At 40.2% G+C, this 63337-nt stretch overlaps 5 protein-coding genes and 1 long non-coding RNA gene across 8 annotated transcripts; 1 reads left to right on the forward strand and 5 right to left on the reverse strand.

The window, feature by feature from the left end:
• Nucleotides 1-30704: 30704 nt before the first annotated feature.
• Nucleotides 30705-35184, reverse strand: LOC137102746 (alpha-1-antitrypsin homolog). Of its 2 annotated transcripts, none has more exons than XM_067482562.1 (6): nt 35083-35184; nt 32907-32926; nt 32015-32633; nt 31624-31894; nt 31290-31437; nt 30705-31092 (listed from the first exon to the last, which is right to left on the reverse strand). In XM_067482562.1, the coding sequence occupies exons 3-6, from the start codon at nt 32622-32624 to the stop codon at nt 30901-30903; spliced, it is 1221 nt and encodes a 406-aa protein (XP_067338663.1). In that variant the 5' UTR covers nt 32625-32633; nt 32907-32926; nt 35083-35184; the 3' UTR covers nt 30705-30900. The 2 variants fall into 2 exon arrangements, with proteins under 2 accessions (XP_067338663.1, XP_067338662.1); XM_067482561.1 differs by lacking the exon at nt 35083-35184 and adding an exon at nt 33732-34122.
• A 32-nt stretch (nt 35185-35216) lies between these two features.
• LOC137102747 (uncharacterized) lies at nt 35217-37020 on the forward strand. The gene is made up of 2 exons (XR_010911266.1): nt 35217-35530; nt 36461-37020. It is a non-coding gene; the product is annotated as an uncharacterized lncRNA (long non-coding RNA).
• Nucleotides 37021-40085: 3065 nt separating this feature from the next.
• Nucleotides 40086-42628, reverse strand: LOC137102677 (alpha-1-antitrypsin homolog). Of its 2 annotated transcripts, none has more exons than XM_067482428.1 (5): nt 42473-42628; nt 41503-42106; nt 41107-41377; nt 40784-40931; nt 40086-40578 (listed from the first exon to the last, which is right to left on the reverse strand). In XM_067482428.1, exons 2-5 carry the CDS (start codon nt 42095-42097, stop codon nt 40381-40383), a joined length of 1212 nt encoding a protein of 403 aa, XP_067338529.1. In that variant the 5' UTR covers nt 42098-42106; nt 42473-42628; the 3' UTR covers nt 40086-40380. The 2 variants fall into 2 exon arrangements, with proteins under 2 accessions (XP_067338529.1, XP_067338530.1); XM_067482429.1 differs by having other exon boundaries at nt 42446-42497.
• Nucleotides 42629-44705: 2077 nt separating this feature from the next.
• On the reverse strand, nt 44706-47308 carry LOC137102676 (alpha-1-antitrypsin homolog). Its single transcript, XM_067482427.1, has 5 exons — nt 47155-47308; nt 46173-46791; nt 45777-46047; nt 45454-45601; nt 44706-45198 (listed from the first exon to the last, which is right to left on the reverse strand). Exons 1-5 carry the CDS (start codon nt 47182-47184, stop codon nt 45001-45003), a joined length of 1266 nt encoding a protein of 421 aa, XP_067338528.1. The 5' UTR covers nt 47185-47308; the 3' UTR covers nt 44706-45000.
• Nucleotides 47309-49738: 2430 nt separating this feature from the next.
• On the reverse strand, nt 49739-52605 carry LOC137102682 (alpha-1-antitrypsin homolog). The gene is made up of 5 exons (XM_067482437.1): nt 52426-52605; nt 51530-52139; nt 51134-51404; nt 50440-50587; nt 49739-50231 (listed from the first exon to the last, which is right to left on the reverse strand). The coding sequence occupies exons 2-5, from the start codon at nt 52128-52130 to the stop codon at nt 50034-50036; spliced, it is 1218 nt and encodes a 405-aa protein (XP_067338538.1). The 5' UTR covers nt 52131-52139; nt 52426-52605; the 3' UTR covers nt 49739-50033.
• Nucleotides 52606-54937: 2332 nt separating this feature from the next.
• Nucleotides 54938-57842, reverse strand: LOC137102683 (alpha-1-antitrypsin homolog). Its single transcript, XM_067482438.1, has 5 exons — nt 57717-57842; nt 56474-57087; nt 55994-56264; nt 55621-55768; nt 54938-55478 (listed from the first exon to the last, which is right to left on the reverse strand). The coding sequence occupies exons 2-5, from the start codon at nt 57075-57077 to the stop codon at nt 55287-55289; spliced, it is 1215 nt and encodes a 404-aa protein (XP_067338539.1). The 5' UTR covers nt 57078-57087; nt 57717-57842; the 3' UTR covers nt 54938-55286.
• Nucleotides 57843-63337: the final 5495 nt, after the last annotated feature.

Raw genomic sequence — 63337 nt, forward strand, 5'->3', positions numbered from 1 at the left:
AATGGATGTGATTGAAGAAGACAGTTTGTTTCCATTCAGTAAAATCATTTGCCCAAAGTCAAATGACTTATGGTGCCTCATTTGTTTAAGCACATTTACAGCCATGTTTGCAGCTCCATGAGGCAATAATTAGGCGCAGTGGTGCTTTGAGCTAAGTCCTATTGTCAGTGTAACATGCTCACTATTAGGGCTGAGTGCTGAAGTTCAGTGCTGTGTCACCACACAAATTATGTAGATCATGTTTGCCTTGTCATTTGATGGTAATATTCAGGATACAACAGAGCAAATCTCAGCATCTGTGCCGCATTCACCACTGACTATTTCAATTTTTGATCCTTTGTACTCAGTAACAGTTCAGGAGATACAGCAATCCTCTGATAATCTGGAGGTTTAATAACCTCATGTTTCATAAATTTGGTAATTACCGGTTCACTTTTTTCGTCTTATCATGGTAATACTTCCTAACAAACTGGTTAAAATACCACTGTTGTACTTATCTCATTTATACATTTACAAGTACTTGGTAGTAGTGTAATTAAAACTTAGACTTGATGGCACCAAATTAAAAACAAGGAAAGTTAAAGCATTTTCTTTTTTTAAACCATTTCGTAACAGTTGTTGAGACATTTCCCCTAAAGTCTGATGGTGAAACTGGAAACAGACATATCAGCTGATCACCAGTAGAGACAGGACCTTCAGCTCGTCTTTGTAAGCCAGATCATTTGGTTCAGCTCAGCAATAGGAGCTGGCAAAAAATTATTATAAAACCATCTGAAACTACATGTGTTGAACATTTTATTTTACAAATCAGCCTCTCACTGCAAACACTAAACACAGAGCACCTGCTCCTTGTCTATATATATTAGCTATAATTATAAAGCTACTGTGATGTCCACATAAAATAAAATAAATTAAATGTTCATAACACAACCCAGATTACACCCCCCTTCCATTTTTAAGCAGATGGTATGGTCCTTGTCTATCATCACACCTTATTGGTCGCACAGCACGCACATCACAAGATTCCCTCAGTGTATATCTGACAGAGCTATATAACAGTTCAAAGAGACGCCTCTTTCACAACCAACATGCCGCTGAGTCGTCAGGATTCATCCTCTGACAATTAACGAAATCTTGTGGCAGTTTATCCAACACTGGCGAACAGACCAGGCATCTAAAACACCAAAAAGAGCAGTGAAAATCCTCGTGGTTGTGTTATGTAGCCGGGATTACAACACAAAATGTATGAAAACATTATGCTGCCAGGATGGAAATAATAAATTCAGTGTGAGCAGAGATTTGTCTGACCTTTCCTCTTCCTCTTCTCTGCTCTCCCCTCAAACACTGGCATCAGTGCCAGCACAGTCCTCCAGCATGAAGAATGTCCACTCTGCAGTTATGTGGGCTGATATGGCTGCACAACGATTTTTATTGGTCCAATAACGCTGTGGTTTAATAAGTGTAATCTGTCCACTAGCCCAAAGGTTAAAGCACAGCAATATATCAGTGTCCCACTGCTATATTGCCGATCTGTAATTGCCTTGCTGGTGGTTTAATTGTTGAGGTGTACTTGGAGATCATTTGGAAATGATCCATCACTTAGTACTGTAATAATGAGTTTCCAATGATTGGCTGGGCTGAAGCAGACTCCCTCGTTCCCCACAGAGGGAGTTGTAGAATCAGAGCATGGCACTATGTGGTGAGATGCAGCCGAGTGGAATTGTGAGAGTCAGGCTGTGCATGTGAAGGGGATTGTAGGCTGGGTTTGTTTATGTATGTGTGTGTGAGTATTACTCACTGCACTAATCTTAATCAAACCAGCTCTATCCCCCTGCGTCCTCCAATTTGTAAGTACAAACCTGCGTTGCATAGAAATCAGGACACAGTCCTTTTCTTAATCCATGAAGCTGCATTCCGTTATATTAGCATCAGAAGAGGTTGAACTCGCGTGTATTCTCCCTCCGTTCCCTGCCACTCTGCTGCTGTGAACTGTCAAATAAACCCCGAAGTGCCCCTGTCTAAAAAAAGGGACAGTCACTTAAGGCTTCCTGCCTTAGGGGTGCAGCTTAAAATCATTTCTTAGCAGATGTTGGCCCTACTTCCATCACTTTCCCAGTGGACACACACACACTCACAGTCACACACACACACATACGCAGCGCTCCAATTTACAATTTTCATGTTTTAAATGTCAACCTGCAGTTGATTATGCAGTCTGCTTTGCCATTAAAGCACCATCTCCAAAGAATTTAATGCACTTGCAGTGCAAAGGTTACAAGGTGCTGTTTTTGAAAGGCGCCCATTTCCATAATAAAGAGCACGCAATTTTTGTAATCAAACAAGCCTGCTGTCACCACATGACCTCACATACAACTGGTAATTTGGCCAGTTCAAGCTGAACCTGAAGTCTCTGTGATGTCAATAGATGAATGAGAATGAGGAACCCTATTTTCTCCGGTTGGAGCTTCATAACGTGACAGCTAATGATGGATGGGTTGTCAGGGAAAAAAATGCCACGAAAAGCTTTGGGGGCGGTGGGTAGTAGTTGCTGCTGTCACTGTGAAATATCGCTATGAGAGCCTGTCTCCCAAAACCTCTGTATCTATGGTTTTACAATAAGTGAGAAAGTTGTCTATTCTGTACGGTGACTAAAGATATTTACATTGGTTTGATACCCTCTTCAGCGGGGGACCCAACAGTGGTGACAGCTGCACTGTAATAAGCAATGTGGTTTGGTTTACAGTGATACAGCATGTGATCATCAGCCCTTTTAGCAGTGATTTCAGTAATATTTTTGTTCACTTGTAGAAAATATATAAAGATTCACTTTTTTAATGTTTCAGCTAAGCAATGCACAGCATTTGTTTTTTTAATTGGACATACAGTGCCATGCATAGTATTCATACATACAAAATTGATAGATAGTTTTCAAAATGTTTTACAAATAAAAGTCTGAAGTGATTACTTTGCAGAACCCCCTTTGGGGGGTAGGTCTCTACCAGCTTGGAACATATAGAGAGTGAACTTTTTGCCCATTCTTCTTTGCAAAATAGCTCAAGTTCAGTCAGATTGGATGGAGAGCATCGGTGAACAGCAATTTGCAAGTCTTGACACAGATTCTCAAGTGGATTTAGGTCAGGACTTTGACTGGGCCATTCCAGCACATGAATATGCTTTGATCTAAACCGTTCCATTGCAGCTCTGGCTGTTTAGGGTTGTTGTCCTGCCAGAAGGTGAAGCCCTGAAGTCTTTTGCATACTGTCTTTGGCTCCATCTACTCTGAGCAGCTTCCCTGTCCCTGCTGAAGAAAAGCATCAACACATCATGATGCTGCCACAACCATGTTTCACAGTGGGGATGGTGTGTTCAGGGTGATGTGCACTGTCAGGTTTCAGCCACACGTAATATTTTGTATTTAATTGTATTTAGTGTTTAATTTTGATCTTATGTGACCAGAGAACCTTCTTCCATATGTTTGCTCTTTTAACATAAAGGCCATATTTGTGGAGTCCATTTGTGGACAGACACTCCCACCTGAGCTGTGGATCTCTGCAGCTCCTCCAGAGTTACCATGGGCCTCTTGGCTCCTTCTCTGATTAATGCTCTCCTTGCCCACCTGTTAGGTGGACGGCCATGTATTGGTAGGTTTGCAGTTGTGCTTCACTCTGTTTTTGTAAGATTTATTGTACAGTGCTCTGTGAGATGTTCAAAGCCTGGGATATTTTTTATAACCTACCACTGCTTTAAACTTCTCCACAACTTTGTCCCTGACCTGTCTGGTTCGTTCTTCGGACTTTATGATGCTGTTTGTTCACTAACAAACCTCTGAGGGCTTCACAGAACAGCTGTATTTATACCGAGATTAAATTACAAACAGGTGGACTCTATTTAGTAATAAGGTGACTTCTGAAAGGATACAGGATTTTAGTTAGTGGTATCAGAGTAAAGGGGGCTGAATACAAATGCACGCCACACTTTTCGAATATTTGTTAAGAATTTTGAAAACAATTTATCATTTTCCTTTCACTTGATAAATATATATCACTTTGTGTCGGTCTATCACATAAAATACATTTATGTTTGTGCTTGTAATGTGACAAATTGGGAAAAGTTCAAGTGGTATGAATATTTTTTCGAGGCACTTTATAGTTTATATCCCCGGAAATGTCTTGGAAGTGAGCAATAAACCCTGTTCATATTTTTCACTCTATAAATTGTTTCTCTTCACTTACTTAACATTTGAGTATTTTTGGAATAAATATATGACCAAAATTGTACATTTAAAAAATTCTCTATGAAATATACAACCCCATTTTAAAAAAGTTGGGATTATGTGTAAAACCTAAATAAAAACAGAATGCAATGAACTGCAAATCTAATCAACCCATATTTTATTCACAATAGAAAACAAACAACATCAGATGTTGAAACTGAGACATTTTACCATTTCATGGAAAATATTAAAATTTAAATTTGATGGCAGCAACAAGTCTCAAAAAAGTTAGAATAGGGGCAACAAAAGGATGGAAAAGTAATTGCTGCAAAATAGAATTGCTGCAAATAGAAATCGAATGAAGGAGCGTTTGACAACTAATTATGTTAATTGGCAACAGGTTGGTAACATGACTGAATATAAAAGGAGCATTTCAGAGAGACTTTGAGCCGCTTGAATGTAAAGATGGGCAGAAGTTCACCAATCTGTGACAAACTGTGTCTAAAAACAAACAAAACAATTTCAGAAAAAATTTCCTCAACATAAAATTGCAAAGACTTTGAAGTCCATCTACAGCATATAATATTGTCAAAAGATTCAGAAAATTAGCACGCAAGGGACAAAAAACTGGATGCATGTTGTCTTTGGGCACTCAGGTGGCACTGCATTAAAAACAGGCCTGATTCACTACTGGACATCACTGCATGGGCTCAGGAACACTTCCAGAAAAACCCTGTGTGTGAACACAGTTCACTGAAAGATGTAGGATTTTAAGTTAAAGCTGTATGAGGCAAAGAAGAAGCCATATGTGAACACGATCAAGAAACGCCGTCGCTGTTCTGAGCCAGAGCTAATTTAAAATGGTCTGAGGCAAAATGGAAAACTGTTCCGTGGTCAGATGAATTAAAATTTGAAATTCTTTTTGGAAACCATGGACGTCATGTTCTATGGACTAAAGAGGAGAGGGACCATCCAGTTCGTTATCGGGCCTCTCTCTTTCTCCGCCCCTCCTGAATGCGGTTGTACAGATAAATGGCTAGATTGATCATTTCATCCAGGGAACTGTGAGGATCCCTGGGGGCGAGCTCGTCCTTTACCTGGTCATTCAGAGCATGGCAAAAAACTGCCTGCAAGGCAGCGCTGTCCCACTGGGCCTCGGTGGCGAACAATTTTATGGAGACGAGAGTGTGAGGAGTGTTCGCCCGTTGCAGCTCTTTCACACCTTCTGGGTCCATTAGAGTGCCCAGATCGTTCTGTCACACTTCCAGTGGTATAGTATGAGGTGGACCCAAAGTGAAACACAGGCCAGAGCGTTTGAGGTGGTTAACAGCAGTTTATCGATAAGAACGGGGCAGGTAATAGCAGGGGGAAGAGCGGGAGCAGAGCGGCCAGAGGTTCTGCACCAGGGAGACGAAAGGTAAGAAACAAGTCTTGTTGTAATTGTTTGAGTAAAGTTCTCTTCTACCATGCGCTTATTGAGACGACCTGGCAGGCTGCGAAGAGCAGGAGACCAGTATATAAACAGCTGTCATCAAGGGAGGTGGTCGGATTCAGGTGTGACAGCCACTGCCGCTCCAGGTAGATTTAAATACGCAGGCGTACACACACACAAGGGGGAAAGAGAGGGAGGTGGAGGAGAGGGTGCTGTGACCAGCACTCTACACACTACAACCTCAATAATCAACATAAGGTAACTGGACTGCATTAGTGGCTGTAGTACAGGGGGTGTACCTAATAAAGTGGTGGTTGATTTTTGTATTTTTTTATTTTTTGTATGTGTTTGTATGTATTTTCTCTGTAAGTAGGCATAAATGAACATGTCTGGTAAAACCACCGAATCTACATTTTATTTGTTTGACATTAAATAACTTAGTTAATCATGGAATAAAATATTAAAGAAATTGTGCTTTACAGAACAACTGAAAGATGGCATAAAAATTTGTTCTACTCTATTATATTTGTTTATGTACCACCTATAAATTTGTAGTCATGGTGTGTCAGAAAGTGGGCATAAAAATAATACCAGTACAGGTTGTTAAGCACCTCCCTGACCCACTCCTCACATAAAACCTGAATATCTGCAGCCTCATTCTTTACGATATGTCTTTATTTGGCCACTGTGTAAATTCTACAGCACAGCTATGGTCTGGTCAAGCCACTCATCTCACTGTACATTTTAACTGTCTCATTTCTCCACCAAAAAGCAGTAGCCATCACAGGAGTGATTTATATCTTCCCCATGTGCATTTTTCCTTCTCCTTCCTCCGACTTTTCTGGCAGACTGAAATTGCTTTATTATTCCCCCAGAGTCTGTCAAATCCCCCAGCAGCTACAAACTCATCACCCATCACTGGCTCTTTGTCTGAGAGGAAATAAAGTGTCGGGATTTCCTGGGTGACAGATTTGTGTAATCGTCCTTCAGCCTTCCAGGCTGGGGGAACAACTCAGTGGACACAGAAGGAGAGCGGAGAAGAAAAGGAATGTGGGGGAGAAGGGTGATGCGAGAGGGTGGCAGATCAGTCTGCCTTTTAAAGTGAAAATTGAGTTTCTTTGAAAGGGAGCTTCTCAGGTAGTGAGGGTCCGAGACCTTTCCTTTTGAATCCTGAAAAGGGGAAAGTCACCCTTCCAGCCCTTGGCTCAATCTAATACTTTATTATAGACTGACAAAAAAGAGCAGAATTCACATTGAACCTTGGCTCAGTTATCCTGGGAGATTCCCAGCAGTGCACATCAATTGTACGTTGCTTAGAATTCATGTTAAGTTCATGTGATTTGTACCATCTAGCTTTTTGTGCGAGGAGACAGACAGATATAACTGACTTGTATTAAGTGGGAAATGCCTGGACTCTACAAGTGTAGACATTTTTTGAGGACCTATACGATGAAAAGTGTTTTTTGGCAAATAGCTGCTCGCGGCAGGCTTGTCTGAGCAGGTTACTGTGAGTGGTGAAAGACAATGAATGGATGCAAACGATAAGACACGTGTGTCTAACATGTGTCCAATCAATATGGAGCCAGGAGGAGCTTAGCTTAGCTTAACATAGTAAATAAATAAAAGGTCACCAGCAACCTCTGTCGCTCAGGGTGTTGCATGATAACTTTTATCTGTTTAGTTCCACTTTGAGGCCAACAGGCACCCGGCAAAATAAAACAAAGATCTCATTGCTTGCTTTCATTAAAATATGAGATAGAAATAGTCTGACACATAATCTCCCATAAAAGCACAACCATGCTGTTTCCAATCTACAGTAGCTGCCCCATCCTGCTTTCAGCCCCTGTGCTCAGCTACAATAGATACATCTAAAGTACAGCTGTCGCCATTTTAGCCTGTTTCTAAGAAGGACTGAGATGCACTACCTGTATAAAACTAAAAATATATAATAATATATTATCATATTGTTCAAATTAGTTACCACAGAGATTTCTTACCCACTTTATTTATCAATGGCTTATCTTTAAAGGAACAGTCCAACATGGAAAATGTATTGATCAACTTTCTTCTCTAAAGTAAGAGTTTATACCGTAGAAGATTGAGAAGATTCATACCATTCAGTATGGTTAATATCAACCAGGAGCCAGCAGGTGACTGACCAACTAACATGGAAGCAACTTGCGGTTTTTGTGGAGGAACTCCTTTCTCACGTATTACACTGTGGCACATGTCACACTGTTCTCCACATGGATACAGGAGGATTATTTAGTGAAAATGCTTACACAAAGTGTACTGAGCCTTTAATGTATGCCGATTATGAACTGTAAAGCCAGGCACGTCTACAAATTAAAAAAAACTAAAGGGTTCATTCTCATGTTCATTGTGCAACACGTGTGGTTGTTTTAACCACGGCAAGTATGAAGCCGCTGGTAGTAATCAGTCTAATAGCTGGAGCATCATTAAACTGTTGGTAATGTTCTAGAAAGGTTAAACCCTGCCTCGTTCATTTAAACATGGAATACTAAGGTGCTTTTAATAAGTCTATTTAACCTGTCATTCATTTTTGCGCCCTCTATGCAAAACAACCGTCCACGAACGTCACACCGCCAGGAAACCTTCGAGACTGACTGACTGTTGATAGACAAAAAGCAGAAGGACTTCAGCCAGCGCCAACTTTGTCTCTACTGTTGACCATATCAGATGATTCTCGGTGGACACCCAAGCTGCAGAACATAGAATGTAGTTCAAAAAGAAATCACGCACGATTACAAATCCCGAGGCATTTGAATGGAGAACTCCAGTCAAAATAAATCCTTGTAGGCAAACCGAGGAATAGGCACTGATTGCCTCCCACAGCTCACATGTACTGGAGATATTAAAAACAAGCATTTCTCTTCTTATCACTCATCACTTTGACCTGGATTCCACTGACGGCCTGCTCGCCTGACATTCTGAACTCCTTTCAGGACTCACAAGCTGCACATGCTGCTGCTTTAGAGAGATATGTTTTGTCTGCAGACCTTTCAGAGTATCTACAGTCAGAGTATCTGTTAACATCAGCGGTGATCAGCTCCGCGACTCGGCTAACTCAATAATGTCTGTGCTGCTATAACAAAACGATACATCTTCTCTCCCAGAAGACTAGATAAAGCAAACAAACACGTTTTGTTTGAATTTCACTGTTCGTTCTTTGTAGTTATTGTTCTTCTCGTGTATTCAAAGATGGGTTTTTGACTTTGTATAAATCAGTCCGCTGACATGTGTTTTTGTCTTCATTTTCTAGTTCTTGTCATTTATTCTGCTTTGTCAGCCATCTGTCCCACATTTCAAATGCTCAACAATAGTATATTGTCTGTAATTGTTCACTTTGTCACACATCACTTTGTGTAGGCTGATACTGTACATCTGAAAAAGCCCATATAATGGCATAATCACCCTGTAAAGATAATAGAGATAATAAGCCAGAAATATTTTTTGAGTGGTGCCACAACAAATGCATTAGAGTCGGGTGAGCGTAGATTCAAGACTCAAGATTCAAAAAACTTTATTGATTCCATAGGGAAATTGTGTCGCCTTGTTGGTCTCCAGGTGAAAAGTAGAAAAACAATAACAAGACAATAAGAAGTACAAGTGCAAACTACTGATCAATAAGTGAGAAAAAAAAACTGCTAGAGGAGCAAACATAAATGAAATAATAACAATGTTATTTGTCCATTTTGACCATTTAGTCCCCCTCCTTCTTACAGAAGGGGGATGTGTTTAACAGTTTAATGGCCACTGGGATAGAGGGTCCCCTGTGATGTTCTGTGGAGCAATTGACTGTGATCAGTCTCTGAAGTGTTTCCCTGTGCAGCCAGCACACAGTGGAGTGGGTGGGAGACAATATTCTCCTCTCAGCCACAAAATACAGAGGGTCCAGCTCCTCCCCCAGAACAGAACCAGCCCTCCTAATTATTTTGTCCATTCTGTTACTGACTGCCACCTTCATATTGCTGCCTCAGCAAGCCACAGCATAGAAGATGGAGCTGGCTACCACAGACTCATAAAGCATCCGCATCCTGGTGCCACAAATGTGGCACCAGTCTTGTTTATTGTCCAGTTGGATACACAGGTGTATTTGTACTCTGAAACTACTCCCACCCCCTCTCTCCGTATAGAGAGAGGATTGACTTCCTGGACTTCCTGAAGTCCAGCGCCAGTTCCTTTGTTTTACTGATGTTGAGCTGGAGATGATTGTGCTCACACCAGTTAGCAAAACTGTCCACCAATGATCGATACTCTGTGATATATATCCACCCCGGATACATCCAACAACCGCAGAGTCATCAGAAAACTTCTGAAGGTGCCGGGACTCTTAGTCGTACCTGAAGTCTGAGGCATACAGGAGGAAAAAGGGGGATAGAACTGTCCCCTGGGGAGCAAATGTACTGCAAGTCACAGGGTCAGATGCACAGGTTCCGCAGATGAACGTACTGGGGTAGGTCCGGGATGTAGTCCAAAATCCAGGTATCCATGGGGGTGTCAATGAACATGTTCTGTACTTTCTGCTCCAGCAGGACAGATTCGATGGTGTTAAAAGCACTGGAGAAGTCAAAGAACATAATCCTTACAGACCCCCCCCAGGCTTGTCCAGGTGGGTGTAGCAGGTGTATGAGAGTGTCCTCCACCCCCAGCTCAGGCTGATAAGCGAACTGGAGGGGGGTCCAGAGATCGTTTCACCAGGGGCCCGAAGGATGTCCAGGACCAGTCTCTCCAAAACTTCCATGTTGTGGGAGGTTAGAGCCACAGGTCTGTAGTCGCTGGGAACACTGGGGCGGAGCACTTTCAGTGCTGGCATGATGTTTTCCATCCCACAGGCTTCCTCTCCAGCTGCAGGCTCAGGTTGAAGGTGAGCTGAAGAATGCCACAAAGCTGTGGGCCACAGGCTTTCAGTACCCTGGGGCTGACTCCATCAGGACCTGCAGTCTTTGTGATATCTGTGTGATATATATCCACCCCGGATACATCCAACAACCGCAGAGTCATCAGAAAACTTCTGAAGGTGCCGGGACTCTTAGTCGTACCTGAAGTCTGAGGCATACAGGAGGAAAAAGGGGGATAGAACTGTCCCCTGGGGAGCAAATGTACTGCAAGTCACAGGGTCAGATGCACAGGTTCCGCAGATGAACGTACTGGGGTAGGTCCGGGATGTAGTCCAAAATCCAGGTATCCATGGGGGTGTCAATGAACATGTTCTGTACTTTCTGCTCCAGCAGGACAGATTCGATGGTGTTAAAAGCACTGGAGAAGTCAAAGAACATAATCCTTACAGACCCCCCCCAGGCTTGTCCAGGTGGGTGTAGCAGGTGTATGAGAGTGTCCTCCACCCCCAGCTCAGGCTGATAAGCGAACTGGAGGGGGGTCCAGAGATCGTTTCACCAGGGGCCCGAAGGATGTCCAGGACCAGTCTCTCCAAAACTTCCATGTTGTGGGAGGTTAGAGCCACAGGTCTGTAGTCGCTGGGAACACTGGGGCGGAGCACTTTCAGTGCTGGCATGATGTTTTCCATCCCACAGGCTTCCTCTCCAGCTGCAGGCTCAGGTTGAAGGTGAGCTGAAGAATGCCACAAAGCTGTGGGCCACAGGCTTTCAGTACCCTGGGGCTGACTCCATCAGGACCTGCAGTCTTTGTGGGGCAAAGCCTGCACAGCTCTCTCCTCACCTGCTCTGCTCACGCACGCACACACACACACACACACACACACACACACACACACACACACACACACACACACACACACACACACACACACACACACACACACACACACACACACACACACACACACACACACACACACACACACACACACACACACACACACACACAAATAAGCGACAGGTGAGAGCATTTGCTGGTGCATCAAGAGCCATTCACAAACACTGACTGCTGTTGCATTTTAAATAAGCTGCCCAAAACATTAAAACCACCTCTTCTTATAATGCACTCAAGTGCGACTCGACCACTCACTATGAGTGCAACACACTGTGTCCCCTCTCTCTCAAACCACCTTCTCTGTCTGGCATGGTTTACATGGGAAATCCTTCCTCCAACACAATCTGTCTGCTGTTTTTTACTGTATGTTTTCTTTTCATCAAATCCCAGGTCACTTAACACCACTTCACATCCACTAGGAATCCCAGACCTAACAACCCATTTTGAGTACACAAGGACTTGTACAATTGTGAGCCTTAAATCGTAAAACACTCCCCCCCCTACTCAAGCGCTTTCCGTTGTCCAACCAACAAGACCAGAGGTCAGGTGAGAAATGAAAACACCCTGGAGGGGAAAAAGTTTTGGGTCCCTAAACAACTCCTGTTGGATGAGTGGGGAAATGTTTCTAACTAAAAACAATAAAGTCCAGCTGCTAGGTCTCGATTTACAGATTATCTCATCTGAATGAATATCGACCAACATGAGTACAGCCAAGCAACACATATACACAAAGTGCAGGGTGTGGATGGTCACAACATCTTAGGTTATTTCAATAAAAGACTTTAACCACACTCTTGGTTGGACACACTGTTCTACACCATGTCCTGCATGCTGGCTATAGGTTTCTGTCTGTCTCACTCCGGCGTCATGCAAACATAGCAAATAAAATCTTGCAGTATTAAGCCAGCTGCAGTTTTTGGAGCCAGGTGCTGCAGCTGTTCCTCATCAAAGACCTAAGGACATGATGGGGAAAGGCCTGGCAACATTTTTTAAACTTTTTTGTTTAATTTGAGATATTTTATTTTAGTCAGATTAATCATAATGAATGTTTGTCCTGGTAACAGACTAAATGTGCGATCAGTGCCTGTGATCAGGCAGAATACGTGAAGCTTACATGTAAAGTATACAGTCTCGTTGTTGAATACACAATCAGTTACTACTTATATTGTACAAATACTACTGAGGCGACACAAATCTTTTTCTAACAAATGAGGTGCAGAGTCTTAAAACAACTTGTGACATGAAACCCAGAAAGATCAGTGAAACCTACCATAGATTGTCTTGTTATTCCTTCCCTCTGCCTGGGTATTTTAGGTATTTAGTCAAGCTTTGAATTTAATTTGTAAAGGACAGGTGCAGTTAATTAAATTCTGGACAAAACTGGACACCTTAGTACAAAGCCCATTTCCACAAAAGTTGAAACGATCACCAGCTTTGGGCTTGTCCCAGGGGTCTTCACAGCGGAATGCACGTTCTGCAAGTTGATTTGGCCTGTGTTTTTACACCGGATGCCCTTCCTGCCACAACCCTCCCATATTTATCAGGACTTGGGACTGGCTCCAAGGTTGCCCTTGGTGGCTGGGTGGGGCCACAACTAGTGGTGTGGGATTTGAGTCCATAGCCTTCTTTATCTCATCCCAATGCTCTACCACTTGGCCCCAAACCCCCCCTCTAGAAAAAAACACTCGGTAAAAATTAACAAATACAATGCAATAATTTGCAATTCATTTGAAACCTATATTTTATTGTAAAAAGAACAAAGCTGAAGAAACTGAGAAATGTGATTGTTTATTGAAATATATTTCTTTTTGTTGTTGTAATACTTGCAGAATAGAATTCTGAACAAGCCAATCCCTGACAAAGATAATTGGCATTATATGTTGCTCCAAAAATAGTATTTGAAGTTCATCATTAGTGGGAACTTATAACAGCTATGCAGAGATAACGGATAACAGCTCAGAGTAACTCACACTGTGGGCATTATTGCACCCCACACCATCACAGATGCTGGCTTTTAACCTGTGCAATAACATATAAGTTGGTCTCTCTCCTCTCCTCCTCTTTAGGACACAGGCGTCCATGATTTTCAAACAGAATTTTACATTTTGACTCAACGGATCACAGAAGTTTTTATTTCCCCTCAAGAGGGTGGCAGAATTACTGAAACTTGTTTATATATGGTTGTTTCTTTGCATAGTAGGAGGAGGAGGAAGGAGAGAGGATAGTAGGTATCTGTTGAAATTGCACACCATTGGTTCCATGGCAGCCAGTTTCACACAATTTCTCACAACTAAACACTCAAAAACTACGCAAACGTAGCAGTTTAACTAGGATTAGGCACTAAGATATCAGGGTTCCGCTGGATTTGATATTAAATAGTAAATGGGCTCTTTATATAGTGGGTTAATCCAAAGCGCTTTACAGTGTTGCTTTAAATTCATCCTTTCATCCATTCAAGGTGCTCACTTGACCCACCAGGTTCAGTGTCTTGCCCAAGGAAGCATTTCGGAAGTAGAGATAGACAGTGATCAACTGCATATGAAAATTTTAGAACACTTTCAGAAAAATGTTCCTCAATGTAAAATGGTGAAGACTTTGAAGATCCCACAATCTACAGTATATAGTATCATCATAAAATTCAAAGAATAAGGAGGAATCTCTGTCAATTGTCAAAACTGGATGCAAGTGATCTTCGGGCTCTCGGGCTTCACTGCATTAAAAACATGCCTGATTCTCTACTGGACATCAATGCATGGGCTCAGAAAAACTTCCAGAAATCCCGGTCTGTGAAAACAGTTGTCTGTGGTATCCACAAATTTAAGTTGAAGCTGCATTATGCGAAGAAGAAGCCTTACACATCTGGAAAGGCTCCATCAATGCTGAAAAGTACATAGAGGTTTTAGAGCAGCATATGCTCCCATCCAGACAACGTCTCTTTCAGGAAATGCCTTGCATATTTTAGCAAGACAATGCTAAACCACACACTGCATCCATCACAACAGCATGGCTTCGCAGGAGAAGAGTCCGTATGCTGATCTGGCCTGCATGCAAACCAACAGAAAACATCTGGTGCATCATAAAACTAAACAACTGGCAACAAAGGCCAAGGACTCCTGAGCAGCTACATTCCTGCATCAGACAAGAATGGGACAACATTCCTCTCCTAAACTCCATCCACTGGTCTCCTCACTTCCCAGACATTTACAGACAGTTTTCAAAAGTATCTCATCATGGTTTGATGAGATTTGCAAATCATAATTTTTTTTTTGAATTGGCGTCATAATATAATGTTTGCTGCAGCCACTTCACATTGATCTACAGAAATCCATACATGTTGTGGTTTTTCCTGCTTGTAAAAATTACCTATTTTGTCGTATTTTACAGGACAGTCTCATTTAAGCTCCACACACACTTTTCACATTGTTGTTTGACAGTTGTTGTAACAAGTCTGATGAATCGTACCAGGCTTGTCACTGAAAATGCCCTAGAATTCAGAAATGAAATTGCTGCCTTGTGCAAAGATGCGTACGGCTCTTGTCTTTTGCAGGATGCTTCAGAAGGACTGTCTGTTCCACCAACTTGCTTTAATTGCACTGATGTGAGGAGCCTGTGAGAGCTTGTTAAGCCTCTATGATTGTCCTCCTCCTGAGCCCTTGCCTTTCTCTCCTCCAGCGAGGACACTGCCCAGCATCACACTGGCTCAATTATCCATGAAATATTCTTTCACATACATCCTCTGATGACGCATTATGTTGAGATGAGTCTCAGGTTGTGCTTTTCAGCTCTGCACAAAGATGGTGCGGGGAGAATGGGGTGATGTATGAGAAGCCCCTTTTCATTTTCACCTTGTTTGTTGTTCCCGTCTTTAATTAGCCAGCTGATAGTAAATTGTTTATTAGCTGGTTTTTGGTGTTTTTCCCTTCTCATTCTCAGCGCAGACTGGCGTGCCATTGGTTGCCATGACAACAGAGGGAAAGAGGCGACTGGTTGGAAGTTTGCTTTTCACGGTATAGATTGGTCCTATTGTTCTATTTATACTAGATGAGGGATTTGGGTGCTCAACAATATAAACAATACTAAAAATAAGTTTGGCTTTGTAAAATGCAGTGGGATGTGATGTGAATGGCATCTATAGAAATTTGAAGTGATCCACCTTTTTGTTATTCTGCGCCAGCACTGCACTGCAATTGCAAAACTCAAGCCTCATCTTTAATTCATGATTATACCCCTTCACACACACAAAAAAAACATAATCTTTTCCAAAACAATCCAGTTCTACAAAAGTTACACATGTGTTCCAACTAAATCTGCTTTCCCAGTTTGAATCAAGATATTCCTAAAAAGAAAAAAAAAAAAAAAAACACAGGCGAAGAAATAGCACAAGTAGCAAACTGCTGTCAGGCAACAAAGCTTTTTGCATCAAAGGGAAACACAGTAACGCCGGTGGCAATCACATGCAGAGCCCCTCTGGAGACTGTAGGTGGTTGTCTGCGCTGACATGAGGACTTCACAGCCCATTCATCTCCTGGCTGTTCAGCCACTTGGCCAATACTGCACAACAGGACCACCAGGAAGGGCAGCTTTGTCACTGGAGCACATGCAGACTCAGCCGTCGACTCCAAGCAGGCCGGACACATGGTACATGCAGGCCTGCTTTGTCTGGGGGATAAACAAAGGGCAACAACATCTTGGGAATCTGTCAAGGTAAAGTCACAAATACAGTCAGTGCAAACACACTCACGCTGTGCACCACTGTAACCCCATTATCGAACAGTCAGCGTATCACTTGGAGACATAGATTTTACTGTGGTAGCATATAAACACTGACTTTGCCTTAAGTGATTCTTAATGAAATTCAGATGAAAACAACGTGCGAAAGCAAAATGGGCAAAAGAACATTGTGTTTCTTTCTTTCTCCCTAAAAACAGGCTCACACACATAGTCAAACAGATACCACTTGAGCAAACATACTTTATGACAGACATTTTTCAGAGGCAACTGGTTAAACACTCAGTGTTATTATATGCACTTTTGTGCGTCTCCATCAAAAGTTGCTAAGCAGCTGGAGAGCTCAGCATGTATAGGAATGCATACAGTATGTAGGGATGTAATCACTGTGAGAGATTTTCAGAACCAGTGCCAGACTGAAAAATACCTTTGAGTGAAAGACTTGGCAGGTTCATCCAAGTGGCAACAACCACAGCTTAGTGTTAAATAGCTTAAATAGCTGTACGTGCAAATATTTAACAAAAATACATTTTTAATTTTAACAATGGATCTTATGGGTGTTGCAAATAGACACAAATTGTTTTCACTCTGCAGTGCTTTCGGAATCTTAGAGGAGCTTTTTAGCCTGTTGAACTCTTTGTTTGGATTCTTTATTACCACCAGCCCTCATTTTAGGAAAAAAAATAAATATTTCCAATAAAACAATAGTATGACCTTAATAGTGGATATTAATTTTGTCTTTATGTTACTACGGGAGAAAATTAACAACATTTATGAACTTCAGTCACAATAATGCTAGTAAAAACTGTGACAGGGGAAAATCCCTTCTGTCTTTTCAGCACACATTTTCCAGACGAGGTTTGGCTTTAAATGGCTGACTTTCATTGGTTTAATGTGTGTCAACAGTGACGTAAACCTGAATTAGTTGATGGCTAACATGATAGCACTTTACACGTTTCCTCAGACATATCACAACAATCACTTTTATTCAGAGCTGCGGTTCTGTCTGAGTAACAAATATGAGTCCAATATTCTTTTCCCCGGGTCTGGTCTCTGTCTTCTGTTCAGTACTGGGCAGGTAGTTAACTGTGCGATTTTTGTGAAAACACTGTTGCAAACAAGTAATGAGACCAAACCATTTTGGTCCCAAAAGCCAAGCATACAAGCCAACATATACTCAAAGGCTACAAAAAGCTGAGAGCAAGAGCCGAGTCAGATTAAAGTATTTGTCAGTGGGTTTGTCACTACGCATGTTCACGTTCCCAGTGCATAGTCATTTGATGCATATTAAAATAATTGCAGCTTTAAAGAGAACATTGTTTTAGGTCATATGAGTCTGCTGGAATTATTGGTGTTTGCTCATTTCACCTCAGTTCACCCCAGCTTCTTCTCCGCTGTCCAAATTTTAAATTTGGATGGATGACACGAACAGAAAGCTGCGGCAGAGAGGGGCTGATGGACATCAGTCAGAGCTGTGTGTTGTTGTCAATGCCAAAATCTGGAATGCGATTCCTGTTGGTCAAGCTGAATTTGGAGGAAGTAAAAAGCAGGCACCCTAGAAGGTCATATCTTTGGTGGAACCGTTGAAATGATCTATTACCAAAGATCTGGAACATATTACCTGTTCTGTTCCAGGAAATCAAGTTGTTTTAGGCTTAGATAGGTTTCCACAGTGTTTCCTGGCTATCAGGTCCATCAGAGCCAAACTTTTAACAATCTTCAGTTTGTCAAGGACGCTATGAAAGGGCTCATCATTAAAGCCAGGTTCCTGTTGATGTGGAGTGATGTGAAAATATCCGATTTATCCAGTGTAACTGGATAAGAATTGCATTTATGTTTGCAGTGGTGAAATTCAATTGTTTGGATTAAATCAGGAGGTCTAACTCCAGTCTGCAGGAAGTTGGAGAGGGAGAGGAGGCAGAACGATGAGCGTGCAGTGCTTTGTTTGCTTTGATGATCACATTTGCCCAGATATAAATATGAATCTATCTCCAAAAGTGTAATTGAAAGCGAGCAGGAGCATTTGAACCGTACTATCGGTCTCAGTTTGCCACACTAATAAGCTACAATTCAGCTTTGATGTGGAAGTGTGTCACCTCCTGGGGCGAGGAGCAGAGGGAGGGACTCTCCCTCTCACAGAAAGATAATATCAGTGTATCTCGGAGATCTGAAGTGGGATACATACATGCCACACACACACACACACACACACACACACACACACACACACACACACACACACACACACACACACACACACACACACACACACACACACACACACACACACACAAGCTGTTCTGTATATCAAATTATTAATCACCCTAACAAGGAGTCATCAGCTGTGACTGGCACAAAGAAAAGTGGCAGTGGCTAAAGAAGAACTATCCATTATTGATTCAATGCAGATACAGTATGTCACATGGGACATGCTGCTTTCATGGCAAATTGCCAAGCACAACATGAAGAACAATGAGCTGGAGGAATGAAAGTCATCCCAGGGAATTCGCTTTTTTCGTTCCCTGACGAAATTCCTCTCATCTGACATCGCCGTCCGCCTGTCAGTCTTTCCACCACCACCCCACTCATTAACCCGTCTTTCAACTACGACATACAGATGACATTTAAATATAAATCACTGCCATTAACATTTATAAACATGAGGGTTTTATGATGGCTCAGTAATGAGGTGTTATAAATCCCTGGGCCATGGTTCACGGTGCCAACGGACACGTAAAGCGCAGGGAGCACTTTAACAAGGACACTACGTAACGTTGCTGCACTCTGCTGTCCCACCGAGACAACGACTTGGATCCAGTGAAACCACATGGCTGATTCATGTCCCTCCAGTAACAGGCACACAATATGTGTTAATACGCTGTATGTATCAACTTATAGTCTAAATCAAATTTACAGGAATAAATGGTGTTGCCAAAAGCACATGGACACTCCAACATTACACGCAGGTGTGACAGGTTCCATTAAAACCATGTGCGGCACATGCTCTTATAATGGCTCCGCTATTCTGGGGAGACTTTGTCCAAGACTTTGGGACCTGGCTGCTAGGATTTACCATTACTGGCCTCGGGAACCAGTGTTGGGCAACACGGCGCAGCTTGCAGTCAATGTTCTGATTCATCCCGGTGGTGTTAAATGGGGTTTGAGGTCAGGGCCTCTCTGCAGGCTAGTGGAGTTTCTTCCATACCAAACTCAGAAAACACTTCCTTTACCACTGTCTTCAAATAGAACAGCTAAACTAAATGAAACTATCGCAGCAACATGGAAGCGTTTATTCTATCATAGAAGCAGTGAAGGGGCCCTGATCCACCTCGACATTTTTTATGGCGACGTAATTGGGACTAATGTGATTTGTGTTAAAAGTATTCTGTGGAGTTTGTGACCTCTTGCACTCCTCATGCCGCAGTTCTGTTTGTCTCATGCAGAACACGTTCCTGTCCTCGGTGTCATAATATCCACTCCCCACACTAGCATTGTTTATACGAATGTTTATAGCAATGCAGCTTTCAATTTTCGAAGAAACGTAGACCTTACGTATATTTCATGAGAAACGAAATACATTTATTATGTTGGTTAGACCTCAAGGATTGACACAGTTTGTTGTGTTGAGTAAAACTGAATGGAAACACAACTTTTATTTGACTACAGCAAACCTCTACAGGGCACTTTTTAATATTAAAAAGGCTAAAAGTATAAAGTTTACTTTTTACTTTATCACGTATTTCATCAAATGTTCTGTGATTTTAATGTACTAAAACACGTGATTGCTCAGATTCTATGACTTTGTTCTTTTCATTGCATTCTATGTCTCTTTGTGTCGTATTTTTAAAGGTTGAGATGTGTGCTGCCAGATGTTTTAGTGCCATTACTCACATTACACAGAGTTGCCCGTGTAAAATGATCAGCATTTGGTGTATAATCAGCAGAGAAGAATATTCTTTCTATCTATGCAAGATTAAAGATATTTATTACATTATCCGCTAACAGTTTTGACAAGCTGGCTTCGATTTAGATACGACAGGAGAAGGTGTCATGGAAAGTTCAACCACATGATGACATGTTGGCGACGGTGCTCTCAAAAGATAATGTTAGTGTGCATGGAGCTCTCACCATGCTATTCTGTTACTAAGAAAGCTAACAGTATGTAGTATACTCACTAGATGGACAGACAGACATGCAGACAGACAGACAGACGGACGCATAGCAATTTAGTATCTTAAAGGATAAGTGGTGTAGAAAAACAACAGGAACAACAGAAATAAAGTGCGGTTTGAATGATGTTTGTGCAGGAAAAACCATTAAGCAGTGGGTCAATAGTAGAGGACAAGCAGCCTGAGTATTAAACTGATCATGACATCAAGCTAAAGGCAGAGAAGGCCTCCGAAGACTTCCTTTTGGCAGCGCTTTATTCATCCGCAGCAGAGACTTTTCATTAAGCTCTGCACATAATAGATGATCCATTGATTGTCTCGCTGTCTCCTTCTCTATGTCACTTTGTCTCCACCCGCGTTTCCTTGCTGTCAAACGCGGTGACATCTCAGAGTTTTCCACAGTATTGAGCAATCAAAAACAAACATTCATCTTGATTATAGTCCACTCCAAGCCACAAGAATAATACTGGTTAAGTCTATTCATCATGTCACTGCCTCACTTAGTAGGAGTTGGGCTCAACTACAGCTCTGCACAAAGCTCCATGCGGCTTCTACACGGTTTTGAAAACGCAGAGTGAAATTCTTTTTTTTTTCACAAGGTAAATCAGTAACACAGTTCTATTGTGTTATGGTAGAAGAAAAAGCTCTGAGAGGTGATGAAGTTTTAGCCTAAAGCAGGTTATGACGACATCGCTGTATGACAATGACTTGTCTGCATTTCATCTGAATCTCTGAGTCAAAGCTGATCTTGCTGACATTCACACTGCTCAGGGTCACATCAGCTCTGCGTCTCAGTGTAATGTGCCTCAGGACACGATACAGTTGTGTGGCGGTTTACAGCAGGTGCAGAGTGATGCAAGTCTTGATCGTGATTGTTGTGGCTGTAAGTATTTTGTTTTAAAGCCACTAGAGGGCAGATCGTTGACAGCAGCAAAATATGGATATGACCTGGGCTCACCTTTCAGGTATCAGAGGGGATGAATGAACGCCTGGATTTGGTTCTAGTACAAGTTGAGACAAAGGGGGATGGGGTCCACCAGGCCTTAAGGTGGTGGGCCATCAGTCAAACAAGCACTGAGGTCAATTACTGACACATTTTATGTTGTGACAAAAGTTTTTCGACTGGCTCTGGAGCCAAAATCTCTGGCTTCTATTACTGTGCATATAGTTTGTAAAGCAGACTGTGTTTGACATGTGGGGAAATTTGCTTTCATGCTGATAATTAGATGAGAAGATTGAACCCATTAATATGTCTCTACAGTAAATAAGAGGCTACAGTCAGCAGCCAGGTAGCTCAGCAGAAAGGCTGAAAACATGGGAAAACGGCAAACTTAGCTCTGTGCAAAGGCACCAAAAAGGCTTCAACATGGTATTTTGTCATTGTAAAATTAGACAAAACCAGAAGAAATAATTAGAGTTTGTGAAACCAAAAGGCTGTAAAATTAAACTCACAATTACGTTTGGATTTTCCGAAGATTAGTAAAAGCTATAATGCCTTCAATTATGTGTTTTAAAGGTGCTGATAACAACGTTTTAGCAGGGTATGTGGCTGTGCTGATTAAATCTTCAGCTCTTCTTATTCATCATAAAGATATGAGTCATCTTAGTCTAAGGACTCTTTATTTCTGTACTTTTCCACCAGTGATGTTGCAATTTTGTTTGTCTTGCACAAACACACACACACACACACACAATCTACTGAATCTACTTTCAATAACCACAAAATAAGCTGTTTCTTCCATAAAGGGTTATTTTCAAAAGAATTATTAATTTCATAGCAAGTCCCATTGGTAACACTTAAGGTGCTATTTGATCAGTAACACTGGAGGATTCGTGTTATGAAATAAGAACTAGATTGTGGGAGACAGTATTATATCAGACCGTGACAAGGAGTAAGTACATATCAGGTGTGAAACATCACATGACCAGCAATTAGAGTTGTTGCTAGGATTGGGTTATTACTCTCTTATTATTGATGCTCTTTAAAGTAAATAAAGCATTTTTTCCTTTCCACACGTTTAGTTTGATGAACTTACATCAATATTCATATCCATATGTTGTATTGGGGGCTGGTGTTAGAAACATACATGACTGAGGGATAGTGTCAACATTTGTAGGTGATGAAGCCACAGCTTACTGTAATTTAGAGGAAATGTGATAAATGAGAAATGTGATAATACTTAATTTGTTGATTGGTTCCCACTTCTGTATCAATATCTCCTCACAACTTTCATGTTTCTCCACAGTTCTCACCCAGCTGCTTTGTGTGTCTGGAACAGGATTTTAATCCGGTGAGAGTATTTTTTTCTGCTCAAATTTCCCAGTGTGCTGATGTTGCCATTACTATTAATGATATTCTCAAAGCCTCAGCTCATTGGTAACGTCAGAGCACATGACAACACATCAGGGAGGTAAAGTTGATTTGGGCTCCTTGTGTCAACACCTGCAGTTTCTTTAAAGATTCTGTAGCTTTTTGTTGTAGTGTATATATGAGTGTGTGTGTGCACATATCTTCGTGTCTACAGTAATTTTACCACCAATTAGATGTGATGGATCAGCCGCACACTGCTCAACACCTCAGAGCTGCAGGTGTAGAAGGAAAAAACAGTCAACACATGCATCGAGAACCCGGGGAGAGCAGTGTGACTCTGTGGGGCTGATGGGAAACGACAGGGGAATAATAATGAAACACAGCTGCTGTCTTACCACTGACCTGGATTGATACAGTACAACTGAGATACACATGCAGTCGATCCACCAACACAGCAGGTTCTCGGTTGAAACAAACCCCGTCTAATCCTATTTGTCAACGGCAAACACGCACTTAGATTTTGGGGTCATGGCATCGAGCGACGTGTTCATACGCATTGAGATGGCAGCCGTCGCTGCTCCGCACGTCTCTACACGCAGTAACAGCATATGTGTGTGGGCACAGACGCATAGGTCAGTGCAGTCAGTGAGTGATATGCTTTAGACTGTCAGCATGAGTTACTGTAATAAGACATCACGACCAAACCGATTCAGTTTCTTCATCCCCTTCCTGCCGCAGAGGTCTCAACATTAAAGGTGTTCTCACTGTACATCTCATCTCTGTACCACAGCCTTCAGAAATAATAAACACCATCAGTTTCCTTTATTGTTTAGCTTTGATGCAGGTGTAGCCTCCTTCTGTCAACTTAGCTCTTGCCTCTTCCTCTTTGTTGGCTTTGATGCACATTTAACGAGGTTACATCCACACACTTGTGTGTGTGTTAGCACTGTGCCACTTGTGTTCTCGTGCTCTGTGCGAAACGTGTGCGATAATAGTGGGGAACCACTGGGTTCATCCTCCTGTGATCTTGGATCTTAGGTCTTTCTATGTAAATGATCAACCCTTTTGCTTTCACTGCAAAAATAAATTAGAGAATGATCTGCGATAGGAATCTACAGTTTTTCCCCACTGAGATCGATAAAAGCGTTTGCGCCATCCAAGCTGAGTGGAAAAACAAAAAATCTAAATGGCAATCTCTTCTTGGGTAGCTTCCCCCTTTAATGTGTTTTCCCTGGCTGAGACTGTGGCCCAGCGAGCGCACAGATGATACCAGATGATAGGAGGCAGACAGAGGGCCTTTGTATGACCTTCCAAGCATTCAGCTCATCTGACTTTGATGTGTAAAGTAGACCAATGAATGGAGGAGCAACTGTGCTTTAATTCTGGTCTAATTTACAAACTCTACCAACTAGAGCTTTAAATGAACAATGGCAAGGTGCAGGGAGCGCCACTTCACTGTTCCCATGACGCAACAGTGCCATCTACTGGTGTGGGTGTGTGTCTGTGTATGACATTATGTGTACTGTACAGTCCATCAAAAGTAATGGGACAAGCAGCAAGAGCATATCATTTATTTTTTTTTGCTATAGAGTGAGGACATTTGGGCTAAAAATTAAAAGATAAATACAAGACAGTGGTCCAAAATTCCAGATTTCAGCGGCCTCTGGGGGCGAAATATGTGTTAAACTGAGTTAAGGTCTGGTCCAAAATCGTCCACTTCTTCCCTCTGATGAGGTGTCTGCACTCTTAAGCTCCTCCCATTTAGTTCTCAAGCATGATTAGACTTTTTTTCTCTGACAAAAATTTTCTGTATAACTCTGAGTTCATTCGGATGTGACCATCATAATGTAAGTCATGTCATCAATCAAGATCAATGAGAATGTTCCAGAAGAGGACATGACACATGTACGGTTTGGATCGTGGTCTTTCAATCACTTTCCATTTTATTCCAGTCTGGCCATTTGACTCTTTTGCAGATGAGGTGTTTGCCTCCGAGTTTCTGCTCAGGCTTTCCTTCGTGGCTGGATCCTTCTTTATAATACTCTGACCCCTGCTCTGTGGAGGATGTTGGTGATGTCACTGACTGTCACTTTGTTTTCTCTCGACGCTTCTGTTCTTGCTTTCCCTCGCTGATCAGTTCTGTGTATCGTCGGTACATGATTGGCTTCTTTCTTTTTAGGACATTCCAAATTGCAGTGTTGTCTACACTCAGTGTTTGTGATTCATTTTACCAACAAATACAGTTTTTGCAGGTAAAACCCATAAATAAATCCAAGAGCAATCATTCTCACAGACCACAACAATTTAATAAAAAAAAAAAAAATCTAGAAATGTTTGAAAGCATCTAAAAATACTTTGCTGTGAACACTGCGTTTTTAATCCAAAAATTAAATAAACTACAGAAAAATAATTTCATGGGGAAAATAGATTAAGTGAGTGGCGGGAAGTGAAGTTAAAACCCTTCAGACTTTCCATTAAATCAAATCTTTTATATTCTTTATGGTTTGTGTGTTTCTATAGTCTTCAATTTTTTTCGAAGAAGTCATTTTTGGCATTCACAACATTCACAAGACAATGTGCACCTAATTGTTCTTACTGATAACAAACAAATGTATACAAATGGAACAAGATGCATCACGCCATCAAAACAACAGGTGGTTTTAATTTTAAATAAGGCTCGGTTTACAGTGTTCTTGTCCCCATTGATAATTTTGACCTTTTGTAAAGTCTTTTTTAGTAAGAGCTTCCTAATTTTGTCATTTATTTACTACACAGTACTTATTGAAAAAGTAATTTACTTGTCTAGAAAGTAAAATAATTGAGAAAAAAGTATGTACAAAATTGAAAAACACATTTCTGAGAGCCCTTCTTGCGCTTGACTCTAACCTAAGGAACAACACAAAAGGGAAAGAGAACTAGAAGTGCAAAACAATGATGAGTGAATAAATGAGTAGCCAAGTTTTGAATATGCTTTGGAGATGGAACAGGACAAATTAACAGCAAATAGTTTGTGATCACTTACTTTATGGACACACCAGGATTTAAGCAAGCTCGACTGTAAGTTTATGGAACACTCGCATGCACCTTGTAGAGTCTTGTGAAGCGTTTTTTTTAAGAGTTGTTCCACATAAACAAAGTCCTGATGGATTTGTGTTGTGTTTGGAAGTCTGCACATATGCAGCCCAAAGGTGATAAATGAGTTTGCCAGCGTCTGGATCAGGATCGGAGGAGGAGAGCTTGGCTCCCCACTCGCCCCATTTTTTAGTGCTAGTTGTTTTTAGTCTCTCGTAGGAAACTTTATCTTTAGAGTTTTTTTTTCTCTGATTGCCTAAAAGATGCATGCTGAGAAAACACAAGCATGCAAAAGTCCTGGGGGAGCTTTTATTATTAGAGCGGGGACATGATTGCTCATATTGTAGTTTTAACTGTGAATTTGGCACCTAGACATTTCAACAGATGATTCTGAAACAAGTAACATCATCACGCCCCGGCCTACAAATAGTAGAATTAAAATGTTACTAACACACACATGATAATATACACACTCGTGTTAGATGTCTTTAGACAAAATCTACAAAAACCCAAAATCTCAAGTCTGTAGTTTTTCAGGTCTTTGTCATCCTCATGTGGACGTGTTTAGGTCTTTGTCACTGACGTGTTGAGAAAGTCTTGTTCCCTTTATTCCTGTTGATGAAGCCTTTCAAGCTGTTGCCTGCTCTTAGGATGATTTTCCTAGCGAGCTACCTTTAAGTATTTGGTCTGGTGTTTATTGCAAAATGTTTAAGTTAAGGTTTCTGTGGATGACTGGTTTCTCCAGGTGGGTTATGATGGTGGGCTGATCTTTATCCAGTTGATCCTTGCAGCCCGTGATTGGACATTTCAGGCTGTTGGCTCTTGACTAGCAGACGTTTAAAGAGTCAAAGGTGGCAGGATCAAGGTCCTGGTTAAGTGGCCGTGCAGGAGATAAGAGCTCCCTTATCTGAACCACAATGTTTGCAGGCCACTGAGAGAAAATATGTTGTTGGCCAGCAGTCCTGGTGGAGGCTGGAGGACACCGCTGGTCCTGTGCACAAAATCCTGTCTGCTAAATTTGAACTGAAATCTACAGACTTCTCTCGACTGAGCCCAGAGAGGCCAAACTGATATCACCCTGCTGAGCATTGCTGAAAAATGTCAGCAATGTAATGTAATTAGTCTGCAGAATTTCCAAACAAACGTTTTCATATTACTATACTATAACACACGGGTCATTTGTTATACTTTGTCTCGATACACTTGCTTTTTATTGTGCATGATTTTCTATCTTTCAGTTCTGCTACATAATGCCTGAAGAACTGTAGTTTCTTAAGGTACTGATCTTTAGTATGGATCTGTTGCTGTAGTGTCCTTTTGCTGAATCAGCAAGGTTTTTGTCTTAGCTCATTCAAAGCGACTAATGCCTGGTTGTGTATACTGTACACGTGTCAAGTGTTTCTGGGAAATCTGTGTGATTATCCTTTCTCCTTCATGGAGCACTTTGAAACATTGATGGAGACAACCTCCACATGTACTTTGTTATTGAAGACCACTCAGGAGTGGAACACTGATAGAGAACACTAGTGTGGTGGAGCAGAGAAGTGACAGTGCTGGTTGCCCAATTAGTACTGTTACTTCATCCATCACTGCAGTAACAAAGGAGATACATGCAAAACATTTGTGCTAGCACACAGAATACACACAGTCTCTTTTCTCATTCTCACTCACTGATTCCTTACAAGGGGCTGCAGTGGCTCCGTTGGTAGAGTGGCCCCCTAACGACCATAGGATTGGAGGTTTTCACCCTGCTCTCACCAACCACACATGTCGAAGTATCCCTGAACACCAAACCATCCATCCCTGTCCAAAGCAGGGAGGGTTGTGACAGGAAGGGCATCCGGTAAAAAAAAAAGAAAAAAGAAAAAAAAAAAGGCAGCAAATCAACATGCAAACCAATAATCTGCTCTGGTATCCGTGAATTTACGGGATAAGCCGGAATGAAAAAAAAAAACAAAAACCTCACGGTCCACACATTCCTAAAATAAAATCACACTGTCCACTGTATCTCTTATCACATGATGTCATCTGGAACAAATGTCTTATCTATCTTTACTGGCTGTTGTAAGATGACACACACGTGTCCTCTGTCATGTGAACAAGGGAGATGAGATACAGCAGATGTCAATTTCATCTACATTTGCTGTTTGTGACCACTTGAGGGCATCACACAAGTCTACTTTTAGTTTTTCCATTTTAGCAAACTGTCATATACAAATTAACAATATCACTTATTTGAATTAGTTTCTGTTCACCTCATGAATTTATTTATTTATTTATTTGTTCTCTCGGCTTATCACGTGAGGTCAGTGTCGCCACAGCGGATCATTGTCCGCATGTTGATTTGGCACAGTTTTTTTTTTTTTATGCCAGATGCCCTTCCTGACACGCCCCTCCCCAATGTCTACCAGGCTTCACTGCACAGCTGGTAAACATTTGTGCACAGCTGGGGATGGGAATGGGCTGCTAGGGGTTCAGAGACAATTCGACATAAAGCCAGGACCAGGGATCGAACCACCAACCCTGTGGTCCTATGAATATAGTCCAGTATTTATTTCAGTTTACTCAGTCATTTTCATTAGCTGGTTCCTGACAGTAGATTTAGCAGTGTTTTTAATGTATTTATTTATTTAGCTCAAAATCAGCAGTGTAACAAGTCCACAGACCATTTACTTCAGTAACAGCATCTAGAAAAACGTACAAGTTACTAGTACAAGTTACTAGTACATTAATGTGTCATAATTGACACATTAATGCATGAGCTGGTAATAGTGAACCTTTTTTAAGGAACTTATATACTGTTTTTGTAATCATATGTTTTAAATCTAAAAATCATGTTTTGAATCACTACCACTGAGTAGCTGAGAATTTAATATGAGGGATCTATCAAAGTCTAATAATTATACTGTAGTATATTTTAGTAATATGAATCTGAAAAGTAATAAGAAACTCTAGTACAGTAAAAAATACAGTACGAAGTAGCAAAGTATAGAAATGGTAGTAATTATAACGGAAGTAAAGTAAAAGTACTTAGTTACTTCACACCACTTCTAAAAACAGCTGCCTGCAACTGCAGAGTCAGCAGTGGTTGGTTTCACGGGTCCCTTTCACATAAATCTATCTCGACCAGTGTTAACAAGAAAATTTTAATTACCGCAGCTTTGAATCTAGAAAACTATAATCAAATCAAATCCCAACAACCTTTTGTGTGTCTCTGTGTTTTTCTATTAAAAAATACCAAAGTAAACCTTCCCAACACCGTTCGTGAAGAGCTGGGTGACAGCTGACGGTAGTGAACAAACAGAATTGTTAAGCGCTCGCTCTGTCAGATCCCATCAGTACCTGCTCTGAATGTCATGCATGTGTTGAACAGTGAAATACACAGTATGTGATGCCAAACCAGTTATCTCTTCATATTTTATGTATTTTTCCTGCCTGTGCCAGTCAGTCTCACTGGATCTAGATGCTGTTTCTCTTCATGTCGCATCCGACAGAATGTGCCACGTGAAAGCAGCAGACTAAAATAACTGGTGCTAGGACTCACACAGCCTCAGCCTGATGCCGTATGCATTATAGATGCCCACTTCACAATGTGTCACATCATGTCTTGATTTGCATGCACAGCACACATTTGATCTTCTTCAAGCAGGAATAATAAGCACAATAGTGAGATCTAAGAGATTTTCAGTAGAAGAGGGAGAGTTGTGGAGCTTGACACTTATCAACATGTCTTTGTACAGAGGATCAGAAATATTGTTGAGTTTGTTACGACTGTGATGTGAAGACTTAACTTTGCCTATATAATTGAATTAAAAATGGCTCGTTGTAAGTTGAATCTACGCAATGTCACATTTTTAACTACACACAGTGTTTACTGACGAGGTAATTATTCTTATTTTAAGGGGCAGGGCGAGATGTCGGGTAACAACCAAAATCCACCCTGATGCCACCCTGTCTTAGTCACAGACTAGGAACGGCTTGTATTTGGTTTGCATTATAAATTCATTTATCCAGGAGACACAGGAAAGACAGTTTCGCATTTTACCTGAGCTTTTTCTAATAAGGAATGTAACGAGTTGTTTCATATATTTGAGTGTTTCGTTTATATTCAGCAAAAGTTGGATTTTTACTTCTCCCCAACTTATTATAATTTGTTCATGAGTATTTGGAGTTTGAAATGTTTTGTATTTGTCATGTCTGACACTGAACAAACACTACCATGCTATTACCCTATGAATATACCGTTTATTGTTTTCAACAAGGTTTTTGAAATGTTCGTATAAAACCTTTTAAATTATTTTCCAACGAGTCCAACAGCTTAATCTACCAATAGTAAGGATGACTGGCAGACCTTTGAACTTATGAACCACAACATTTTTCTGATAATAAAAGCCAAATTTCATAATTATTTGTTTTGCAAACACTTCCAATCCATATGCAATTATTTTACTCACTCTCTTACCTCAAGATTTTTTTTCCAAACAATCAAAAAATTTGTGGATTTGTTAAATACGTGTTTTTACGTGATGACTTATGTTTGGAGCTCAGCAGCAGTACCATTCCCTTACAAACAGGTAATTCCTCCCCATCACCAGGTGCTTACTCGCCCTCAGACCCCACTCAGTGACCTGCACCATGAGGCCACATTATTGTTTCAGATAAAGGTGGTTGATTCTAGTGAGTTGAATGAATATTATGTAATATTAAAATTATCTAGGCCTTAAACCCTTGGGTCCCTAGTAAACACAGAGATGCTTTTACACTTTTCCTTTATTTTTGCCCATTGCGCTTGGGTTCTAAAGTTCTATGCTGATGGCACAATCTTATGTGCCACAGATGCTGGTGTTAATTTGGCTGAAACAGTCTGCTTTTGACACGTTTCAGATATTACTATAAATATTTAGGTACCTGGGTGGACGTTTTTTGTCTCATTTGGTAGAATGGCCACCCACCAACCGTGGGGTCAGAGGTTCACACCCCGAGAAAAAGTTCCAACTTGCACACGTTCACAATCACAATCAGAGCTTTTCATGAATCTCAATATGTTTTTTAATCATTCTCCTGTAGAATTACTTCATTTCTGAGACCAGTAAAAAGCCTCACATAAAGACATATACAGTACATGTATATGTTACAGTCTCAGTATAGTGGATGAAAAAAATATTTGGACTTAGACTTTGACTATAATGACAGACTCCGGTTATTTTCTTAGTATGCATCTTTACATGGCTGTAGGGTTGTTGATCTTGCCCATGAAGAGGAGGCTCCTGATGGAGTGGTCCCAAATGCAAACCAAGAATGGTCTGTCTACTTTTAAGGTTAGTGGCAAACTAGTGGCCACTCCAGTTACGATGGTAGCGGCCGCTGCCTCTGTTCCCATCTCAGTGACACTCAGTGCAGCGTTGTGAGTCACCTGTGGACGACAAAGCAAGACAGGAAGACAGGGTCTACATTAAAAAAAGGAAAACTGTAAAAACTCATCAGCCATAATTATGGACACATGTCCCTATGAGGTAGTTGATCCTGATATCCTGCTCATGTGGCAGAGTAGTCAAATCCCATTCCTGAAATTCCCATAAGAAACAAAGAAGGAATGTTTGACTTTCATACCTGTGAGACTTTCATCCTGTCCGTGTCAGACACACCAGAGAAATCAGCTTGATCCCCAAAGGCGTCAGTTATGCCCATTTCTTGAAGCGTTTCCTTCAGAGACGCTTCAGTGGAGATGGAAAATTTTGGCAAGTACAGATCCACGTGACTAAAAAACACAGAGCATCAAATGTCAAGAAGAAAATACAGTTATGTATAACTTGTTTAATTCAGCCAGTCACTAGTTTATCCAGGTTATTTCTGAATCTCAAATTACACCAATGCATTTGTTGCGGCTGCCCCATCACATTTCATCAACAACCAGGGGGGAGGACAAACATAATAGTTTGCTTACTGTTTGGAAAGGGAATTATGCCAGTGCCTCATGTGGTCCTTGCTGATGAAGCCCTCCACCTCCTCCATCTTTCCTTCATCAGGCAGGACAATCATCATTGAGGTGTTGCCCTTGTAGGGTAACTTGATGACAGTGGTGTGGTTGACAGCATCCATGTAAATGTCATAAAAATCTGTATCCATCATCATGTCCACCTGGACTTTGGTGGCAGTGTTCACATTAAAGTCAGCCTTGGTCGTCAGGTCACGGTTGAAGGGTTTCTTCCACTCCGCTGTTAGAGGCATAAAAGAGAGAAATATGACAATAATGAAAATATTGTTATACACAGTGTGAGTTTTGTTCCTGTGCTGTCAGTAAACTACAAAACAAGACATGAATGTGAACTTGTTACCTTTAAAGTAGACGTAGTTAATAAGCAACATGACCATATCAGGGTCGATCTCCTTCACTGCATCTTTTATTTTGTCGTGGGTTTTATTAGAAATAAATGTGTTGATTTCAGCTGCAGCCTCGTCAGGTTTGTTTAAGTCAACTTTGAAGATCTCAGCAGAGTAGTAGTGTCTGACAACCTTCAGGAACTTCTCCAGAGGACTGAAGTTAGAGCGCAGGGCCACAGCGTTGCCCACATTCAACTGCTCAAGTTCATGGCTTTGGCCCAAACTGTGGAGAAGATTCTCATACGCGTTATTCACCTGAGTCTGGTTTAAGGTGCTGTAGCCCAAAGTGGAGAACAGCTGGCTGTGGGTTTCACCACTGGCTCCTGCAGACAGCATGGACAGGGCGGTGGAGATGCCCAGTGGTGAGAAGAAGATGTTGTGTCCTGCAGCAGTCTGAGCATTTAGTCGTTTGTAGAGAGCAAAAGCAAAGTCGGCATTAAAAGGGGACAACTTGAGGCAGTTTAGCTCTGCCTCAATGTGTGGGAGAGGGTGTTGGTGGTGGTCTGCCCAGGTTACAGACAACAGCAGAGCTGTGAGTGTAGAAACAGCAAAGGCACCAGGCATCTTTGCAGCCTGTTTATTAGAAAAGAAAAAACATGCAATTAGCTTAAACCTAACCAACAACAGAAAGACGATCAAAAAGTTATTTTAGGATGCTGTATATTACAGGACTTATAAAGCTAAAGTGAAGACACTTTCCAGTGTAACAAAATATACTGGAAAGTATCTCAGTCACATTTCATCAACAACCAGGGAAGAAAAACAATCTCTGAAGTCGGTTCAAGTCTTCAAAATGTATATCAAAGTTATAACATTCACCAAATTTTAGTAAGGAAACATGCTTACCACTAGTGTCCTCCTTGATGCTGTTTGCATAAAGGAGAAATGTCAGAATTATATGCAGTAGGTTGAAGAGTCTGTTGACAGTTCTATTAAAAATTAACAAGGCTCAGCTTATTCTGGCCTGTGGTAAGAGATTTTTTGCCGAAGTTCACCTTTGGTGAACCAATACAAGTCACTCCACACCAGGCTATAGGTACATCTGTGACCATGGTCCTTTAAGGTGAGATTATGACATTTAAAATGCAAATGTTAAGACACATGTAAGTACAGTTTGCAGTAAAACAATCTGTTAATATGACCAGTAGATTGTGAATATTTAGGGTAATATTGCAAAAGTGGTTCATAAGATTGATATGGTCTGCTTTATTGCTGGTTGGCAATTTCTAATTATTTTTGTTCATAATAATAATAAATGCCGGAATAATAAAAAAAGTTGGGACTGTGTGTAAAACAGAATGCAATGACTTGCAAAACTTTACCATTTCATGGAAAATATTAGCTCATTTTGAATTTGAAGGCAGCAACACATCTCAAAAAAAGTTAGAACAGGGTGATGTTTACTGGTGTGTATCATTCCCTGTCTGTAAATGTCTGGGAAGTGAGGAGTATGGATGGGAGCATATTTTGCTCTAAAACCTCTATGTTCTTTTCAGCATTGATGGAGCCTTTCCAGATGTGCAAACTGCCCACACCATAGGCATTAATGCCCCCCCCACCCCATCTGAGATACAGGCTTTTGAACTGTTCGCTGATAACAAGCTGGATAGCGGCGTTTCTGGATCGTGGTCAAATATGGCGTCTTCTTTGCATAATACAGCTTTAACTTACATTTGTAGATTTCACAGTGAACTGTGTCCACAGACAGTGTTTTCTGGAAGTGATTCCTGAGCCCATGCAGTGATGTCCAGCAGAGAATCAGGCCTGTTTGTAATGCAGAGCTGCCTGAGGACCCAAAGATCTTGTGCATCCAGTTTTGACCTTTGGCCTTGTCCCTTGCGCACAGAGATTTCTGCTGATTCTCTGAATCTTTGATGTTATTATATACTGTATTGGTGGGATCTTCAAAGTCATTTTTGTTGAGAATTTTATGTTGAGGAACAGTTTTCTGAAATTGTTCCACAATTGTCAGATGGAGTTTGTTGCAGATTGATAAACCTCTGCCCATCTCTAGATTCAAGAGGCTCTGCCTCTCTGAAATGCCCATTTTTAAACCCAGTCGTGTTACTGACCTGTTGCCAATTAACCTGATTAGCTGTCAAATGCTCACTTTTTTATTTTATTTTTTATTTGCTGCAATTACTTTTTCTGGCCTTTTGTTGCTTCTGTAGAGAAGTGTGGGTTGATGAGATTTGCAAATCTTTGCATTCTGTTTTTATTTACGTTTTACACTTTTAAAAAATATATTTTTATTTTATATATAAATGCATATTGTCAGTCAGCCATCAAGTGTCTGAGCGACAACACCTTCTGTCCACCACCAAAACCCAGAAAGAAAACAGACTAAATAGCCCAATTCAAGCATTCAGTCAGGTGGGAGCAGCAGCTCCTTTGTTGACAGATCAAAGTACGAGGAGTCATGTAAGGCTGATGTCCATCAGGTTACACTGTGCATCCCACCCTGTTCAGGTAAACTTAAGGCAAATCATGCCAATCACAACAGGGCAAAGTATATACTCCTTGCTCATCCCACACAGCCGACTTATAATGGAAAAAAATAAAAATGAAATAATCAAACTGTTTGCAGCCAGTTTATCATTAAATACTCGCTGACAGTAAAAGATGAGGTTTGGAAAAGACATCCCAACTGGGGCCATGTCAAATTAAATTAAATTATTTTAATTACACCTGAATATTTTTAATCTACATATTTTCTGTGTAAGGTGTCATGTTGCACAATAAAAAGCAAAGAAAATGTTTATTATTAGGCCACCAGGAAACTTTTGTTTTAGGGTGTTTCTAGTGAAGTTCTCCAAGATGAATGTCCTGTTAACACTGAAAGATGTTGGCAAACTGACGGGCACAAACCTGGTTGTGTTGGTGGCTGCTGACACTTAAGTGCAGCCTTGTGAACCTCATTCTACAATTGTTCCTGAACTATTTGCTCATACGGTGATGCAGGCAAAATACCCTATTGTATCTCCCTTAAGAAACACAAGAAGAAATATTAAGCCAATCCTACCTTTGAGACTTGACACACCCAGAGACCGTTGATATTCTCAAAGCATCACTTATGCCTGTGTCTTTCAATGTGTATTCTGGGAAGGCTTTAGTAAACACAGTGGCGGAGCCAGAGGACATTAGTTCCGTCCTGGAAACAACGGTGGGGCTCGAAAATGGCAGCGTGTGGTGGCCACTGAGATGGCCAGAATTTTGTCTATGGTGGCCGCCGTCACCGCTGCCCACCCCATTGACCACCTCACACAATACCATTTTTTGAGCCACACCGTTGTTCCCAGGACGGAACTAATGTTCTTCCTCAGTTCCCCAGGACACTTAAACAGCACGCGCATGCTGTTGAGCGTACTGTCTGGTTCAGGATTTGTTATAGCACCGTTTTGTCTGGAGTTGAAGAAGTTACAGTTCCTTAAATGTGGGGTAAAAGTCAGTCAAGAAAGTATATTTGATGGGTAAGTGTTAAATATTTAACAAATATATTTATGTTATTGAGTGTTTGGCTCACGTTTTAGCGCTTCCGTGAGGTGAAAGTCTTGAAACTGGTAAACTTTGAATGTTTTTTTGTTTGTTTATTTGAAATTATCTGTCATTGAGTTGATCATACTCTGAGAAGCCAGGGTGACTATAGCTACCTCCAGATATAACCATCTGAAGGGTAAATGCTTTCATCTGCTCCACAATAATCTTTAGAGAGCCTCAAAATACACTCACATCGTGTAAAAGTTGTCAAGGCCAATGTGTTGGATTATCAACAACGTTGACTAATTTTAGAGAAGGCGGTGCTCAAAACTAGGTAAAACGAACTGAACCGAGATGTGTTCTGTTATTTAGTTAACAATTAGCTATATTTGTTTATAACATAATCAAAACTGGTATAATTTCAATAAAGATGCCCCAACAGCCATGTTGTGTAGGAATATTATTTGCCGTGGCTTGAACGCGGTTTAATGTTAAAGAACAGCAACAGAAAAAGTTTGGTGTTATATATATATATATATATATATATATATATATATATATATATATATATATATATATATATATATATATATATATATATATATATATATATATATATATATAAAACAACAAACAGGGTGGCCCCCAAGGAAGTGAATACATGGGTAGAACACACAACCTGTCATATGAATTTAGTGACAGTACTTTTAAAATTGCCTGCCACTGACCATATGGAATTTATAAAGCCAAAAGAGGTTGCTCAGACATGTCACTATGACTATTTTAACTCATGTGTCTTCACTGATTGATAGAGCAGAACCCCCAGAGAGCTTTGGAGATTTCCTACATTTCCATACATGTTGTATAGATGTATTGAGTACAAAATATTTGTAATAACTTATGTATATTTTTTCCTGTTTAAGACCTCTCCAACTCTCGAGCTGAAGGACCAGTCCAGCCTCGACTGTCATGGGGGACAGGCGACGAACTGAAGCCCATTAAAACATACCTGAGATCATCCATGGATGATGCCAGATTGAGCAACAAGTGTGGAGTCTAGATGAACCAAATCCCTGGACTTAGATGACTTTGCCTTAAATCACAGCAACCGTAGAATACGACTTTTGTAGTTTTATGTGAAATAACCACATATAACCTTTAGGAAAGTGTTAGCTTTAAGGTCCTTCTCAGTGACCATTTAAGACCTGCACAGTGCTGTACTTAATTTACAGTGGTTCAAATATTTTCTCTCTGGTTGTTAGAAAAACAAAAGAAATATTTCACTATTGATCAAATTTTTCTTTTGTCAAACAGAGTACTTATAACCCAGAGATCAACAACCACGCCTCACAATTGTTTTAATAGTTTGGTCAAACAGGTTTGTTGTTTGAATTCTGTAGACTTTTGCTGGTGATTGCATTTCATTGCATTTATTCAATTAAGTCTTTATTTTCACATAAATAAAAAAAACTTGTAATAGGTGTATCAGATGTTTTATTGACAGTTCTATTAAAAATAGCTTTACAATTCCTCATTGTATATCTATATTCTCAGCCTGGCCGCCCCTATGAAAAAGCTCTGGCTCCGCCACTAAGTACAGATGGAAAATGTTTCAACTACCGGATTATATAACAAATAAATGCTGTAAATCAGCTGTGTCTAAATAACTGGACTACATAGTTAAACTGCAGCTTTTCTGAGTCTTCCAGATCTGAACATATACTGTACCAAAGCATTCATTTCAGTAAAACATTAGAGGTCAGAAGCTAATTTAAATACTCATAGTTTTCAGAGATGGTGACTTTGTTTCCAAGCACCTAAGAAAACTGGTTACTGGAAATTAGTGTTTACATGCAGCAGCAGAGTAACCTGATTTCTCCTCACCTCAAACTTATGGAGGCCTGGTGCACAGATTTTAACGGTTGCTGAAAATGATGCTTTTATCCATTTTAATTTTCTGTAACTATACAGCACAGAGAGACAAAGGCAAAAAAGGAGTCTGAATTTTAAAAAGTCCACAGGGTAAGTGACTTATTTAGACTGGTACAAGGCACTTTGTGTTAAATAACATTTCAATAAAAGAATTTAACTATTTGTTTAGGGTGAATGAAGCAGCATAATTCATCCTTTCACTCAGCTGCATGTTTCTATCTGCAGCCTTTTGTTACACACGTGCGTAGTTGGAGAAAGCCAGTGAGAAACATTTATCCAAGAAAGCAAACTGTAACCTGGTTACTTAAATCCATGTAAACACACTCAATGTCTGATGTTGTCTCTGCTGCCCTCGTCTTTCCTTCACCAGTCATCACAAAGGTGTTGTAGTCAGAATCCTCCCTCATTATCATGGCCACCAAAGTTTGGGGGTCTTGCCGTGTGTTTCCTGCCATGGCTGATGGGTTTCTTCTCCTTCGTTGAATGATGAACAGTATTTATATTTTAATTTCATTTAAAAAAAGGTGTAGTGGCTCCACAATCACTACACTGCATGTCACATACGTGCATTTGCTTAGATTTCACATTTTGTTTCTTTTCATCAGTCATTTGTTCTTTCCAGACTCTCAGTCACACCGTTACAGTGTACACACACACACACACCCTCCCTGCTCCCTTCCACACACTTTCAGAGCTGCTAGCACTCTCTTTGATTAGACCTGCTTTGCTCCCAGCCTCATACACCTGAATTGTGTTTGCAATCAGTTTCCTCAGAATAAAAGCCACTTGCTTGCATTCATTCCCCTGCCAGTCTATTTGTTGTGCTTTGATTTTCTGAGTTTCAGCCACTTTCTCTTGTATTTTCTCTTTTTGTGTTTTGGGTTGCTGTGTTTTTAGCTCTTGCTTGCTCCTCAGTTCTTCTTGCTCTTTGTTATCAGTTTCCTGAATGATTGACCTTGAATGGACACTCACCACACATTTTTACCCCCCTGCTGACCCTGTTTACCTGTGCATAAAATAAACCTTGGGTAACAATCTGCCTGTTTTGTCAGTATTTGGGTCCCCTGTTATTCTGACTTCACAGAGAAAAATGACATTCTATCAAAAATGTGTGATTAGTTTTAGTTGTGACAAAAGGTCTCAATAATGGCATAAAACAATCAGCATATTTAAGTGATGAACCCTGGGCCAATCTAATAGAGGCTTTTTAGATTGTATTAGAATTTAACAAACGTTGGCTCTGCCTTTTTTTTTTTCTGTCCTTTTCCAAGACACCCCTGCCAAAATGAATGCAATAAATCATTGGTAAAGAAATGAGGAATTGTTCTAATGCAGTCATCAGCCTTTTTATTTTGTTATACTAAGAGCTGATTTGACTAAATTAAAGTGGCCAAAGGTTCCTATGTGCTATATATTTAGTAATATTTGTGTCCAAACCAAACCTGCTGAATTAGTGTGTTTTGTGTGAACATTTATAAAATATAGGAATATGCAGCAGTACAATGTTAAATTCACATAATCAGCATGAACGTGTTTTATTTTGTGTATTTATAATTTCATTCAAACTTACACATTCACATCCTATTGTTGTCAAACAAAACAAAACAATGCTATGACATATTTTACCGTCTCTTTTTTTGTCCATGTATTCTGCAGTTTCAGATCTTCTCTTCCACACGTTTAGTTCCTGTGCATGTTACATGCATTTCCTCTTTTCTCCAGCTCATGACCAGCACTGCATGGAGACGATAGATGACAGATTACAATCTGCTGCATTAAAAAATACACAATTAGAAATGTTTTATTTGTTTGGTTTTTTCTTTTAATTTGGTCCGTTTTAAGGTTTTTGAGAGAAAATGGTAGGTTCCTTCTTTTCAGGGAAGGTTATCAACAATTTAGTTCACATTTAGAAAGAATCTACAGAAGGAGCTGAGCATAAGATCAACTTGACTTTTTTTCTTATATTTAATAGGTTAATTAATTTAACTATTTTATTAGACATCAAAAGTAGAAGTATGTTATTTTGACACTGATACTTTATGATGTTAAATATTGAAATCATCCATGGTTAAATCTATGATTTTAGTTAAACGGCAGGGTAAAGTTTGCATCTCTGCTTTGGAAAAAGGCCAACCAGGACAGAAAACCAGGACAGAAAAAAAGATTTAACTGTCAGTTTTTGTGAATAATTCACAAACTGAGATGTTAAGTTATCAGCAACCAGGTTGTTACAATGCAGTGTGTGTGTATATATATATATATATATATATATATATATATATATATATATATATATATATATATATATATATATATATATATATATATATATATATATATATATATATATATATATATATATATATATATATATATATATATATATATATATATGTGTGTGTGTAAATAGAGATGTTAAGCTGCAAAAACAAGGGAGTTAGTTTTACATGTTTTACAAATGTGTGTTGACTCAGTGGTTTAATCATCTACGGTTACATTAGAAATCCGCAGTGACTCCCAGAACTGATGCATTGGCTTCAAGAAATGCAAATTATTGAAGTTTATCTTCATGTTGGACCATTTTGATGCATTAATAAAACAAACAAACAGGTTAACTTAATGCTGCAAGTGCAATACATACACCAGTGTTTTTATTAACTCATCCACAACTTGCAATGTTGAATTTGGACCTTTGGACATGCAGCCATGTGCAGAGAAGGGTAAAACATGGTGTCATGGTTAAAGGCTGCCTGTTGTTTTAATACTGACATTTATCATCTCCCTAAGGCTTAAAAACACTGACATCTCTAGGTGCTGTATGAGGGGGACAGATGAACTACAGTTACTTAAAACCTCATTAAATGGGAAAAGCACTTGATCAATGAAAGTTCAGTTTCTGTGTTGTCGGCCTTCATGCAGCTGTGGGGTCGTTGATCTTGGCCATGAAGAGGAGGCTCCTGGTGGGCTTCTCCACAATGAAGACAAGAAAGGGTGTGTTGACTTTAACGTTTTCAGTGATACATCCACCCCTCGGAGAGATCTGGACAGTGGTGGTGGCTGCTGCCTCAGTTCCAAACTCATCCACGTTTAGCACAGCCTGGTGAGACACCTGTAGAAGAACCAGACCAGAATGACACAGTCAGAGTCCACTTTGACTAGAAGGGGATTTTTCAACATCTACTAAACTTTATTTTAATCCTTCAAATGTTGAAATGAATATTTTCTAAACATCAGTTCATCTTGATAATTTCTCTGTTTATAAAATCTTAACATATCAAACCTTCATAGTAAAAAGTTGTGTAGCTTGATCCTACCTTTGTGACCACGAGATTTGCTGCATCAGACAAGCCAGAGAAGTCAGCCTTATCATCAAAAGCGTCAATTATGCCCATTTCTCTTAATATGTTTTTCAGGGAGTAATCAGCAGAGACGGAAAATTTTGGCATAAATAGAATAACGCACCTGAAGAACACAAAATATCCATAGTGTCAGATCATTATTCTGCTTTTTTCTCAGCCCCTAGTTCATATTAGTATGTCTCTTACATTGTTTCTGCACTATGAGCTGCATCCCCCTACAAATTACCACATTATTAGTGTATCTACAACATACTTAGCAGCACGACTTCCTCTCTCACCTTTCGTTGACACTTTTATGCCAGTGCCAGATGTAGTCCCTACTGATGTAGCCCTCCACCTCCTCCATCTTGCCTTCATCAGGCAGAACGATCATCATGAAGGTGTTGCCCTTATAGGGCAGCTGAATGACAGTGGTATGGTTCTCGGCATCCTGGTAGATCTGATATACATCATTATTTTGCATCATGTCCACTTGAACTGTGGCAGTAGCATTCACATGGAAGTCTGCCTTATGTGTCAACTCAGACGAGAAACGAGTTGCCCACTCCCCTGTATGAGACATGGTAGAAAAGTCAGTGTAAATACTTTTTGTGGTATGTCTTAATATTTTGGAATAAGGTTTACAGCAACTCATTAAATTGTTGGCATATGGTGTTGTGAACTTCGTCTCCCACCTTTGAAGTAGACATAATTGATCAGCATCATCGCCATATCTGGGTCGATGTCCTTCACTGCATCTTTTATTTTGTCGTGGGTTTTATTGGCAACAAACTTGTTAATTTCAGCTGCAGCATTATCAGGTTTGGATAAGTCAACCTGGAAGATTTCACTGGAGAAGTGGCTCCTGACAGCCGTCAGGTAGTTCTCTTTAGGACTGAAGTTAGAGCGCAGGGCCACAGCGTTGCCCACTTTCAACTGCTCATTTTCATGACTTTGGCCCAACATGTGGAGAAGATTCTCATACGCTTTATTCACCTGAGTCTGGTTTAAGGTGCTGTAGCCCAAAGTGGAGAACAGCTGGCTGTGGGTTTCACCACTGGCTCCTGCAGACAGCATGGACAGGGCGGTGGAGATGCCCAGTGGTGAGAAGAAAGTGTTCTGTCCTGCAGCAGTCTGAGCATTTAGTCGTTTGTAGAGAGCAAAGGCAAAGTCGGCATTAAAAGGGGACAACTTGAGGCAGCTTAGCTCTGCCTCGTTCTGGTGGTGGTCTGCCCAGGTTACAGACAACAGCAGAGCTGTGAGTGTATAAGTAGTAAAGGCACCAGGCATCTTTGCAGCCTGTTTATTAGAAAAGAAAAAACATGCAATTGTAAATTTCGCTCGACCAAAATAAGCTTAAACCTAACCAACAACAGAAAGACGATCAAAAAGTTATTTTAGGATGCTGTATATTACAGGACTTATAAAGCCAAAGTGAAAACACTTTCCAGTGTAACAAAATGTAGCAAATTCATAAAAAGCTACATCTAAACAAATGGAATTAAAATTCATTTCATTTGAAACATCAGCCTTTTATGACATTATCTAGTAGAATTACTTCCATGATTGATAAAATTACATTCCATCATCAGTTTAAGTCTTCAAAGTGTATAGTAAAGTTATATGAATAACATTCACCTAATTTTAGTAAGGAGACATGCTTACCACTAGTGTCCTCCTTGATGCTGTTTGCTAGAAATGTCAGAATTATATCCAGTAGGTTGAAGAGTCTGTTGATAGTTCTATTAAAAATTAACAATCCTCAGCTTATTTTGGCCTGTGGTAAGAGATTTTTTGCCGAAGTTCACCATTGGTGAACCAATACAAGTCACTCCACACCAGGCTATAGGTACATCTGTGACCATGGTCCTTTAAGGTGAGATTATGACATTTAAAATGCAAATGTTAAGACACATGTAAGTACAGTTTGCAGTAAAATGATCTGTTACTATCACCAGTAGATTGTGAATATTTAGAGTAATATTGCAAAAGTGTTCACAAAAAAATTGTCCATCAGATTGATATGGTCTGATTTACTGTGTCCCCAAGGAGCAATTTCTAAAATACTTTTGCCCATTTAAATAATAAATGCAGGAAAAATACAACCCCAATTCAAAAAAGGTCGGACAATGTGTAAAACATAAATAAAAATCAACCCATATTTTATTCACAATAGAACATAAACAACATATCATTTTGTTTATGTTCTATTGTAGAGAAATTTGGGTGGATGAGATTTGCAAATGATTGCATTCTGATTTTATTTATACACTTTATTACACTTTGTTACACTTCAAGTGTCTGAGCCACAACACCTTCTGTCCACCACCAAGACCCAGAAAGAAGACAGACTAAATAGCCCAATTCAAGCATTCAGTCAGGTGGGAGCAGCAGCTCCTTTGTTGACAGATCAAAGTACGAGGAGTCATGTAAGGCTGATGTCCATCAGGTTATACTGTGCATCCCACCCTGTTCAGGTAAACTAAGGCAAATCATGCTAATCACAACAGAGCAGAGTATATACGGCTGATTTAGAAAGAAAACACAAAATAATAACTCAAACTGTTTGCAGCCAGTTTATCATTAAATATTTGCTGACAGTGAAAGATGAAGTTTGGAAAAGATAATATAGATAATGGCTGCTGACACTTAGTGCAGCCTTGTGAGACACCTGTGACTTAATCAAAGACACTTGTGAGACAAAGGAAGAAGGTGACAGAAAAAAAATGTAAAAGTTCGTCCTTTTCAACATCTTCATGAGGAAAATCTGAACCTCATTCTACAATTGTTCCTGAACTATTGCTCATGCAGGGATGCAGTCAATATCTTCTTCTTTTCCTTTCGGCTGTTCCCTTTCAGGGGTCTCCTCAGCAAATCATGTGCCTCCATCTAACCCTGTCCTCTGCATCCTCTTCTCTCACACCAACTAACTTCATGTCCTCTCTCACTACATCCATAAATCTCCTCTTTGGTCTTCCTCTAGACCTCCTGCCTTGCAGCTCCAACCTCAGCATTTTAAGCTGCAAAAACAAGTTGTTTTTTTTTCTTATATTCAACAGCTTAAGTAATTTAACTCTTTTATTAGAATAATTGGCATCAAAAGTAGAAGTACGTTATTTCGAATTCATCCATGGTCAAATATATGATGTCAGTTAAACGGCAGATTAAAGTTTGCATCTCTGCTTTGGAAAAAAGCCAACCAGGACCATGCTAAGGTTTAACTGTCAGTTTTCGTGAATAATTCACAAACTGAGATGTTAAGTTAACAGCAACCAGGTTGTTACTATGCAAAATATATATACATGTGTAAATAGAGATGTTAAGCTGCAAAAATACGTTTTTTTTTTTCTTATATTCAACAGGTTAAGTAATTTAACTCTTTTATTAGAATAACTGGCATCAAAAGTAGAAGTACGTTATTTTGATACTACTAATACTTTATGATGTTAAATACTGAATTGAACATCCTTGGTCAAATATATGATGTCAGTTAAACGGCAGATTAAAGTTTGCATCTCTGCTTTGGAAAAAAGCCAACCAGGACCATGCTAAGGTTTAACTGTCAGTTGTCGTGGATAATTCACAAACTGAGATGTTAAGTTAACTGCAACCAGGTTGTTACTATGCAATATATATATATATAAATATATATGTGTGTGTGTGTGTGTGTGTGTGTGTGTGTGTGTAAATAGAGATGTTAAGCTGCAAAAACAAGGGAGTTAGTTTTATACGTTTTACAAATGTGTGTTGACTCAGTGGTTTAATCATCTACGGTTACATTAGAAATCAGCAGTGACTCCCAACACTCATGCATTGGCTTCAAGAAATACAAATTATTGAAGTTTATCTTCATGTTGAACCATTTTGAAGCATTAATAAAACAAACAAACAGGTTAACTTAATGCTGCAAGTGCAATACATACACCAGTGTTTTTATTAACTCATCCACAACTTACAATGTTGAATTTGGACCTTTGGACATGCAGCCATGTGCAGAGAAGGGTAAAACATGGTGTCATGGTTAAAGGCTGCCTGTTGTTTTAATACTGACATTTATCATCTCCCTAAGGCTTAAAAACACTGACATCTCTAGGTGCTGTATGAGGGGGACAGATGAACTACAGTTACTTAAAACCTCATTAAATGGGAAAAGCGCTTGATCAATGAAAGTTCAGTTTCTGTGTTGTCGGCCTTCATGCAGCTGTGGGGTCGTTGATCTTGGCCATGAAGAGGAGGCTCCTGGTGGGCTTCTCCACAATGAAGACAAGAAAGGGTCTGTTGACATTAATGTTTTCACCGAAACATCCACTTTGTAATTGGATCTCGACAGTGGTGCTGGCTGCTGCCTCAGTTCCAAACTCATCCACGTTTAGCACAGCCTGGTGAGACACCTGTAGAAGAACCAGACCAGAATGACATCAGCGTTTAATATTTCAAATTGGATCAAAGTCCAATTTGAAATACTAAATACTGTAGGTACTTAGACACTAGGAGAGGATTTTTCAACATCTACTCAACTTTATTTTAATCCTTCAAATGTTGAAATGAATATTTTCTAAACATCAGTTCATCTTGATAATTTCTCTGTTTATAAAATCTTAACATATCAAACCTTCATAGTAAAAAGTTGTGTAGCTTGATCCTACCTTTGTGACCTTGAGTTTTGCTGCATCAGACAAGCCAGAGAAGTTGGCTTTATCCTCAAAAGCGTCAGTTATGCCCATTTCTCTTAATGTGTTTTTCAGGGAGTAATCAGCAGAGATGGAAAATTTTGGTATAAATAGATTTCCGCACCTGAAGAACACAAAATATCCATAGTGTCAGATCATTATTCTGCTTTTTTCTCAGCCCCTAGTTCATATTAGTATGTCTCTAACATTGTTTCTGCACTATGAGCTGCATCCACCTACAAATTACCACATTATTAGTGTATCTACAACATACTTAGCAGCACGACTTCCTCTCTCACCTTTCGTTAACACTTTTATGCCAGTGCCAGATGTAGTCCCTACTGATGGAGCCCTCCACCTCCTCCATCTTGCCTTCATCAGGCAGAACGATCATCATGAAAGTGTTGCCCTTATAGGGCAGGTGAATGGCAGTGGTATGGTTCTCGGCATCCCGGTAGATCTCAAATGGATCCTTATTTCGCATCATGTCCACTTGAACTGTGGCAGTAGCATTCACATGGAAGTCTGCCTTATGTGTCAACTCATACGAGAAACGAGTTGCCCACTCCCCTGTATGAGACATGGTAGAAAAGTCAGTGTAAATACTTTTTGTGGTATGTCTTAATATTTTGGAATAAGGTTTACAGCAACTCATTAAATTGTTGGCATATGGTGTTGTGAACTTCGTCTCCCACCTTTGAAGTAGACATAATTGATCAGCATCATCGCCATATCTGGGTCGATGTCCTTCACTGCATCTTTTATTTTGTCGTGGGTTTTATTGGCAACAAACTTGTTAATTTCAGCTGCAGCATTATCAGGTTTGGATAAGTCAACCTTGAAGATTTCACTGGAGAAGTGGCTCCTGACAGCCGTCAGGTAGTTCTCTTTAGGACTGAAGTTAGAGCGCAGGGCCACAGCGTTGCCCACTTTCAACTGCTCATTTTCATGGCTTTGGCCCAACATGTGGAGAAGATTCTCATACGCGTTATTCACCTGAGTCTGGTTTAAGGTGCTGTAGCCCAAAGTGGAGAACAGCTGGCTGTGGGTTTCACCACTGGCTCCTGCAGACAGCATGGACAGGGCGGTGGAGATGCCCAGTGGTGAGAAGAAAGTGTTCTGTCCTGCAGCAGTCTGAGCATTTAGTCGTTTGTAGAGAGCAAAGGCAAACTCGGCATTAAAAGGGGACAACTTGAGGCAGCTTAGCTCTGCCTCATGGTGTGGGAGAGGGTGTTGGTGGTGGTCTGCCCAGGTTACAGACAACAGCAGAGCTGTGAGTGTATAAGTAGTAAAGGCACCAGGCATCTTTGCAGCCTGTTTATTAGAAAAGAAAAAACATTCAATTGTAAATTTTGCTCGACCAAAATAAGCTTAAACCTAACCAACAACAGAAAGACGATCAAAAAGTTATTTTAGGATGCTGTATATTACAGGACTTATAAAGCTAAAGTGAAGACACTTTCCAGTGTAACAAAATGTAGCAAATTCATAAAAAGCTACATCTAAACAAAATGAATTGAAATTCATTTCATTTGAAACATCAGCCTTTTATGACATTATCTAGTAGAATTAGTTCCATGATTGATAAAATTACATTCCATCATCAGTTTAAGTCTTCAAAGTGTATAGTAGTACATGAATAACATTCACCAAATTTTAGTAAGGAGACATGCTTACCACTAGTGTCCTCCTTGATGCTGTTTGCATAAAGGAGAAATGTCAGAATTATATCCAGTAGGTTGAAGAGTCTGTTGACAGTTCTATTAAAAATTAACAATCCTCAGCTTATTTTGGCCTGTGGTAAGAGATTTTTTGCCGAAGTTCACCTTTGGTGAACCAATACAAGTCACTCAACACCAGGCTATAGGTACATCTGTGACCATGGTCCTTTAAGGTGAGATTATGACATTTAAAATGCAAATGTTAAGACACATGTAAGTACAGTTTGCAGTAAAATGATCTGTTACTATCACCAGTAGATTGTGAATATTTAGAGTAATATTGCAAAAGTGTTCACAAAAAAATTGTCCATCAGATTGATATGGTCTGATTTACTGTGTCCCCAAGGAGCAATTTCTAAAATACTTTTGCCCATTTAAATAATAAATGCAGGAAAAATACAACCCCAATTCAAAAAAGGTCGGACAATGTGTAAAACATAAATAAAAATCAACCCATATTTTATTCACAATAGAACATAAACAACATATCATTTTGTTTATGTTCTATTGTAGAGAAATTTGGGTGGATGAGATTTGCAAATGATTGCATTCTGATTTTATTTATACACTTTATTACACTTTGTTACACTTCAAGTTTCTGAGCCACAACACCTTCTGTCCACCACCAAGACCCAGAAAGAAGACAGACTAAATAGCCCAATTCAAGCATTCAGTCAGGTGGGAGCAGCAGCTCCTTTGTTGACAGATCAAAGTACGAGGAGTCATGTAAGGCTGATGTCCATCAGGTTATACTGTGCATCCCACCCTGTTCAGGTAAACTTAAGGCAAATCATGCTAATCACAACAGAGCAGAGTATATACGGCTGATTTAGAAAGAAAACACAAAATAATAACTCAAACTGTTTGCAGCCAGTTTATCATTAAATATTTGCTGACAGTGAAAGATGAAGTTTGGAAAAGATAATATAGATAATGGCTGCTGACACTTAGTGCAGCCTTGTGAGACACCTGTGACTTAATCAAAGACACTTGTGAGACAAAGGAAGAAGGTGACAGAAAAAAAATGTAAAAGTTCGTCCTTTTCAACATCTTCATGAGGAAAATCTGAACCTCATTCTACAATTGTTCCTGAACTATTGCTCATGCAGGGATGCAGTCAATATCTTCTTCTTTTCCTTTCGGCTGTTCCCTTTCAGGGGTCTCCTCAGCAAATCATGTGCCTCCATCTAACCCTGTCCTCTGCATCCTCTTCTCTCACACCAACTAACTTCATGTCCTCTCTCACTACATCCATAAATCTCCTCTTTGGTCTTCCTCTAGACCTCCTGCCTTGCAGCTCCAACCTCAGCATTTTAAGCTGCAAAAACAAGTTGTTTTTTTTTCTTATATTCAACAGCTTAAGTAATTTAACTCTTTTATTAGAATAATTGGCATCAAAAGTAGAAGTACGTTATTTCGAATTCATCCATGGTCAAATATATGATGTCAGTTAAACGGCAGATTAAAGTTTGCATCTCTGCTTTGGAAAAAAGACAACCAGGACCATGCTAAGGTTTAACTGTCAGTTTTCGTGAATAATTCACAAACTGAGATGTTAACTTAACAGCAACCAGGTTGTTACTATGCAAAATATATATACATGTGTAAATAGAGATGTTAAGCTGCAAAAATACGTTTTTTTTTTTCTTATATTCAACAGGTTAAGTAATTTAACTCTTTTATTAGAATAACTGGCATCAAAAGTAGAAGTACGTTATTTTGATACTACTAATACTTTATGATGTTAAATACTGAATTGAACATCCTTGGTCAAATATATGATGTCAGTTAAACGGCAGATTAAAGTTTGCATCTCTGCTTTGGAAAAAAGCCAACCAGGACCATGCTAAGGTTTAACTGTCAGTTTTCGTGAATAATTCACAAACTGAGATGTTAAGTTAACAGCAACCAGGTTGTTACTATGCAAAATATATATACATGTGTAAATAGAGATGTTAAGCTGCAAAAATACGTTTTTTTTTTTCTTATATTCAACAGGTTAAGTAATTTAACTCTTTTATTAGAATAACTGGCATCAAAAGTAGAAGTACGTTATTTTGATACTACTAATACTTTATGATGTTAAATACTGAATTGAACATCCTTGGTCAAATATATGATGTCAGTTAAACGGCAGATTAAAGTTTGCATCTCTGCTTTGGAAAAAAGCCAACCAGGACCATGCTAAGGTTTAACTGTCAGTTGTCGTGGATAATTCACAAACTGAGATGTTAAGTTAACTGCAACCAGGTTGTTACTATGCAATATATATATATATAAATATATATGTGTGTGTGTGTGTGTGTGTGTGTGTGTGTGTGTGTGTGTAAATAGAGATGTTAAGCTGCAAAAACAAGGGAGTTAGTTTTATACGTTTTACAAATGTGTGTTGACTCAGTGGTTTAATCATCTACGGTTACATTAGAAATCAGCAGTGACTCCCAGAACTGATGCATTGGCTTCAAGAAATACAAATTATTGAAGTTTATCTTCATGTTGAACCATTTTGAAGCATTAATAAAACAAACAAACAGGTTAACTTAATGCTGCAAGTGCAATACATACACCAGTGTTTTTATTAACTCATCCACAACTTACAATGTTGAATTTGGACCTTTGGACATGCAGCCATGTGCAGAGAAGGGTAAAACATGGTGTCATGGTTAAAGGCTGCCTGTTGTTTTAATACTGACATTTATCATCTCCCTAAGGCTTAAAAACACTGACATCTCTAGGTGCTATATGAGGGGGACAGATGAACTACAGTTACTTAAAACCTCATTAAATGGGAAAAGCGCTTGATCAATGAAAGTTCAGTTTCTGTGTTGTCGGCCTTCATGCAGCTGTGGGGTCGTTGATCTTGGCCATGAAGAGGAGGCTCCTGGTGGGCTTCTCCACAATGAAGACAAAAAAGGGTCTGTTGACTTTAATTTCCCTAGAGAAACATCCAATCTTCAAAGAGATCTCGACAGTGGTGCTGGCTGCTGCCTCAGTTCCAAACTCATCCACGTTTAGCACAGCCTGGTGAGACACCTGTAGAAGAACCAGACCAGAAGGACACAGTTGGAGTCCACTTTGACTTGAAGGGGATTTTTCAACATCTACTCAACTTTTTTTTTGAAATCCTTCAAATGTTGAAATGAACATTTTCTAAACATCAGTTCATCTTGATAATTTTTCTGTTTATAAAATCTTAACATATCAAACCTTCATAGTAAAAAGTTGTGTAGCTTGATCCTACCTTTGTGACCTTGAGATTCGCTGCATCAGACAAGCCAGAGAAGTCAGCTTTATCCTCAAAAGCATCAGTTATGCCCATTTCTCTTAGTGTATTTTCCAGGGAGTAATCAGCAGAGATGGAAAATTTGGGCATAAATAGATTAACGCACCTGAAGAACACAAAATATCCAAAGTGTCAGATCATTATTCTGCTTTTTTCTCAGCCCCTAGTTCATATTAGTATGTCTCTTACATTGTTTCTGCACTATGAGCTGCATCCCCCTACAAATTACCACATTATTAGTGTATCTACAACATTCACTATATTTCCAAAAGTATTCGCTCACCCATCCACATAAATGAATTCAGGTGCACATAGCAAGGCCCATAAAGACATGGATGAGTGAGTTTGGTGTGGAAGAACTTGACTGGCCTGCACAGAGTCCTGACCTCAACCCGATAGAACACCTTTGGGATGAATTAGAGCGAAGACTGCGAGCACTGTGTATTATGTATTTCATAAACAAACTCCTAAACCTCGTGGAAAGCCTTCCCAGAAGAGTTGAAGCTGTTATAGCAGCGAAGGGTGGGCCGACGTCATATTAAACCCTATGGATTAAGAATGGGATGTCACTGAAGTTCATATGGGTCTAAAGGCAGGTGAGCGAATACTTTTGGTAATATAGTTTACTTAGCAGCACGACTTCCTCTCTCACCTTGTTTGGACACTTCTATGCCAGTGCCTGACATAGTCCCTACTGATGTAGCCCTCCACCTCCTCCATCTTGCCTTCATTAGGCAGAACAATCATCATGAAGGTGTTGCCCTTATAGGGCAGCTGAATGACAGTGGTATGGTTCTCAGCATCCCGGTAGATCTCAAATGGACCCATATTTTGCATCATGTCCACTTGAACTGTGGCAGTAGCATTCAAATGGAAGTCTGCCTTATGTGTCAACTCAGACGAGAAATGAGTTGCCCACTCCCCTGTATAAGAAATGGTAGAAAAGTCAGTGTAAATACTTTTTGTGGTATGTCTTAATATTTTGGAATAAGGTTTACAGCAACTCATTAAATTGTTGGCATATGGTGTTGTGAACTTCGTCTCCCACCTTTGAAGTAGACATAATTGATCAGCATCATCGCCATATCTGGGTCGATGTCCTTCACTGCATCTTTTATTTTGTCGTGGGTTTTATTGGCAACAAACTTGTTAATTTCAGCTGCAGCATTATCAGGTTTGGATAAGTCAACCTTGAAGATTTCACTGGAGAAGTGGCTCCTGACAGCCGTCAGGTAGTTCTCTTTAGGACTGAAGTTAGAGCGCAGGGCCACAGCATTGCCCACATCCAACTGCTCATTTTCATGGCTTTGGCCCAACATGTGAAGAAGATTCTCATACGCGTTATTCACCTGAGTCTGGTTTAAGGTGCTGTAGCCCAAAGTGGAGAACAGCTGGCTGTGGGTTTCACCACTGGCTCCTGCAGACAGCATGGACAGGGCGGTGGAGATGCCCAGTGGCGAGAAGAAAGTGTTCTGTCCTGCAGCAGTCTGAGCATTTAGTCGTTTGTAGAGAGCAATGGCAAAGTCAGCATTAGGATAGTACAGCTTGCGGCAGATCGGCTGTTCCTCATGGTGGTGGTGGTCTTCTGCATAGGCTACAGACAGCAGCAGTGCTGTGAGCGCATAACTAGCAAAGGTACCAGGCTTCATTTTTAAAGCCTGCTCACAGAAAAAACACATGAAATCGTTTATTGGAGTCCTAGTAGTAAAAGATAATAAACAACCTCTTAACTAAGATGGAAAATAAAGCGAAAGGCAAAACTAACAAATGACAAGAGCTATGAATGAAGATAATACATTTGAAAATAACAGCATGTTAAAACTGCATTAAATTCCTAATTTATCAAGCATTTTAATGTGAATACTTGTATCGATCAGATTATAATACAAAGGTTATAAAAATGGTATAAAGCATAAAGCCTAATCGGTGAAGAACCATACTTACTGTTAGACTCTTCTTTGCTGCAGTCTGGCAGAAATGTCACAGCTATATACCAAACAAATCCAGGAGAGTCCGTTTACAGTTCTTTTAAATTTTAACAAGGGTCAGCCTCTGTCCTTTTCCAAGAAATTTCTGGCGAGCTCTTTCTTCACTCACAACAGACTCATGCAACAAATCATAGGTAAAGAATTTCTGGTGAAATGGGGGAGTGTTGGTCTAAAAGAGGAGTCACCAAGCTTTTATCCTCTTAAAGCTGTTTTGACCAAAAAGGTTCCAATGTGTTCAGTTTGCTGATATGTGGATTTAAAGATACTGTATTTATGAAACAAACAGGCTGAATTTCATGATAGATGCTAGACACATTAAACAACGTACAACATAGCACCATTTGTGTCTGATCACCCAAATTAAACAAGTGAGCAAAAGTATTGACTGGCTGATGTTTCTTGTTACCCAGGAATGTTTTGTAAGATTAATTGCAAATAGCTGGAAATCACTACTCTTGGTTTTAGCCTTGAACTTTTACCAGTGAAGACCAGTTTTTTTCTGTCGTTAAAAAAAATTATAAATTAACATGAAAAAGAAAAAAAAACATTGGTGGACTGAGCAACACACAGATAACAGGTCAGCAAAGGAAAACAAGAACAGCTGATGAGAAACATTTAGAAATCTGAAAAACCCCAAAACAACCTGTGATATCACTAACAACCTTCATGGATAGTCCAACATGTGGAAGAACACGGGATCCTGCTTATGGTCCAAGTCATATGAGCTTATGAAGGTAATGCTCCACAATCTGCTTTTTCAGGAAAGCTGATTTCCTTAAGTGGCACTTAAACAGGAACGCTGGTTTCCCCAGGTAGGTTTCTACCAGAGATTGGTGATTTCTGTTCTTTGGATCTGCGTTCTCCAACTGTGCACGTGTGTAACAAAAGGCTGCAGACAGGAACACACAGCTGAGTAAAAGGATGAATGAAAGATCATGAACGAGGCGACGCCGCCTCATTTTAAAAACCAAGTCTGATTAAAGTCCAACAGAAAATTCAACCAACACAAAGTGACTCAATGAAGTCAAACACACACCAAAAAAGAAAAGTCAGAAAAGAGTGTTTTCTGTCACTGTACAGTTAAGACCTGTGCAGCAGGCTTCCAAAAGAGTCAGGTGGAGGAGAAATCAGGTTACTGTTACGTGTAACAGTGTTACACAACACGGTGAGCCGAGGACAGACAGAGGTAAAAAGGCTTCACGAACCGGGGGGCAACTGAGGCGCAGGAAGGTCGAGCAGCTGTTGGTTCAATCCCTGGCTCCTCCAGTCACACGTCAAAGTGTCCTTCAGCAAGACACTGAGCCCCAACTTAGCTGCTTCCGGTGAGCGTTGGCCAGCAGCTCCCCCATCAGTGCATGAGTGTGTGCGAATGGGTGAATAAGAAGCAGTGTAAAACACTTTGAGTGCCAACAGTTCAAAAAGTGCTATATAAGTGCAGATCATTTACCTTTAACACTAAAACCTAATCTTCTGATCTGCCAGTTATATACTTACTGATAAAATACTCCTGGTTCTTTAAAAGTTGAGGATCATTAGTTTGGAACTCACCAGTGCAAGTTTATTTCACCAACTCCCATTTAAAGTCAGACGTAATTACATTTCCTGCTCATTGTTTGCCTGACTTGTTTCTAACATATTCTTGCAGTCAGATACTTAAGTCCTGGTTCCTTTTTAGGGCTGTAAGATTCTGTTCAGTAAAGTTTTTGACCTTTGGGTATTGAAACACTTGAAAATGAGCAGCTATCTTAAAACATTTTATATAACGTAATGCAAACGACACTGGCAGCTGTTAGTGGCTAAGCACCTCCTTAAATTGGACACACTCATGATAAACAGTGTAAACAGCATTACACTGCTTTATTGCAATTCATTCTTAATGTAAAAAAAAAATATTTAGGCCATTCAGCATAATTTACTGGAGAGTAAAGTTTACAGTTTTTGTCATCTTTGCCGCAGTTTGGAAAAAATTGTCACCAATACAGTAGGTAATGTAGTTATTTGAACATCTTTCCTCATATCATAACTCATGCAACACATCATGAGTAAGAGATCCTTATTGAGGTGGATTGTTGGTTTTAAATATGTTGCAAATATACTGGTGTTTCCTAACAAGTAGCCTCAGATGTGGATGAGCTCACAACTGAAATTCAAGGCTTAATGAGAGCAATGTGCAGGAATTCATTCTAATAATTTTAACTAATTCCAAGTTATGACCATTTATTTTTTTTCTAATTGACCAAAGTTAATTAGTATTTCATATGACATCAGGTAATCTACCAGACCCCTGAAGGGACAAGCCGAAAGCCCTTGATCTGATAAACCATAACCCTGAACTATAACAAATTGCTTCTTAGTAATAATGCGGTAAAACAAACACACATTTTCAGACATTTTCTATGGCAACATAAGTCATGCAGCCCCTTAAGATGTATTGATTTACTGAACACACAATGGTCTGAAAGATACCATCTGTTTATAAAGTCTTTATTTCACATTATGTTGAACAATGATGAAATAAACAGCCCAATAACTTGTCTCAGTGTGTTAGTCGATGCTGCGAGTGATGTGGCTACTGATTTAATAAGAAACACAGCTCTTAGGACACCTAACGAAGTTCAGATGATGGATGTGTCATGGCTGCAAAGGTAAGACCAGTGCAGAGCAACATTTCTTTTACTCGTGACTAAGCGTGTGCCTTATTTGTCACTGTCCACTGCTCCACCTGGCTTTCACATGCTGTGGTAAAATAAACAGAAATGTCCCAAAGCTACTGAAGCATACTACAATGTGAAAATGTAACAAATGTAACTAGCATCTTTACATGGCTGCAGGGTTGCTGATCTTGCCCATGAAGAAGATGCTCTTTGTTGAATGCTCCAGGATGAAGACGAAGAAGGGTCTGTCGATTTTCAAACTGTCAGGCAGACTCATGGGCATGATCTCGATGGCGGTGGTGGCTGCCGCCTCTGTTCCTGTTTCATCCACACTCAGCACAGCCTTGTGGGACACCTGGGGGAAGAAGTCGGTGCCTAGTTTAGTCTCAAAAAAACTACATTCTACAAGACATAAAAACATCTTTGCAACATCTATGGATTTGTTATACTCATGCAATGACGGGCTTAATCCCGTAAAGAATATGTCCTGCTCCTACCTTTGAAACTTTGAGTTTGACCTCGTCAGATATGCCTGAGAAATCAGCGTTGTTTCCAAAAGCATCTGTTATTCCCATTTCTTGAAGTGTATCATCCAGGGAGGCTTCGGTAGAGATGGAAAATTTGGGCAAGTGCAGATCCACAGACCTGAGAAACACAGAATATCATCAGCGTCAGAAGTCTAGTCTAGTTCACGCGACAACAGAGACTTTGAACAAATTCAGTACAACAGATCTATTGCAGATTGCTCCTTTCCATGATGGTTATGCTGTATGCAATAAACATCGGTGCATACGGATCTAAATAACCGCACTGTTAATGCATCTATTACCACTGAAGTTAGGATTTGAAAGGTTTTCAAGTTCTTCTTACACCCTCCTGAGCTTATCATGCCAATCCTTGAGATGGTCCTTGGTGATGAAGCCCTCCACCTCCGTCAGCTTGCCTTCATCAGGTAGGACGATCATCATGGAGGTGTTGCCCTTGTAGGGCAGCGTGATGATGGAGGTGTGGTTGTCTGCATCGTGATAGAAATCGTAGCGACCCAGCCTCTTCATCATGTCCACCTGAACTTTGGTGTTTTCATCCACATGGAAGTCTGCCTTCTCTGTCAGGTTACTATTAAAGGGTTTGTCCCACTGTCCTAGAGGGACAGACAAATGCAGTCTTGAACTTACAGTGAATCTCAACTTACACATTTTTACATTTTTGCAATATGCTGTGAAAGTTTTCCTTCCTGCCTCAAGTGCACACTTGTACAGATAATGTTGCTATGAGTAAATATTAAGGCAGTCTAACGTCATGTGTAAGTGAGGTCTGTAAGGAATGAGTGGGTGTGTCCACGTGTCGTACCTCTGAAGTAGACATAGTTGATCAGCACCATGGCCATTGAGGGGTCCAAGTCCTTCACCATATCTCTTATTTTGTCCTGTGTTTTAGTGGCAATGAATGTGTTGATTTCAGCTGCAGCCTCATCAGGTTTGGAGAAGTCGACGTTGAAGATGTCAGCAGAGAAGTGGTGCTTCACATCCTTCAAGAACTTCTCCACAGGACTGAAGCCAGTGCGCACCGCAACACCATTGCCAACATCCAGTTGCTGATCCTTCTGGCTGTGGCCCAGCATTTTGAGGAGATGCTCGTATGCTGCATTGACGTCATCCTGGGTTAAGGTGCTGTAGCCCAAAGTGGAGAACAACTGGCTGTGGGTTTCACCACTGGCTCCTGCAGACAGCATGGACAGGGCGGTGGAGATGCCCAGTGGTGAGTAGAAGATGTTCTGTCCAGCGGCGGCCTTGGCATTTAGAGTTTTGTAGAGGGCAAAGCCAAAGTCAGCATTTTGAGGGGACAGCTTGAGGCAGGTCGGCTTTTCCCCATGGTGATCAGAGCCGTGGTGATCTGCCCAGGCTACAGCCAGCACCAGTGCTGCAAGTGCACAGTTCGCAAAGATACCACGCATCTTTTACAGCCTGCCCGAAGGAAACAGAGAAAGCGAGTTAGGTTAGGCATGGTGTGGTGCCACAGAAGGGAAAGAAATACAACTGCTTTGCAGTCGCTTGTGATCTAGATCTAAAGTCGGTCACAGTGCACAGTACATTTAAAAAGTACAGAGACAGTAGAAAGACCCTGGAGGAGGCTGACAGTTGCATAAACTTCTTTTTTCTGCTTTTTGACCCTGGACTTCATTTGCTCACACTGCAAGAATCACATGAGTAACCAGGTTGTATGTTGCATGCAAACATTTGGCGCCACCTGACATCCTCTTTATTCATGTTAATCTAAAGTGTGCACTTAAAGTTTTATAATTATGTAAAAAAAAAAAAAGAAAGAAAATCAAAATAAATATGATGTGTAAAAAATTGTGGTCAGGGTTGCGATGACTCTGCTTCTCGGTGATAAATTGACAGAGACTGTGTGTGATGTAGAAGGAACAAACACACAATTGGTTTGTGTTCTGTATGTACAGTAAAAATCAAGTTACATTTGAAAAATAAAGCATGATTATCAGAAATAATTAATTAATAATTAATGAGGAACACAGAGAGCTCAGCGAGACCAGAGGAAGTCTTGACTCTAGGCATCGAAGTGATGTACTTACCTTTTAACGTCCTCCTGCTGCAGACAGTCTGCCAGAAACTTCACCAATATATACAGCAGCTCAGAGAGTCAGCTGACAGTTGGGTTAATAATTAACCAAGACCCATCCCTCTCCACTGTCCTGTACTAACAGATATCAGGTTGCACTGTATTTACTGAGCAATTCCCTCAACCGTGTGTGTGTGTGTGTGTGTGTGTGTGTAGGTGTGTGTGTGTGTGTGTGTGTGTGTGTGTAGGGGGGGGGGGGCTACTGGTGTAGTAAAAATGTGTATCTATTTTGTGATGTACTGTGTCACACACCTTCATGCTTTTAACGTATCTTAGTAATCTTACAGCAGAATCACTGTGCTTTGACCAAACAGGGCAGCATGGACGCTCAGTCTGTACAGTCCATGCTGAATACAATAAATAGTGCATTTAGAACTGGTCACCCACGGACTCTCAGCAATAAAATGGAGGTGGGGCAACTGTATCTCTCATCGCACATTTTAAATGTCATATTTATAATTTGACATCTAGTGAACTTAATATGCACAAAACAAGTTAATTCTTATGAACAGAGATTTCTTCCTCTTCCTCTCATGTGTCCTTGTTTTTTTTGTTTTTCTCTTCCTCTTCGGTTTCTGTAATAGCACACACAAGAGGACTGCAGTGCCTAAATGGGAAGTCATTTTGAGTCACTTGTTAGTAATTATGTGCAATTACTGTATATTTATTCCTAAGTGCATTTCAGCCTTCCGAAAGACACCCATGCCGGAGAAGAAACCTTCCGCAAACAAAATGGTGGACAATAACTGGCATTCATGAGGATGCTCTTGATATCCAGGCCCAAGGGTCCACGACATCAACAGGCCTATGGGTCTGTGTTTGTCTGGTTTGATGGAGGTCAGTTTTAAGGCACAACATGACCACAGAAGATATAAAATGATAAACAACAGCCTAAAACTGTCCAAAAGACATGAATAAAGACGGAAACAGAAATGTAACTTATAAAAGCAAACACAAAATGATTGGGGGCCTTCCCCTGTCAGTTCTCATGATCTGTCCATTTATGTTGCAACATCGGTGAATCATTGTCAAAGTATCTGTTTTCTTTCTATTGAGACTGGTGATATTTGGTAGAGGGAAAATACAAAGCTCAACTTGTAGCGGCTGAAACCTCTGTTGTCTTTTACATTGTCCACATCTACTATTAATCAAAGTTTGAACTGCTCCCATGCAATAATGTAGAAGATGGTAGCAGTTTAAAGTAGTTTAAATTAAAGTTTTTTTATCTAGTGGAAGCAAATGGTTCCATTTTAAGGCCTCGTGACCTGATGCAAACACACCAGTCCCACAAGGATTTTTGGTGCAAAGTTGGTCTCTGCATTAACCAGCTTACTGCTATTCATCAGTGGAACAGATATTATTGTAATTATCTATAGAGAATGTGAAGTCAACTTGAAGGGGATGCCCGACCCCAAGTCTGGCCACCACAATGCCTACTACACGCAGCCTTGACTCTTACTTAAATGTGCAGTAGTTCCTCACAACATTTCAATAAAGTATGAAACCTTTTTGAAAATTAAAATTTTTCAAACTAATATTTATCATTTTAAAAAGATTTCGGAGTTATATGATCTGGGAGATCCATGGGGACCATACACACTTTGTAATAGCTCTCACCATGAGGCCGCTGAACCTTTCCTCATTAAAAGGCTGCCGTTCATATTTCTATGCTATTTCCTAAATGCTACTTGCATTAAATCTGTTGTCCTATTCATCAGCTTATCTTCTATTCATTATCTGCGCTGGTGAGGGAGGAAAATATCTCTCGTGTGTGTAGACTGTGTTTCACAGAGACATGGCTGCAGGAGAGTATGCTGGTTCAGTACAGTGCAGGCAGATAGAAAGAGAGAGGAAAGAGGAAAGGAGGGGGCCCGGTTGTGTACATCAACAACAGGTGGTCTCGTACTGGTTTCTGTAAAAGAGTTTGTTGGCGGTGGGCCTCCGTCCGTACTTTATGCCCAGAAAAGGTCTCCCACGCCATATTGATCGCCCTCTATATTCCTCCCTCTGCCTCCTCAGACCGTGCGTGTGACGTCATACATTCGGTCGCAGCCAGGCTCCAGACCCGACATCTTGACGCCCTGTGTTTGATTTAAGGTGACTTTAATCATGCAACCCTCTCCAAGACCCTCCCCACCTTCACACAGTATGTGGATTGTCCTACATGTGTACAGGCCCCTGGTTCAAAGGCAGCCAATTAGGAGGGCTGGTCCTGTTCTGGGGGAGGAGCTGGACCCTCTGCATGTTGTAGCTGAGAGGAGAATGTCGTCCAAACTCCTCTCAATCCTGGACAATCTCTCCCACCCACTCCACTGTGTGCTGGCTCTCCCAGTGGCCATTAAACAGTTTAACTCACCCCCCCTGTTAAACTCATCCCCAAATGAAGAATTAGTATTGTTTTTATTTCATGTATTATTTTTATTTCGTTTATTTTCACTCCTGTAGCTGCGTTTTTTCGTACTTATTGATCAGTAGTTTGTATTTGTGTGATGTCTTGGTTTGGTGGACGCAGCTGTAACAAGGCAACATAATTTCCTTATGGGATCAATGTATTTGTTGAATCTTGAATCTTAAGTTCCTAAACTCTTAAATATTCCTAAGATCCTAAACCTTAATGTGAAAAGCAATACTCTTTCTTTTTGTGCTGGCAAATAAGTCTACTTGTTCTTTCTTGTCCAGGAAATTCCTTATAATTGTATAACAAGACAAAAAGATATTACAGCAGAAAATGCGACGTGGAGTGAAAAGTAAAGACAGAAGAGAAAATAGTTTGTAATTTCTTTTTCTTTTTGCTCGAATAGCAAAGATTTGGTCACAGGAATAAATTGCTGCCATTTAAATGTATCTTCATCTTTTTTGTGTAAATGGAGAAATAAACCAGGAATGATCCTTTGACGTTTGCAAATTTTGGAAGCAGAACGAAACACATTCTGCAACTTCAGTGAAATGGTGGAAAATAGAATGCAAGCCATGTTAATAGGGAGCATAAAAATTGAAGCTGTTACTTAACCTAATCAGTACATGTCCACTGTTGACGAGGATCAATAATTCTCCCTATGAGCTGGACAAACCCAGTGACTCCATCATAGATAATGAGCATGCATGGTCTGTCAAAGGTAATTCTCAAGAGGGACAAAATGTCAGGACCCCCCCCTCCCCTCCCCCTTTATTGATGTGTATTATATTCCTGCAAGGTATTCAACAAATTATGCCTGATAGTTTCATGCTAATCTCTTCTCAGTAACAAAAAACTCATATTTTGTTGCTTATTTAACCTTCACAAGCTGATATTCCTGAGAACCTAGCTCAGTCTGACAAAATGGATGATGCCTTCAGTTCCTCTGGAGGCTTTCTAAACTGTAGGATTTCCTCAGTTGGAACTTAGGAAAACTGATTTCTGCTCATCTGTGAAAACAACAATCAGTTGTTGATAGATTTGCTCTAAGGAATCTTGTTACAACTTGTGGGTCCCTCACTGCGGGGTTTCACTCATCGATGCATTGAGAGGAGTAATTATTGCTGATTTACAATCTACACAGCATCATTTATCTTGGTAATGACAACAAAACACAAGCGACTGCAGGGGAGCAGTGAGAGGATGTTGCTCTGCACAATGACATGGATCGATGCACTGTACACTCAAGGATACAATGAGAAAACATATTGTACAAGGATGCACTCAGACAAATGTGTTATACCTTTGGATTATTATGTAAATTCAATTCAGCTCAATTCAACTTTATTTATATAGTGCAAATTCACAACAAAGTCATCTCAAGGCACTTTACATAACAAAGTCCAGAATATACAAGTATTCAGAGGCAGGCCAACAATTCCCCCTTGAACAAGTCCTAGGCAACAGTGGAGAGGAAAAACTCCCTTTAACGGAAGAAACCTCCAGCAGAACCAGGCTCAACCTTTTAAACCCATAGCATCTCAACTCGGATCTAGTTCAGGTTAACTGAACAGTTCTAGCTATAAGCTTTATCAAAGAGGAAGGTTTTAAACCTAGACTTAAAAGTAGAGAGAGTGTCTGCTTTCCGAATCTGAACTGGGAGCTGGTTCCACAGGAGAGGAGCTTGACATCTAAAGGCTCTGCCTCTACCTTTGGAAATTTGGGGAACCACAAGTAGGCCTGCATTCTGAGATCGAAGTGGTCTAAACGGACGATACAGTACTATAAGATCTTTTAAATATGATGATGACGGTTTGACCATCAAGAGCTTTGTATGTAAGGAGGATCTTATCATAGATAAAATGGTCAATTTGTAATTTGACCACCATAAATGAAATTCACTTAGCTCCACATGGAGTCAGTAAGATATCTGGGAATAGTTTTAAATTTTAATATCCATGTTGTGTCCAAAAGCTCCTCTGGGATCAAGCAAGGATGCAAAATTGCACAAAGGAAATCATTTCTTATTCACTTGTGTAGAAAACTGCTGGTTCATGCAAATCATCTGGAAAAAATAAGAAAGTAGATTAGGAGTTCATTCATTTGGAACTTCTATCCACTCCAGCTTCAAGTCACTCATATGAGAAGCCATATGAGCTTTGTGGCCAAGCAGTTGTAGGGTCATACGGCATCAAAACCTCAGACACATTTTGTCCAGACATCATGGCAACCTCCTTGCTGGCTATAGGGGATCAGCTGGAGGTTTTGGGATACTGTGTTGCTGCGCTAAATTGTGGGCAAGGGATGAAATGTGGAAATAAATTGGCAAAGACAGAGGTTGTACACCCATAAAAGCACCCACTGTGTAAATCTATTACCACGAACTGTCACGGGTGAACATCTGCCCTTCAAAAGAAAAAATTATGAAAATTCAGTGCTCAGTATTCTGTGCAGAGAGCTGAGCTGCACTGACATAGTGAGCACACCTTCTTTCCTTAATCCAGCTGAAATTCATTTGCACTTGACCTTTTCCTTGAACATAATGTAAAAGCGTCTTTTTCTCTTTTGAAAAATAAGGTGATTCTTCTGCCCGACTGTTCATATACTTAATTCACAGGAATATTTCCCAACATCGTGTTGAGAATATGAATATGAAGGAAAAACCACAACTTTTGCATAGGTTAGGAGGATTCATTCGTCAGAAACATCCATATTTTGCATCATAGCTTGTGTTAAACGTGGAGGGTGCAGTGTGTCAAAACCTGGATAAAGAATTTGCATTTGATCAATATGTAGGCTGCTTCACACTCTAAACTAATCACCAATATTAACCATATCCTTAATTCAGTTCACCCTCTGCCTTCTTACCTACATCCGCTCTGTTTCCAGTATCCACCCCTGCTATGACCCCAATTCCATCCTCAAACACTAACCTTTGAACCCCTTCTCCACCCCCTCTCTTTCTGTAGAGTTGGGCTATGTTACAGCTATGGTGGCCTCCATGCTCTAGTCTCTAGAGTTAGCTGCCAGTCCCAAAGTTTCCAAAGCCTGGCTCTGACTCTCAAACCCAAAGTTTTGGGAAAACAGGGCCAGTGCTAAAATCTGGCCCAGGAGCAAGAATTGGATGTTGTGCTGTTGCTGCTGCTGGAGCTTGTGGTCAGTAGTGGTTCAGTTTACAA

This window comes from Channa argus, chromosome 17, assembly GCF_033026475.1.
Source record: "Channa argus isolate prfri chromosome 17, Channa argus male v1.0, whole genome shotgun sequence".
NCBI classification, from domain to species: domain Eukaryota; kingdom Metazoa; phylum Chordata; class Actinopteri; order Anabantiformes; family Channidae; genus Channa; species Channa argus.

Excerpts from the sequence above, each read along its gene's own strand:
- LOC137102746 (XM_067482561.1), bottom strand. The coding sequence starts at position 34,107 with ATGGGCATTTCAGAGAGGCAGAGCCTCTTGAATCTAGAGATGGGCAGA. Across the intron at positions 32,634-32,906 it reads CATCAAGGAGGACACTAGTG|GCTGCAAAGATGCCTGGTGC; the intron begins GTAAGCATGTTT and ends TCTAATAAACAG. Across the intron at positions 31,438-31,623 it reads CATAATTCCCTTTCCAAACA|TCACGTGGATCTGTACTTGC; the intron begins GTAAGCAAACTA and ends TGTGTTTTTTAG.
- LOC137102677 (XM_067482428.1), bottom strand. The coding sequence starts at position 42,097 with ATGCCTGGTGCCTTTACTACTTATACACTCACAGCTCTGCTGTTGTCT. Across the intron at positions 41,378-41,502 it reads CAATTATGTCTACTTCAAAG|GGGAGTGGGCAACTCGTTTC; the intron begins GTGGGAGACGAA and ends TGTCTCATACAG. Across the intron at positions 40,932-41,106 it reads CATAAAAGTGTCAACGAAAG|GTGCGTTATTCTATTTATGC; the intron begins GTGAGAGAGGAA and ends TGTGTTCTTCAG.
- LOC137102676 (XM_067482427.1), bottom strand. The coding sequence starts at position 47,184 with ATGCAAACAGCATCAAGGAGGACACTAGTG. Across the intron at positions 46,792-47,154 it reads CATCAAGGAGGACACTAGTG|GCTGCAAAGATGCCTGGTGC; the intron begins GTAAGCATGTCT and ends TCTAATAAACAG. Across the intron at positions 45,199-45,453 it reads CAAAACTCAAGGTCACAAAG|GTGTCTCACCAGGCTGTGCT; the intron begins GTAGGATCAAGC and ends GTTCTTCTACAG.
- LOC137102682 (XM_067482437.1), bottom strand. The coding sequence starts at position 52,130 with ATGAAGCCTGGTACCTTTGCTAGTTATGCGCTCACAGCACTGCTGCTG. Across the intron at positions 51,405-51,529 it reads CAATTATGTCTACTTCAAAG|GGGAGTGGGCAACTCATTTC; the intron begins GTGGGAGACGAA and ends TTTCTTATACAG. Across the intron at positions 50,588-51,133 it reads CATAGAAGTGTCCAAACAAG|GTGCGTTAATCTATTTATGC; the intron begins GTGAGAGAGGAA and ends TGTGTTCTTCAG.
- LOC137102683 (XM_067482438.1), bottom strand. The coding sequence starts at position 57,077 with ATGCGTGGTATCTTTGCGAACTGTGCACTTGCAGCACTGGTGCTGGCT. Across the intron at positions 56,265-56,473 it reads CAACTATGTCTACTTCAGAG|GACAGTGGGACAAACCCTTT; the intron begins GTACGACACGTG and ends CTGTCCCTCTAG. Across the intron at positions 55,769-55,993 it reads CATGATAAGCTCAGGAGGGT|GTCTGTGGATCTGCACTTGC; the intron begins GTAAGAAGAACT and ends TGTGTTTCTCAG.